Here is a 72,089-nt window from a genome sequence, read left to right as displayed (position 1 = left end):
ATGGCGTGCTGCTGCAAAAAAACCACACTTAAATAAAAAACAAAAATTTGCCAGGAAAGAGTGGTGCAAACTACATAAAAATTGGTCAACAGATCAGTGGAGCCGTGTGGTCTTTAGTGATGAAATGAACGTTGAGGTAGACAACAAAAAAGGTCGCGTAATGTTGCGTAGACTTCCAAGCGAACGGTTCAATGAATCATGCATTTTGAAACGAACAAAACAAGGCAGTGGTTCACTGCCTTGTTTTGTATAGGCATTTGGGCCTGTATGAGTGCCTGTGGAGTTGGCGTTTTTCATTTATTCGATGGTAGACTCAACAAAGAAAGGTACATCGAAATTTTGGAAAACTCGCTTATTCCTAGCATTGATTTATGGCAGTTGCAAAATGGATTTATTTTCCAGCAAGATAATGTGCCGTGTTATAAAGAGCATTTGTTAGCGATTGGTTCAATTCTAATAAAATTTAAGTGCTTCCATGGCCTGCCAATAGTCAAGACTTGAATCCAACAGAGAATTTATGGTCGTGACTTGATCACAAGCTTGGTAAAGAACAACTTTACAATTTGGATGATTTGAAATCTTCTATCTCTCATCATTTGGAAAATGTGCCTGATGAAGTAATCAAAACTTTAATGAATTCAATGCCAGAACGAGTACAAGAGTGCTTGAAAACAAATGGAGGAACAACACGTTTCTAAATTATTTTCTTATTGCTTTTTGAAATATTTTTGAAACTGGTCTTAAAATTTTGTCCAATTTTTTTTCCCATTTATATTTTTTACTAGTCATTTTTTTAATTTTTTAACATTATTTTGTAAATATATTATAAATTCTTTTATAATAAATATAAAATACAATAAAAATTCTTTCTAAAAATGTTTTTCTTTTTTTGATACCTTTTTCCAAAATTAAATTATACTAAGGTCAAAAATAAATTTTGAAAAAAAAATGAGTGGTCTTTAATTTTTGGCCACCGCTGTATATATATATATATATATATATATATATATATATATATATATATATATATATATATATATATATATATATATATATACAGCGGTGTATATATATATATACAGCGGTGTATATATATATATATATATATATATATATATACATATATATATATATATATATACATATATATATATATATATATGTATATATATATATATATATATATATATATATATAAATATATATATATATATATATATATATATGTATATATATATATATATATATATATATATATATTTATATATATATATATATATATATATATATATATATATATATATATATATATATATATATATATATATATATAACATCTTCGGTTCCAACAAGCCTGCTGGTAAATCGACAGCGGATTTGGCATAAGACAGCAACTTTTTCTTTCATTAATATTTGTTTTTTTCTTCCTTTTCTGAAAATACTGCATGCTATAAAGATAGGAAAAACTAGCAAAAAAAAAAAAATATATATATATATATATATATATATATATATTGTAATTCACCCCCTCAAGGCCGAGAAGACCACTACAGATGAGGAGGCTACTTAATAGTGGTTATAGCCCTCTCTTAACTCTATAACTCCAAAACACGAACCATGACGAACTGCGCGAAGAAACGGGTTGAGCGCGGTACTACCAGGGATGTGGTGGGGATCGAACTCAGAACCTCTCGCTTATGAAGCGAGTGCTTTACCACTACAGCACTACCCACACCATTACCACTACACCACTATATATATATATATATATATATATATATATATATATATATATATATATATATATATATATATATATTTATATATATATATATATATATATATATATATATATATATATATATATATATATATATATATATATATATATATATACATATATATATATATATATATAATACAACCCTCGGAATTAGGAAAAATAAGGTTGGCAATAAATTGCCAACCTCAATCTGTTAAAAGTTGGTATCAGGTCAGCAAAAAACTTTGACACAAAGGAATTACCATAAAGCATAGAAACAAGCATAGCAATTTTTAGCCGATCTCAAACACTTTAAGGTCAGCAGTTAGGTTGGCATTACCGAATACCGAACCTAATTCGGAGGGTTGATAATGTGTTTTTTTGTGTGTGTTGTTGTGTTTATATGCGCAGATAAGAAAAGTATGTTGCAACTGAACATAATGCAATTTTTACTTAAATTAAATTTACCATTTATATTCATTTGTATTGACTATTTACTATTAATTTAGAATTTGATTATAAATTAAAAATGATTAGGTTTTTGAAAAATGATTTATTTAATAAATTTAATATATATTAATTTATTTAGTATAAAATGATTATATACTTTTGACAAACAATCAAGCAATCACATAAAATATAAATATCATAATAAACCTTTGATGAGTTTAAAGAGCTTTTTTCGCCCCTCATTAAAGAAAGCTGATTTTGACTCCAAAGTAAATCATCGTACAATAGTCTGTTTTCTTCGATCAATTTTCCAGCATCAGCTACATCATTAGACATTACTTTAGTGACATCGCGCATAGAAACAGGTATTTCTGAGTTGATAAGAGTTTCTTTGGTCGGAATTTTGAGCTCATTTTCTTCTAGCCTCTAAAAGAATTAAAAAAATTAAACTCAAAAAAAAGAGAAACCTTGTCTAACTTTTTCAATAAAAATAAAATTATAAAAAGCAATAAAATTCAATTCTATGAGATCCTATAAGATAAGTTATTTAATAATTACTTTTGTATAACAACTTTTTAGAACAACTTTTTAACTTGTTCCTCCATGTAGTTGTCTTGATTGTTGAAGTTTATGCTTTAAAAAGATGTTTCTCAGTTATAAGGTTAGGATGAAGTTGAAAAAATAATAAAGTTATAAAAATGAGTAAACTCCTCAACTGAAATGTAATTGACCTTGTGAATTTATAAAAATATATTGATAAAAAACAAGCCCTTTAAAGAACTTTCTAAATACCTTGATAATAGATTGTAAACTTGGAAGATCTTCATTGTCGCTTTTATCACTAGGAGGTTTTTCATCTAAGAAACTCATTACACCCAATGAGAACCAAATTTATAAATCAACACCATTCAGCCATTAATGACTCAAAAAAATGTAATTTTCTACAAAACATAATTTAAAATAGAAAAAATTTAAACTACTGTTACAAAATCAAAAAAAATGTACTTCATTTTATGCCTCAAAAAATACCAACCAAAACAAAATATACACAGATTTTTACAGATTTAGGTCAGCACTGCCTTATATATTTTGCACACTTTACTACTTTAAATGCTGAATTAAAATCAGACAATTTCTACAGAAAAAATAAAAAATAAACAAAAAAACTGTTTTTCTAACCACATTGGCTTATAGGAGTTTAGCGTTACCATATAAAATCAAATCACATTTTTGTGTGCATCTAGGTTTTATGAGCTACTGCTAAATAGGTCGAGGCAAAGCACCCTATGTCACCATGATAACCTGACTTTATAGCGTTACAAATAAAAATAATAGTAAAAAAAAGATATGGAGTATTACAAAAATATGTGTAGCAAGCAAATAAATCGTATAAGGTTGCGTTAGGGTAGCAACAGAAAAATGCAATCATTTCACCTGGGCTAGCAAAACAAATCATGAAAGACATCTGATTTGTTTATTTTAAAAGCATATTGAAAATGAGGTTTTTAAATCATAGTGAGCCGCGAAAATGTGGTACGGTCGTTATAATTTGGCTAGTTTTTGCATTAACGCAATATAACGATAACGAGAAGTAATAGAAACTAACGAAACTACCAAAAAAATAAACTAGCAACTAGTCTCGTAAACATAACTTAATATTTATTATATATATTCAAAAAATTAACAGAATTTACTGATTTCATAGTATTTGAAGCAGCCGAGGTGAAGTGGTTTGAGTTATGCTCTCAGAACTGGAGTTCCGTGGTTTGAAGCCAGCCTAGTCGTATGCAACAATGGTATGGAAGAAGGCATGAATTTCCTGGTTAAATGCTATTTCAAGGTGCTCTGTAACCATATGAACTTCTTGGAGCACCTAAATTAATAAATAAAATTATTTTAAATGGTTAATTTTAAATTTTAAAGCAGTTTTGTACCAAAATTAAACTTACATTAATTATTTTCGTGTTTTAAAATTTAAAAAGTCCACTTTGTTAGAGCAATATTTTTACGAAACCATAAAAATCTATTTTTTTTATGTATCGTATTTTACAAAATCAGACATTTTGCATCAGAAATCTTTATTAGATTTATTTTGGAAAATCTTAAATAAACCTGATTCAAGGTTGAAGAATTTTCATTTTGCCACAAGTTGCAATGAATGTAGAGCAATTAAACCATACTTTCAGGATCCAAATACTTTTATGAGGTGTTGCAATTTTACCAACTTCAAAAAATACCTTTTTCGTGCAAAGCGCCGCAAAATAGCGTTTCTCAGCGCAAGAGCCTCAGCAAAAGTTGCTACAACAGAAAATTGCATTATATAATAGAAAGTACACCTCGATCTACTTTGGATAGAATTTTAATGCAAAATTCATTACTTTTTAACCAGTCAATAACAAATTTTTTCCTGAAACTGTAACCTTTAGGAAAGCTGTCAACGCAGAAAATTTCTTCAGTTTCTTCAGAAGAAAAAATCAAGATTGAAGCGTATAGGTCACTACGTTTATCAAACAGGACAATCGATTGCGAGGTGAGACACTCACCGCGTTTAATCAATAATTTCGTTCATGATCCAACGAATGATTGCTCAAAGCATCAAATATTTAGAAAACCGGTATTTACAGCTCGTCAACTTCGATAAAAATTTTATGCCGCTAATGTATATGCCGCTAATTACTATAGAAAGAATATAGAAATTTTCTGGATGATCATTTGAAGGATATTTCAAGAGAATTTTATTTTCCAGCAAGATAATGCTCCAATTCATAGAGCAAATTCAAATATTCCATGGTTCACCAGCAAGAAACTTCAATTATTTGAATGGCCAGCGTTTTCAATTTAATTCACATCAAAAACATTTGGGTCATTTTAGCAAGACGTGTTTAAGAAGAAGGGAAACAATATTAAAATGTCGATGAATTGTAAAAGGCAATTTTAGAAGTTTGGAAGAGCATATCTCTTGCTGATTTTTGGAAACGTTTGGAATGTTTGCTAAATTGAGTAGTTGAGGTCATTGAGAATTGCAGCAATAAAACAAAGTATTAATAATAAGTTCAAACTAAAATAAACGAACCACCATTGAGAAATGAAACGAAGTTACAATTTTGCACCATCATTTTTCTTAAATATTCAAATCAATTAAAGAAACGAAACCAGGCTGCATTACAAATGGCATATAAATCAAGTTAGATGCTAAGCAGTTATGATGTAAGCGACTGAATAATTTAATTATGATCATTTATTTATATGCGAGATCTTGAATTTCTGATGAGGTTATAAAGCTGCACCACATATTTTCTTACCATACGTATCATACTTTCTTACTGCATTTATTTATCAGCTTATATTATACTTTCATCTTTCTACATCATTTTTATTTATTTTAATACAATTTACTAACTCGTCTTAGATCATGATAAACTCCAATTAGATACAACGTTTGCTACTAATGCGACAGGTCGGAATTTTATTTATCCTATTAAACTTCTTTTATTTTTTGCTTGTAACATTACCTTTTTAAATGACACTATAAGTTATATATATATATATATATATATATATATATATATATATATATATATATATATATATATTTATATATATATATATATATTATATAATGTATATAAAATCAGACGTCTTAACTGACGTTTATCACGTGTCTAAATAAAAACATCAAATATCTGATCGACTTGAAAGCTTCGTTTTAATGTCTTTTCTTTATTTCAACAAGGAAACTCGAAGGGGATCGTAAGATCCTGTCATCGAGAACTGTTTAACAATACAAAAATAATAAACCAATTATTTCAAAAATATATAAAATGAAAAGTAGATACCGTTTAAGAAAACCTTCATACAAAAAAAAATCTCAATTATAAAACACCGTTTAACAAAATAATAAAAAACATAATCAAATATTTTAAATTACATTTTAATAACACTTATTAAAGAGAAACGAGATCAAAAGAACTCGAAAATATTATCTATTGAGAACTTTTTTCAGTTTGTTTTTGAAAGTAGAAAAATTCTAACTTTGGAAAAATTTTAAATGTTTTAAAACTATTTCGTTCCACAAAAAAAGCTCCGCGATAAAATATTAGAGACCTTCCAAAATTTGTATGCGAATAATGTTGATAAATAAAATTGTCATTTCTTAGATCATATTTGTTTTTGGGCTTTATTGCATATAAATTTTGAAAAGATATAGGAGTCAAGTTTATCTTACATTTAAATATAAAGTAAAGAATGTTAAAAACATTGAGTTGGTATATATTAAGAATACTCATTTTGAATAAAAGTGTCTTTGCATGAGTAAAACGATCTTTAAAGTTTAATAGTCGTGCTAGATGCTTCTGTTGCCGATAAAGAGGATCTAATTGACTTTTTTTAGCACTGCTCCATGCGATATTTGAATAATTTAGATGGCATTGAATAAGTGAGTAATAAAGTTGAATTAATGCGTGTCTATTTACAAAACTTATATATATATATACTTATTTATATAATACTCCAATATTTTTTGAAACTTTGTTGCGCAAGGTTTTAACATGATTTTTCCACGTAAGGTTTTCATCAATAAGAACACCAAGAAAAATTATAACTTTTGATTGTTTTATTTGAATATTATTTATATATATTTGAGGCATATCATTTGGCAAAAGATATTTTTGGATTTCGGTTGATATTGATAACTTATTTGACTTAAACCGTTTTTAAATTTTAATTAGCTCTATGTTCATTTCATTAAATAGTGTTATGATATTATTGCTAGATAGAAAAAAGTTTGTGTCATTAGCAAACATTACTGTTTACAAATTTGAGGCATTATAAAGATCATTAATATAAATGAGAAAAAGAATTACATTTAAAATGTAACCGTCTTCAAGGTGTCTACAAGATGTCTCATTTTTATCTCATATGTTTCCAGAATTTGCTTATAAATCAGACGACTCATCTGTATTTAACAGATGTAAGACGTCTTTTAGATGTTTTTTAGGGTCGATCAGTTCAATTGCTTTAGAAAAAAAGAAAACATTACAGAGTGATAGACATAATTTAATATTTATAATAAAAAAATATATATTTTTAAGAAAAAAAAACCAATACGAATTATTAAGAAATATGGAGAACTAAATATCATGTGCAGAGTTTTGAAGAGGTCAACTCTTGGTCCACTTCTATTTATAATTAAGGTTAAGGATTTTAAGAATGCGTCAGCAAAGTTGAATATAATGTTTGCTGACTTTACAAATCGCTTTCTTTTAAACAGCGGAGTGTGTTATTTCATCAATTTAGGAGTAAAAAATTTTGAATGCAAACTATTATTTTGGTTATTCATTGTTATAGAATAAAGTAAGCATAAAATGCAAAAGAATGAAAATAAAATGTTAAATCGTCGCTTTCATAAAATTAATTAAAACAAAAACAACTATTTTTAGAGTTATCTTTTTTCCTCCTTTTTACACAAAATCTTCTATTTATATACAAAGTTATATAAATAGAAGATTTTAAACGACAATATTTAAAAATTTTAAATATTGTCATGAGACTTTTTAACGAGTTAAAAAGTCCCATGACAATATTTTTAATTACAATCGTCATTATACAATGAAATAACGGGTGACTTTTAACACGCACCTGATTTCTAACACGTACAATTCGCCAACGTTAAAATAGAGCATGGTGATTTAACTCATAAATAAAATCTTTGTGGGGGGTTTACTATTTGTCCAAAGCGTGTTACTTGCAGTTCGTTATGTTCTTGAGAATTATTTCGAACTTGAACGATAACATTGTTATATCTTCCTTTAGCGTTATCAGTTTTATCTTTTAATCTGTAAAAAACGTCCTTGACTGGTTCATTAGTACTCTGAAAGTCTGGAGTACGGTGACGCAGATATGAAATATCTGCGTCACCGTACTCCAGACTTTCAGTGACGTGGAGATATCTGATTGGCAATTTTAACCTCAAACGACAAGATATTTTGCTTCTGTATTACACCTGTTATCCACGGCTGGTCACATTTTGTTTCTTGAGTTGGTTTTACCCAAACATTGTCACCCTCTTTAAGTTTCTTGTTTACGCTTTTCTTGTCTGCTTTCCTCCGTGTGTCAACACCTTGGATGAAACAAGTTGATTTTTCCTTGCATTGCTTAGAAGGACTTTCAGTACATTTGGATGATACTATCTTGTCGTACAGCAAGGCTGCTAGAACGATTGAATAATGTGAGTGGGCGACTATTCTTTTTATCGTTCTGTGTTCAACTATACCGTTAAATTAAGCGTGATGGGCTGCTCGATAATCCAAATTAACACACTATTCTCAGCAAAACTTGTTAAAGCGTTGGACCAAAATTCGTTGTCCATGAGAAGACAAACTGGCGGTCCAAACAAAAAGAATATTTCTTTAAGCTTTCCGACAACTTCAGTAACTGTTTTAGTTACCATTTTACGCCATACCGTGACTGACCACAGTCAATCATTGATAAGAAGTTCATCACCTACATGCGTTACGTCAATGGCAACCCGATTCCAATTTTGTTTTACGCTTAGTTGACCCAAAGAGGTACAATAAAATGGAGAGAGAACGAAGTTAAAACACGTTATTTTTCAAGGAACAGTAACAAAATTCTATTAAACACCGCGTAATTATCATAATTTAAAGTTAATCAATCACATTCTACTTTAAACAAAAATTATCCAATGATATAAAACGTCACAAACATTGCAAACAATAGATGGAAGTTTTAAAAAAAAGTAAACAATGTTTAAAGTTAGATATTGTTGTTTTTTTTTATGTTGTGGTTTTTGAACGTCTAATAATAAATTTCTTGATTAGAATTGAATTAGTAAATGTCTAGATAAGAATTGGTAATATATATATTTAGAATTTAGGAATTTGTTTTTAAATCCAGCAAAAATACTACAGCACAAAATAAAATACTGGAGAGGTTTAATAAGTTTTTTGCAGAAAAAAGTTCTTTAAGAACGCATCAAACCTATAGCTAAACGGGGAAGTAAATGATAAAGTTAAATGATAAAACTTTGATATTTATACCTATATAGTATCGAGGTATTCAAAAAACGATTATTTTACGTAGATCATGATTTTTGTTGTGATTACTACTTGGTACTAAAACAGTTGTTAAAAACTTATCCTGTCAACTTTTAAGAGAGTAATTTTGATTACAGCTTACAAAGATTACAAACATTTCAAAATTTTCCTTTTTCAACGCAAAGGCGCCTTTTTGACTTGCCGCTGAAATAGTTATACAACAGAGACTGTATTACGGTTTTAAACAATTTTCGGTTATGTTCTCCCACCTTTTTATTATACCTCTTTGGTTGACCATACTTCCACTTTATGAAGTAAGAATCAATGGAGTTGCACTTGTTACAATTCGCTGTTACTGCTGAAACCTCTTACGTGATACATTCTGGTTATTTCGCAAGCAAAGTTGTTTGAGCAACACCAAAATGACCAATTAAATGAATTTTCCATAAGTCTTTTTGTTCAAGTAACCCAGCAGCACAAACTGTTCTTCACCATTTTTAAGGGGATTTGTGAGAGTCGATTGGTCGAATTTATTTCTGATGGAATCTATTGTACTACGATGTGGATATCTTTTTCCACCTCCTTAATAGTATTCAATTGTCTTTGTACTATTAATTGAGAAAGTTTCTATGCAATATTCTTCCTTCAAAACTGCGTTTAACCATCCCAAGGTGCTTTTGCTATTACTTTATATTATTAATTCTTTTATGTCCCACTTACTAAGTTTAGTCCTCGAATTATTGAATCCAGTTTACCTATATTAATATGGTGCGTGTCACTCGCTTGCCGTAGACATGCTGCGTCTTCTACAACATCTCCTCCAATGAGCAGAACTACCCCAAGTCCAATGGATAATGCATCACAATAAAGTTTAGCTTTTTTATTCACTGGTGCCAGCTATTTCCCACCAACTGGATCCTCATTTTCCACACGGTGAAGCAACTCTTTTAGTTTTTATTACAATCTTCAGAAACAAAATCACACCAAGTAATATTTCAAGCAAACGTTTAATGTATGAAAAATGCTTGTAAATGCAAACTTCACGCCACCGGGTAATGTCCAATGAGTTTAATTAACTGACTGAAAAACTGTGATTGTGTGACTCCATTAAAAGGTTCAAATTATAGAACATTGTCCCAGGTGCATATCAGCTTCCCATTTTATATCTTTTGACTCTCAATCCTAAAACACGTTCTTGTTCAAGATCTTGTGGAGGTTTACATTGTAATCCGAATTTATGTAGATGCTTTGCTGCATTTTTCGCAGTTTCCATACTTTCATTAACAAATATATCATCAATGTAGACATCATCATTTTTTCAAGGTTGAAATTACATTAAACACGTGCGAAAGAACAGTTGTCATTATTGTTGAAGCCACCTTGATGCCAAAACACATTCTGGTAAAACAATACCGTTTCCTATTTATATTCACCGTTTGATATGGCCATAGTTTTTTAACCATATGAATTTGAAGGTAGATTTTTTTGAAGATCAAAAATTTTTACATTTTTTATTTTTCTCCAACAACGCAGTTTCTCTTGACAAACGTCCGCATTTGCTGTGTGACAATTTACATATTCGTTGAGAGTTTGGAAATCTCCCACTCTACGTTCGTGCTCAAGGTTCATCTTGTATTCACAGATAACGTTACCAATTGCAGGCGATTGCAGTTTCATGATGCCGTCCACTTTTCCCCGTCGAACTTTGCTGTGAAGTCTTGATGTTTTATTTCATTTATTTCGTTCTTTTTATTTTTTGTTGTATTAATGACATCAGATTTTATTTTGTTTGTTTCGTTTTTGTTTTTTGTCGTAGTAATGGCGTCGTATTTTATTTTCTTAATCTCGTTCTCTTTATTTCTTATCGTATTACTGATACCTCATTTTATTTTGTTTGTGTTTTTTTTGGTCGTGGCAACGACACCATTTTTCGCTGTTTCACATGCTAACAATCGGACAGTGCGGTTTTTATCAACAAAAATGACGACTCCTCAAAAGTTTTCAACCATTCGGATTGATTTGATTCATTCCAAAAATCAAATCAACCCAAATGGTTTTTCTTTTACAATTAAAGAATTAACCATCCGGTGAATTCCATCTATTTCCAATTTGATTACCATTTCACCTAGCACTTGCACAGAAACTCTCAAAGTTGTCTTCTTAAAACAAGAGTGGATTTAGCACGATTTAGCACAGTGATGAAGCATCCGGAATCAATAGATGCTGTTCGGAGCATTCCGTTTATTTACACTTTTAATGATGGCAACGTCATTTCTGGGAGAATACTGGATGCTATTATTTCCAAATTTTCCCTTTTCCTTTTCAATTTTGCAATCGTTTGAAGCAGTCTTTAGCTTTATAATCGTGTTAACAAGTCTCGCATTTTTCTTTCCCCTGCATAATGTCAAAGTTTTCCACAATTGAAACATGTAACTTTGTTTGTGCCAGACACACCAGATGTCCGCAGAAGTAACGATGGTGCCGCAATCATTACAATATTGGAACCATCTAATTGTTGCGCTTCCTGAGTTAATCGTTAAAGGGTAACAGCAACCTCCACAGTCTTTGGAAACGTTAGTTCCTCAGGTTCCAGTAATAACTGTTTGATTTTATTACCGTTGTTAAAACCTGTGATGAATTGGTCGCACATACGGTTATCTCTATCCTTAAATTTGCATTCTTCAGCAGCACTTACAATCCGTCGTGAAGATTAATTAAACAATAAAAGCACGCTTGGCTTTTAACACACATCTACATGATTTCTATTATGTATAATTCATCAACATTAAAATAGAACATAAAATGAGTAAATTTAAAAAATTTACTGAATTTATTTCAGAAGAAAAAACTTGTCAGAAAAATTGTTGCTAAAAATTTTTTTTTAACATTTGAGTAAAAAATATCATTTTATTCATAATAAAACTATCTACTCAATTAGTCGGAATCGCTGGTGATGAAATGAGAATTTTTACTTTCTAAAACTGCCTTACTTTGCTTACTTTCTAATAAATAAACATACAGGATTTATTTTAATATTCTTTGTTTTTGGACATGCTTTTATGCTATAGCCGGATCTGAAGTAATAAGAAGTCTGTTTAACAGTTTAAATAATGTCGATTAGAAAAAATGCAAGTTTCTATAAATTTTCAACCATGAAAAAAACTTTATGAAGGAGAATTGGATACTATTCATTTTTGGTTTAATACATAGGTTTAGAGTCTCTCCTGGATTTTTTATTAAGTTCAAAATTTATTATTGAACTTATCGCAATACCATAATTTACCACAAATGTCTCATCAAATTTAATAGATAAAACTTGCAGGGCCCATCAAGGTTCTATACTATTGCACCTTCCTTTTCTAATTATTATGAAACAAAATGGTCACTTTATTATTCAATTTCTTAAAAAAGAATACTGCCACATGACATGGCCTTTTTATTAATGAAATTGAAATAAAAACTTTTTATTAATGAAATTGAAATAAAAAGAGTAATAAGTACTAAGTTTTTAGGTATCTATGTTGATGATTTCCAGGTAAATAGAAAAAGTTTTTTTTGTATCCAAACAAAGTGCTAAGAGTCATAAATGGGGAGATTGAGAGGCTCATAACCCATTGTAGCATTTTAGATTAACGTTACAAAAACAATATTTGTTCTATAAAAGTAGAAAAGAGCGTTTATAAAAATGGAAGTAACAAATGGGGCAAAGAGTAACAAAAGGAGCAAGGATTAAAGTTGAGAGCCTAAGCCCATTTAAACACTTTACAGGGGGGATGCAGGATTTTTTGTGGGTGTTGCCTGTTTTTTTTCGAGTTGCCAAAATATAGTCGGCGATATTTTTTTGTAAACCCCTCCCCGGGCTAGCAAGGGAGGGGGGGGAGGTTGCAAAAAAATATCGCCGACTATATTTTGGTAATCCGTCATCAAAGCGGCATCAGTACTTTATTATTACTTACTTGGCATTGTTCTCAATTACCAATATAAAACAAAATTATAAAAATATTGCCTTGGCTATTCTGTTCATAAATTAGACATTTTTTACTTGTTTAACCTATTTAACGAAGTGCACCAACGAGAAGGTAAGCCATAGGACTTTGCACTCCATCTGTAAACTGTCATGTGGCCTCAAGGAAGCCCTCCATTTCTGGATTCTTTCCTTTTCTTGATAGGCAGTTAGTGTAAAGTATTTGTATTGTTGCCTTAGGTTAGCCATCCATTTCTGGATTCTTTCCTTTTCCTTATAGGCAGTTTATGTAAAGTATTAATACTGTTGCTTTAGGTTAGTCCTCCATTTCTGGATTCTTTCCTTTTCTTGATAGGCAGTTTATGTAAAGTATTAATATTGTTGCCTTAGGTTAGTCCTCCATTTCTGGATTCTTTCCTTTTCTTGATAGGCAGTTAGGCCAAATTTTTTTTAATAGGGTTTTTTTTTTAAATTTTTATGTTGGTTTTTCTAATTTTCAATAAATATAAGATAAACTTAAATATAAAATAAAATACACAAATATAGTCAATAAACAAAAAAGAAATTAATAAACTAATATTAGGTAAAAACCAATTCTAAGTGTCGTTCCCCTAAAACAAAAAAAAATATTTAAAACTCTTTCCACATCAGGAATTATTTCTTGATGAATAGACATCAGAGCTGAAGAATTAAATCTTGACTCTAACATGCGGTTTTGCATATAAGTTTTAAGTCTGCGTATAACAGAAATGCTCCTCTCGCATTCACATGTAGTAATTGGAATTGTTCCCATTATTAAAAAACCTTCCCTAATGTTTGGGAAACCCCTCATATCAATAGACTTTAAAGTCTCTGTAATAGTGGATGGGATCACAGATTGATTGTACCAAAATATTTCCCACAAATCTAATTCAGCATGAATTGATGTAGGATGAGGCATATCCGATATATAAAAATGCAAAAATTCCATAAAATCTGACTTCCAAAAACATTTTTCTTTATTTTTTTTTACAACAGTTGCAGGAACACCAGATAAACCTTTGTAAACAATCATCTCACCTTCATCAAATCTATCTTCTAATTCATTAACTAAATGATCTAGAAGAGGAGATGTGATGGAATATTTGAAATAATCTGAAACTGTGTCAGAGGGATAATTATCTCTATAAACTTGTCTGCCACAGAACCTTGGTTTAACTTCTGAAACATCAAGAGTCTTAGCTAGGTCAAGAGCAATTAAGTACCATTCGTTATGATAGACATCAATATTTTTATCTAAAATTTGAGTTTTCAAACAATTTATTTCATTACACTGTTGTGATATATCAAATGCTTTAGTTTGGAGAACAACAGTTATGACGTAGAAATAGTCAATTATTTGTTTTGTTAAAACTAAGCTCACAATAAAAGAAAAATTTGTCATAAGATTTAAAAAACATGAAGCTTTTGAAGAAGTATCAATATTATAACTCTTACCTTCATTGTATGCCATTTCTTCCATTGAATGAAAAACGGATATGTAGTTATCAAAAAAAACATCCAGACCTTTAAGTTTCTGAACCCATCTAGTTCGACATGTATCAATTAATTTTGCTTGACCAGGAAAAATGAATTTATTGAGACAGCTAGCACATTTAGGTGATAAGTTAAAAAAATATGATATATCTTTGATTTGATCAAGAGCATTTCTAACACTCTGAACATTGCATGATTTACTAATAACTAAATTAAGTTTATGGCAAGCACAGTGAACAAGAATAGCCTTTGAATTGATAAGTTTAATTCTAGATGAAATACCTTTTAATTTACCAGACATTACCCCAGCACCATCATCCCTTGACCTCTACATTTTTGGATATCAAGACCAAGATCATCAATTGCAGAAATTATGTTTTGCGCAAGACTAAGACCAGTTGTACCAGATTTACATTCAATAAACCGTAGAAAGTCTTCACAAATAACATTATCACAGTCAATGTATCTTATAACTAGAGATAGCTGTTCAACGTTAGAACAATCAGAGGCTCCATCACACAAGATAGAAAAATAACCTGACTTTTTAATTTTCTTATTTAGAACTTCTTTGATTGTTTTTCCACAGCATTCAATAAGTTCGTTTTGTGCGGTTTTAGATATATAAGTTGCATTTTTAAGAGCAGAACGAATATGGTGCTGAAGAACTTTATCACCTGCTTCAATACGAAAATTTAAAAGCTCTACAAAGTTACCTATACCAATGTTGTCTTTACATGTATCTGTGGATGATACTTACTGTCATCACGATGACCTCGAAAAGCAATATCGTTGCAGCCAAGAAAAATAATTGTCTTTATAATTGGAATTAATTTATTTCGATTACTTATAATAAATTTTTTTCTTAGATTATCTATGTCAACTTCAATCAGATTTTTTTTTGAATTAGATCTAGATTGCAGCATGTTCAGATAATGCATTGACATTTGATGAAGTTGACAATTATTATTGTGATCCATATAAGCACGAGTTGCATTACCCCATATTTTGAAAGGTTTTTGAATAAAGTTGATTATTGTGGTATTGTTTGGAATTCTGCTACCTAACAGTGTACATGGAAGGCAGTATGCTCTATCTTCAATCTGTGAGTAAGCTAACCAGGAATATTCAAGCAGCCATTTATGTAAAAATGATCGTTTTTTTTTTCCACCAGAAACAGGAAAAACAAAAGACAAGTTAGGAATAAATATTTTATTAACTAAATCTAATAACATTGAATCATCTTTGCCTGCAGATAAATGTTTACCGCGCTCATAGTAAGTAGGAACATCATAAAAAGGAAGACTTGAAGACTGATCTGATGCACAAGGATTACAATTAAGTAAGATTAGGAGTAATATCAATACTTACATCTACAATTTTAGTTTCATTATCTATGCAAAACTTTATGTGAGATTGAACTAATGATTTTTTATTTGAAAATAGGTTTTTAGGAGGTTGACAAGATAAATAAAGAACCTTAGTGGTAACAGAAGAATGCGATAGAATACTTGGCAAAACTGAACACAATCCTCTTTTTAAATCACTTTTGACAAATTTCTTTAAGCATAAAACTTCTCTTTTCACAATAGGGACAAAATGATTTGGTGACCACATATCTTTATCCTTGGAAATAGAGCAACAATCAGTGTTACACCATAAAATACACAAAATTTCTTTATTTTTTTTATGATCACCACGTGGGTATATACTCACATTAAATAACTTTTTATATTTTTCAAGTTTAAATTCAGGATAAACAGAACGAATTTGCTTATTTAACACTGTAGATAATGCAATTAAACAAAGAAAAGAAGCAAATCTATTGTTTCTGCAATTGTTATAGGCTTCTCTTTTTATAAGTTCAGAAATATTTATATTATTTAATTTTGTAAAAGAATCATAAGACTCAAATGAAACACATGCCATGAAAACACTAGAGAGTGAAGAAAAACTTTTAGATTCCACTTGGTTTAAGATTATTGGGTATCTTGAGTAAAAGGTTGCTTTCTCAAACAACTCAACAGAAGTTAATAGTCGAAGAATTTCATGTGTTTTATCTGATGAATTTATTAATAAAGCAGCAGAGTTGTAAAGACAGTTACCATTTTCCATTGACCTGTAAAGTCATATCATATATAAACTAAATATAACTAAAAAAAAACATATTTAAATAAAGGTTATTTGTTAAGAATTATTGTATTATAAACAAAATAAAACATAAAAAAACGATTTTAAACTCATACTTTAAAACAATATAGTCTTCAATTTTTTTTTAGCATGGGAATAAAAGCTTCCATTTCAGAATTTCTTAAAGAAAGAAGATCTTTGTTTACAACAGAAAACTTTGAATTTAAATCTTTGGGATTATTACGAAGCTTTACTTTGTAAGTCGTAATATTAGGCAAATGCTTGGCATTGGATAGCAACAAATCCATAACTGCAAACAAAAATAAAATTTGTCTTAAAAATTACTTTAAACTAATTTTTGATAAAACTTCAATTAAATACTTATACCTTTATTTTAGAGCTTTAATTATTCGTATAAAGTTTTTACGAATAAATAAGGTGTTATTGGAAAAATTAAGGATTCATTTTGATCAAACATTCTTGCAATTTTTTTTTGTGGTCTACCGGATATTCGGGTCAAATGAATCTTGAAACAATAGGGATTTTTATGGCCTTAATTACGGCAACCAAAATAAATACATTGCAATAACGATTGATTAAAAGGGTTCTTTCGGTTCCGTTTACTTTAAAAAAAGAATCCTGATTAATAGCGGCGTTTTGAAATATCACGGAGGAGAGCGAAGTCTTTGAAACATTGTTAAAGCCGTGTATGTTTTTCTATAAAGGCAATATTTATTTTTTTAAAGAACTCATATATGCATATAAGTATACTATAAATTTAAGTTTAGTATTTTTTATATTATGAAACGGAACTTTTTATAACTTCTTAGAATATTATGGGTGAATCCTGGGCAACATAGGATACCCCCTAGATCCGCCCCTGACTTTAGAAGCCTATTATAAAGAAAAATTAAATGTTAAATTTTAAATAGTGTGAATAAAATTTTAAACAACAAAAAAATCTAAAAGTATTTACAATATTAACGTATATATGGATGGTTAGGCGCCAAACCAGCCTGTACAACAATGTTGAAAAAAATTAGTCTATATTAAAAAATGATTTATGTTATGTTTCTTTGCAAACACCAAAATATTATAACTAAAATTTTCAAGTGCACTGAACTGCAATTACTTTTAATTCTTTTGGTTCAGTAGCTTTTATTAAAGACTTTAAATTATCTCATTTCAACATATTTGTTTTAAAGGCTGGTTTGGCGCCTAACCACCCATATAGTACGTAATCTAATAAAAATTGAATAATCATTTATCCTGCTCTAGAGTAGCATGTTAAAACTAAATTAAATGACTTTTTCCTTAAAAGTAATTACAGAGTTGCTTTCGGTGTTGAGTATACTTATTTGCATGTTTAAATCTATTCCATGTCGGTATAAATTTAGAATGCAGTCTTCACACTGTTCAGCAAACTTATTCTTCCAATAACTGTTTCATTTTTGCATTCATTTTAAAAGTTTAAAGGTTTTACATTATACTTATTGTATAATTTTTTTCTTCTGAATTCACCTTTTATTTTAAACTGTGGTTACAATTCTATCTCAACTATTTAACATAAAAACACAAACCTTAAAGTTCTTGTCAGCGAGAAGTTCCAAAATCAAAACGCACGTTTCTGGTCGTACCAAACTCAACTTGTTTCTCCATCCAGGAACTTCTTACTTACAAGACGAGCGCTCTATTACTGCAACACTACCGCATTAGGAGTGATTTATATTAGCCAGTACTACCCTACGCCAGTAGGAATAGGGGAGACAAGGGGTGGAGAAGGTTAAAGCCCCCCACACCCCCAACTTTCGGGAAAGTTCTGTTTTTTTTATTCAATTTCTGATTCTAGCTACCTTAGCCTCTAATTTCCATTTTAACCTCCTTCCCAAAACTTCGTTGACCTTCATACGCCACTGGTCGTATACATTAATCATAAATTCAAATTATTATAATCGGCATCTCTTATACAACAGTGAAAAAATAAAAAAACAATTTAAAAAAAAACTTACTTGTTCAAGACTTCTAACCATCAATAGAAACAAACAATAACAAACTTAAGAACGGCATCAAAACTACTACTTCTTTTAACAAATTTAAAATAAACCTTAAACAAATTTTATTACTATTGACAATTAATTGAGTTATTTCTAAATTTCTTAGGTAATCTTATTCTGTTTTATTTATTTACTAATTTATTTACTTTATTTTATTGTTTTAATTTTTCTTTTCTTCATATCATATCATATATATATTCTGAAAATAAATTTTCACGGCTATTTACAAATAGTATTGAAATACTAATCTCAAGTAAATACCTTCAAAAAATAGTTTATTTATATACAATTAATCTTAGTAATAATAGTAATAATATTAATAATAATAACAATAATAATAATAAAGTAATTATAATAATTTAAATAAATCGGTACAACTTTCTATACAGTTACAGTTACAAACAGTAATAAACTGACAAAGCGTAACAACTAAACGATGACATAAAAACGACTATTGCTAAAAAAATTATAAAAATTTAGTAAATATATTAATATAATCATAGTTGTTTTAATATAATAATCAAAATATTTGCAAATATTATAACCAAATAAATAAATACAATATAAACAGGAAAACACTGACAAAATTAAAACAAAACAAAAGTTACAACAAACATTACAAACAAAACAAAAAATAACCATTTTCAAAAAAAAAAAAAAAAACGAAAAAAAAAAAAAAACTAAGGATTAAAAAAGATAATAATAATACAGTGTAGAATAAAACATATATAATAAATGGCTAAAATGAAAATAAAAACAAATTATATATAACTGTATAAAAATTTATATATAACTAAAAATAAATAATAACTAAAAAAAAATAAAAATAAATGACTAACAAAAAATAATAAGTAAAACTATATGCGCTAAAAAACTGAAGAAAAATAAATAAATAATAAAATAAATAATCCGCAGAAATATATGAAAGAAAACTAAAGAAATATATGAAAAAATAATAAAAATCTTGATTTGCCGATCGAGTTTCCGATGTTTAAATAGTTTTTTTTTCTTTACCATTCTTTTTAAATATTTCATTCATTAACGTTTTTTTTTTTCACTTCTTTTTTCATTACTTTTTTACTTAATTTCTTTCAAATATTTCTTTTTTTTTTCTTCTTTTAAAACATTTATTTATTCTACTTTTTTGTTGATTTTATTTTTCGTTTATAAATGTTTTCTTTTCCCTTTTACTTTTCTCCTTTCAAAAAGTTATTTTCAACCGTTTGAAAATAGCGTCCACCATTTGCGATGTCATTGCAAAGAGCCGAGATTAAAAAGCATTATAATAAAATGATTTGCATAAATGATATGCAAATCATTTAGTCATTTATCTGTCTTTCTAGCACAAAAAATCATTACGACATTACGACGAAGTGACCGTAACTACTCAATGAATTATTTTCCATTTAAAGACGCAGAAACAAGAAGCAGTATAACTGTTGCTGCATAAAACAAGTTCTTTATTTTTCTTTCATTTTATCAACCATATGCATAGACGATGTTTCGTCTGACTTTTTTTTTCCCGTGAACTTTGGGAAGTCAGACGAGAAAACTTTGGTTTTTTCTTCAGTGAACAAAGTTTGCTTTTTTCTGTTCATATTATTATTAACTTAAAACAGAGTAAAAAAAAACTCTTAATGCTTTAATAATTATTGATTAACAATTTAACAAATAATTATTTTTATAATTTTTTAGTTTAAATCAGCTCTTATATTTAATTTTTCTTTGTACATCTTGAGGCTTTTATAGTCTCTTATTAAACTGTGTCGTACTTTTATGTTTTTTGCTTTTGTTAATTTAAAGTATATTTCAAGTAACTTTTAACGGTATTTTAGAAAAATTAATTTATCTTATAGAATAACTGTTTGCAGTTTAAAAACACAAGGTGTAAACTACGGGACATAGTGATAAGACTACTATTGTTTGCATTTTTTCCCCGGCCATGTAAACATTTATTTACACGTTTCGGTATCGTAGCAATAATACTGCGAAATATATACAAACAAACAAAAAAATAATATTAATTCTCCAAATCTGAAATATTTCGTCAAACCCAGATGCACAATAAAATTTTACTTAAAAACAGACAACAATTGATGTTATTATAGATTTTAAAATTATTAAAATCAAATTACCTCTCTAGAGTAACCTTTTTCTTGCAACTTCCAATAGTCCCCTTGATATCAAAAAATCTTTCTTTTAAAAATCCAAGTAACATCGCATTTACTTTAAAAAAGTATAACCTAAGTATTCAACATTGGACAATTATAAGATGCTGGAAAAATAGCAATTTTTTAAAATGGCAAAGATGTATTTTTATAACTTAGAAGACGATGTAAAATGTTTTAAAGTTCTTTCGTTCGAAAGACACTTTAAAACATTTTACATCGTCTTATTGTTATTTATTTAAGATGAAAGTATTTATCAAACTAATATTTTTTTAATTCTTAATTTACTAAATTTGTTGTTTTGTTAGGTAACTAAGAATACAATTAAATTAGTTAAGAAGATAGTTCCAAACATCTACATAAAATAAACATACGAAACAAATTGAAATAATATTTTTATCTTCGGAGCAAGTTTGTGTAAAACAAAGTTTTTACAGTGGTAAAAATCACATAAAAATTGTTATAAAAAGCAATTGTTCACTGATTTTATAATAATAATAACGGTTTTTATAATTCCTTTTTTATAGGATGAAACAGCCTGAATTAAAGGAGAGATAGTTATTTCGTTAAAAAAAATTGTTTATAAGAAATATTTGCTATATATTTTAGGATGAAAATGAAAGTAATTGAATCAAATTCCGGAAAATAATTCAATTAAATATATATATTTTTTTTAATAGTTTGTATTTTTATTTGTAAGGTTTAAGTTTATATATTTAAATCTTTTTTTTTAATTTAAAATTTTACATCTTCATTTGACGAGATTTATTTGCTATTTTTACAAAATTTTCAAACTTTTTTTCCAGTCCATTAAACATTATGTATTCATTTGGGCTAAAATCATCTCTATACCTCGAACTCCAATACTTCAAACCTCTTAGTATCTTAAACAATGTTTTCGGTCCCTGCATCAATTTCTCTCGTTATCTCGAACTCTTCAACAAATATTTTGATAACGTATTTTTGAAAATTTCAATTTTCAAAAGTTATTCCATTTCATTGTTTTTAAAACTCGATTTTAATTTTAACTTATTTTATAAGTAGAACTTCTGAAAAGTTTAAAATCAAGTCAAGACTAACGTGCATCTTAAAAAAAACAAAAACAAGCCGCCATATGCTAATATATATATGTATCTATATATAAAAACAAGCAAGCCGCCATATGCTAAATGCTAATAATATCACTGGTGCCAATCCACAGTTTCGAAGGCTTAGGGGTGCTAAATGTTTGTCAATTAAATATTTATTGTACTCTTCTATTCATGTTTAGGTTAAAATATAAAATACTACCTAATTTTTTTGAAGACATTTTCTTTATTATAGAAAGATTTATTATAGATTGGGATTAATTTTGGCTAAATTAGCCAAAATTAATCCCATTCTCAAAAAAGGTGATTGCAATAATATTTCTAACTACCGACCTATTTCTCTACTCCCAGTTTTTTCAAAAGTATATGAGAGAGTAATTTATAATAGAGTTAATAAGTACTTTACATTAAACAATTCATTATACAAAAATCAGTTTGGATTTCAAAGCAATTGCTCTACTGAACATGCAATTATTAAATTTGCTGACAAAATATATAAGTCGTTTGATAGTGATGTACTGGTATTAGGAGTTTTTATTGACCTTTCCAAGGTCTTTGATACAGTTGATCACAGTATTTTACTTTCCAAGCTAAAATATTACGGCATAATAGGCTCAACATTCAAGTGGAATCAAAGCTAATTGTCTGACAGAAAGCAATTTGTACTACTAGAAAATTCAGGAGCCTTTGGTATTACGTGTGGAGTTCCTCAGGGTTCAACCTTAGGTCCATTATTGTTTTTAATATATATTAACGATATGCATAAAGCTTCCCAAAAAATATCTACAATTATATATGCTGACGATACAAATTTATTTTTTAATCATCCTGATGCATAGACTTTGTTTGAAACTATGAATATTGAACTCAAAAATTTCAACCTCTGTTTTATAGCAAATAAATTATCCCTAAATTGTAAAAACACTAGCTTTACTCTATTTCATAAAAAAAAACAATCAATTAATCTTCCGTTAAAGCTGCCTAAACTGTTTATTAATAAAAATAAATTAAACGTGAAAAATACACAAAATTTTTGGGAGTACTTTTTGATGAAAATTTGTCATGGAGAAACCATATTGGTCTTCTTGAAACAAAGGTGTCCTCTGTAATAGGTGTTTTGTATAAGTCAAGACCTTTTCTCGATAGTAAATCACGTAATATGCTTTACTTTAGACTTGTACATAGTCAGCTTTTGTACGCAAATATTGTATGGGCCAGCACCCATAAAACCAAATTGCTAAAATTGCAAAGTCTGCAAAACCATGCATGCAAAGCAATTAATTATTTAAATAGGTTAGTAAACCCGGCCCAGTGATGAAAAGCATGATGGTTCTAGATATTCAGAAACTTAACACATTACAGATATTAATTTTTATGTATAAGTGTAAAAACAATCTTCTACCAAGCGTGTTTTCAGATAACTTCCTGATATCATTTTCTGAAAAATATAATCTGCGTTCAAATACCAGGAACGACTATCAATGACGAAAAATTAAATCACAGCAGTCAAGTTTTCTAATTACAAACCGTGGTCCATCGATATGGAATCGTTTCCAAAATAAAAATTTTAAAGACCTAAAAAGCATTTCATTGTTTAAACAACAAACTAAAATGCATCTCTTTAATTCCTGACATATATAATAGTTTACAGTATTTGTTTTCAGATTTTTTGTATTTTTTCTTTTTATTTCTTTCTTATTTTTTTCTTCTTCTTATGTGTTTTAATTTTTTTTTTTTTTTTTTTTTTTTGTTTTCAATTTTTTACACAAAAAAAAATACAAAAAAAAAATAAATAAATTTTGCTTTATTAAATTTTTATTTTACTTTAAAAATTAAAGTGTTTTTTTATTTTTTTTTTAATGAGTGACTAAAGTGACTATGAAAAGGTTGTGATGATAAACGCATCATCCTTACCTTTTTTGAGTCCCTGACTGATTTTAACAGTATATATATATATTATAAATTAAAAAGATTAAAAACGTTTTTTATAAATGTTTTTTATGTTTACGATGTTATTTATTTTATATTAAAAATTATAATATTGTTTAATCAATTAATTTTTTTCTATTTTTCAACTTTTCCTTTTGTTAAAAAGCGATATCACTCTTTACATCATTACTTATCTTTAAATATTTTTATTTTTTATTTAAAGTTGTATTGTATTCATGTAACATTTTTATTTAAAAGTATTTGATATTATTTTACTGAGATCGTAATATTTTTTTTTTATATGATGGCTATTATTTGTTTCATATGTAAATGATACAACGGGCCTAGATGATATGACTTTTGTTTTCTGCCTGCTACCGTCATATCTTTACTAAAAAATATTGTAAATAATTTGTTATGATAACTAAATGTATATATATATATATATATATATTATATATATATATATATATATATATATATATATATATATATATATATATATATATATATATATATATATATATATATATTAGGCCGGATCATAACTTAAAAAAATTTAGAAAATTTCTTCGGGAATTTCCAGTAATTGGCTCTCAAATACGCTGAATGCAATGCTGCAAACCGTTTTTCGCTACTACTTTGCTATACTTTGTATTTTTACCTTTGAAGTTTTCAAATAAACTAACTTAAAAACGCTCATTTGTTACATAATTTATTGATTGAATTTATAATAAAATTCAAATTATTTGAACAGTCAAAACAATATATCATTAGCAAACGTTGATTAGAAACTATACTTAAATGTTCTTAAATTCAGATTTTGTGTCAAAGTGAGGCATCAACTTGCGGCGCTCCAGTTGAACGCGAATATAGCCATCACGATTTTCATGACCATAAACTTTGGATGCTGATTCAGTCACAATTTTAATCACACATTCAACACTTTGATTGTGACATGGAAATGGCTCAATGTCAATAACTATGTCTTCAACTGACGAAAGCCATGCCAATATTTGTACAGTTGGAATATGTTTTGTCAGAACAGGTTCCAAGCGGGGCTGTGTTTGCCAGTCAATCAGTTCTTCATAACTAGTCGCTTGAAATCATATCTCAGGGAGTTGAAATTTTCGATTTGGTATGTCATTTTCACGAGCACGAAGAATTCTCTTCAACGCAAGCTTACGGACCACTTGACGGTTGTCTTTGAGCATAGCCAGAATAATGCTCTCGATATGAGCCGGGTAGCTATTGCGCTTCAAAACTTGCTGAACAATTATTCGATAACGCACAGGAAGAAATCGTGATGTTTCTATCATTTTATAATAGTGTGGAGCAGCATTCCAGCAGTTTGAATGTTTCTTAATGTCAAACCAAACAACCGCATATGAATTCACAATAAATTTAGCCAAAAGTATTAGTTCATTTGATGGATCTTCAGTAGATATATAGAGGCGTAGAACACGGTTTGCTAGTGTTAACCACTTTGCATGGTTTAGTCGCCTAGGTGTTCTAGAATTAAATCTATCTGGTACAACACCTGTCTTCACCGCATTAACAATTTCGAAAAAGTACAGTTGATCACTGCTTAACAACTGCTTATTGCATATAATAGGTTCACCAACAAATATGGAAAAGCTGACTATGGGTTTATGAACAGACATTAAAATAGACTTTCCAATTGGTCCATTAAATGAATGGGGTCCAGTTGTTGCACCATCTAAGGAGTGAAAAAGATGTCGCAAAGGAAGCTCGTTCAGATGTTAAAGACAAATGGACCAGTGCAGTGGTCGACCAAGTTCAATTTCCATTCTGCGTATAACTCCATTGTTTAAACCAGTATTAACGTTAGTTGAATCAGAACCAATACAAACAAGGTTCGTGCAGTCAACAGTATCAATTATTGAATCTGCAATGGATTTGGCTGATCCACTTGTTGGCGTACAATGATCAACATTGAATTTGGCTCTGATAAAATGGAAATATGTTCCTCAGAAATCACAGTCTGCCTATCCCCCTCAAGTTTTAAAGTCTGATCTTTCCTTCCATCAAAATACAATCCAGTAATTCTACAATCAGCATTTTTACAGGATGTTCACAGTAGTTTTCGTTCTCTGCGAATTTTATTCCGATCCACTGGCCGCATATGTTCTATACCAAAATCAACCAGAGTTGCTGATACAATCGCGGCAACTGCTCTATCTGATATGCCAAAACCATCTGCTTGTAGAGCAATATTTTTTAAACAACGGTTTTTCAGACGAGTAGATGTGACTTCGGTATCGACATCTGATACGGAAGGGGAATAAGTTTCGGTGTCAGAATTGTTGTCTGTTTCATTATCTGATTCATTATCAGATGCTTCAACGACTCTGGCACACTTAACTGCAGTCTCTTCCTTTGATAATGAAACAGATTTTCGTTTTAAACGCCTCTCAGCACGTGCGGATTCCTTCTTGTCGATTCCAGCTATTCTGCCAACACGTATAGTGCGTTGATCAGTTAGGAAGTCATGCTCAATTGCTGGCACCTTCAGAACCATTGGACAGCAACAAGACGAAAGTTCTTTGCATTTACACGAACAAATGTCAAACAATGTGTCAAGATCTTTTTCTATTTCATCTTGTTTGACTGTTGCAGACTTTGATCGAATCACTTTCTGAACATTGCCTATGTACTTCTCCAGCTGTAATTCTATGCCTAGAAGACTTATAGTAGGAACTGATGCTTTAATCCATATCTGAGAAAGTTTCTCTGCTAGTTTCTTACAAACAGACCGTAGTGGTTCAGTTTCATAATTCTTCTCAGACAAGTATGCTTTGCCTACTTGCTTGTGGGTTGGCAAGCAAAAATTGGGTAATTCACGACCTTCTCCAAAAAGTATATGACGATTCTTTGAAGCTTTAGATCTTGAAATCATTATTGTTTTACAATTTTATAACATATCAGAATTTCAGTTAATTTCTAAAAATACAAGATGAGACGGATAAATTCTGCAATCAGTTGATAAAAGCAGAAATTAATAAACAATCATATAAAAATATAATAATATAATAATAATAATATAAAGTTATAATAGCGTTGGAGTTAATCATATCATTAGGGTTAATTTAGTTAGGTAGGTATAGGTTTGGTTCAATTTCATAACCTTGGGATTATATCTAGTATTAGGGTTAAATGCATGTTTCAGTTAATGCATGTACTAAAGTAAATATACTTAGCATATAAAACCTTAAAACTTAAAAATGCAAAGTATAATCAATTCTTTAGAAATATTTTTTTTGTAAATATTAAACAACACTATATCACGCCACTTTTCACAAATTCTAAAAAAAATTAATTTTTATGATCCGGCCTAATATATATATATATATATATATATATATATATATATATATATATATATATATATATATATATATATATATATATATATATATATATATATATATATATATATATATATATATATATATATATATATAAAACATCAATGGGCATTTAAAATTTTAGTGCGTGACCTGATTTTTCTTTCTTTTTACAATTGAAAGCTGGGACTTATGGCAATATGCATACTATTATGATTTTTTTAAAGAACTCTTACAAAAATATTCTTTTCATATTTTAGACTACATGAATATTTAAATATATATATTTTTATCATTTTATTTTTTGTGTGTGTTAATTTCGCAATAGTTTGAAAAATATATAATAATTATAACATCATCAATTACGTTGTTGCATGTATTTAGGTTTATTTTACTAGTATGAAAAGTCAGTAGCTTCCTTAAGAAGAATATGTTTTACATTTAGATCTTGTACTTGAAGACAGTGAACTTATAATTAGATCTGATGAGCCTGGGAACAAGAATCACCTCCTTGCCCAAATGCTAGGCCAATAAGTTACTAAAGTATTTTTATTATTCTAAACTTAAGTTCGTAATCATAATCTAACTTTCATTTAAATACCTATTAATTTTCGAATATTTTTGAGCATGTAAAATTTTTAAACTTTATCTTAAACAAAACATTTAAACATTTTAAGATTAAATGAAAAGAAAAAAAAGAAAAATTTAAAACCTGCGGATAAATTAGAATTTAATAGATGGAAGTAATTTTAAATGTTTTATTAACTCCGTACCCTTGCATTTGGGCTTGCGGTGGTAAATCTATACGAGTATTTTTGTTTTCAAGCTCCAATCACCTTGTTTTTTTGCAAAATATTCTCATTTGACATAGGCATGAAGATTAGTGAGTTGCTATTTTTTATTATCTCATGAAACCTTTTGTTATCTTGTGAAATCTTTTATTATCTTATGAAATCTTTTTTGTAACATGAATAATTATATTCTAAGAACAATTTAATAAATAAATAATTGTTTAATTTAAAATTTTATTACTTTAAAATCAAAAGTTACTTGAGAGAAATTAGACAAAATACTTATTAGAAATATTGCAGAGTTTGAATGATAATGTTTAAATTAGTTGGAGTTAACAGTAAATATGATAAAAAGTTAAGTTAAATATTATTTTTTAGTTAGAAATAAAGTAATTTATTCATTTTTATTTTAGTTATAATATATTTTATTTGTATATTTTAAAAAATACGTGCCCCATAAGTGCTAAGGAAGCATCAAATAGGAAGACGAACAACTTTAGACCATCATACTTTTTTTTTTTTTGTTAATTTATTTTTGTTTCATAGTATACATTTTCGTGATTACATAATAAAGATTCGTTAAGATTGAATATACATATAAATATAAAAAAATCACAAACATAAATAATAAACAAACTTCTGTAATATGAACTGTAAGAAGAACGCGGGAAACTTGCAGAAGACCAAAAGGTCTTATCATCAAGAACCGCTTTACATTGTCATACATATATTATATGTATATATATATATATATATATATATATATATATATATATATATATATATATATATATATATATATATATATATATATATATATATTTAAGTTTTCAAAGTCAATAATATTTTGATTAAGTAATAAAAACTTATTCCAGATATGAGGTGCACGATAAGTAATTTTAAATTGCTCAAGCTTAGTTTTGCATGAAGGCTCTAAAAAGGTATTATTTGTGCGCAACAGGTATTTATACTCCGGCTTTTGTTTATAAAGACTATAGAAAATTGAAGGAGTTTTTTACATTTTACTAATATACATAATACTTAGAACATTATATATATTTAGTTTAAACAATGTTAGTAAAGACATCTGTTCAAAAAGAGGCTTTGTGTGTTCTTTTTTATTTTTAAAATTAATTACTCGTATAGCATGCTTCTGTTTACGATAGAGAGGTTCTAGTTTGCTTTTATAGGTACTACCCCATGCTGTATTACCGTAATTTAAATAACTTTGAACAAAGCTATAGTAGATTTGTTTGAGTAGCGGCTTTTTCAATAAATGGCGTGATCGGTATATTATTCCGATACTTTTAGATATTTTACTACCTAAATAGGCGATATGTTTATTCCAATTTAGATTTTCGTCAATAAAAACACCTAAAAATTTAGTAACATTATCCCTACTTATTTCTCTATTTTCAATAAACAATTTTGGAAGAGAAGATTCGACTTCTTTTTTTTTATAAGAAGGATGAAATAAAGAAAACTTCGTTTTACTTGAGTTAATAGAAAGTTTATTTGCCCTAAACCATTCAGTAATTTTTTCTAATTCTTGATTCATTTCTACGAACAGTTCGTTTATAATTTTTCCGGAAATAAAAAAGTTGCTATCATCAGCAAACATTATAGTTGAAATTCTTTTTGATGCTCGATAGAGATCGTTAAAAAAGATTAAAAAAAGCAAAGGCCCAAATTGAACCCTGAGGAACACCACACTTTAATAAAGAAGGATTAGAGAGTTTATTATCTCCATAGTATATAGATTGCACACGTTTGTCTAAGTAGTTTTCTATCCATTTATTCGTTCCACCCCTTATGCCATAAATGTTAAGCTTGGATAATAATATTTTGTGGTCGACTGTATCAAAAGCCTTAGAGAGATCTATGAATACACCTAATGTAACTTCTCCGTTTGTAAAAAAGTTTTTTATTTCATCAACTAGGTGAAGGATTGTGTGTTCAGTTGATGTATTTTTTTGAAAGTCGAATTGCTTGGAGTAAATAAAATTATTTTCTTTAAAAAAAGTATACACTCTATTGTGCATAGTTCTCTCAAGTATCTTAGAGAATGCAGAAAGTATTGATATTGGTCTGTAATTGCCTATTTCACTTGTATCTCCTGATTTAAAAATAGGTTTTACTTTCGCAGTTTTCAGTTTTTCAGGAAAGATACCTTCCTCTATGGAGTGTTTAAATATTTTAAATAAAGGAACTTTAAGCTTGTTTTGGCAGTTAATTATAATGTTGCTATTGATATCGTCGATTCCGGTTGCTTTGTTTCTTTTTAGGCTTTTAAAAGCATTGTTAAATTCTAACATGGTTAGTTTTTCGTTATTCAATTCATTTTTATTACGATCTAAATATTTATCAAAAGATTTATTTACACTAGCAACTTGGGATGCAGGTTTAGATCCTATATTAACAAAGAAGTTGTTAAACTCATTTGCAATGACGTTTTCATCATCAATTGTTTTGTGGTTGATTTTTATAGTTTTAGGAAAGCACGGTTTGTTAATTTCTGGTTTACCAAAAATTTCATTTAATAATTGCCATGTTTTCCTAGAATCTGTTTGACACTTTTCAAGTAGTTTATTATAATAATTAGCATTAGCGGCTTTTTTAATTTTCTCAAAGAGACTTGCATAACTCTTGTATTCCAATTTTGTTTTATCGCATATTTTTTTAAGGTGCTTTATATATAACCGTTGTTTCCGCTTAGATGATTTTTTAACCCCTTTACTCAACCAAGGTGAATTTATGTCTTTAAGTTTAATTGGTTTTACTACTTTGGGGAAGTGTTTATCATAAAGAAATGAAAAAATATCTATAAACGTATTATAAATTGGTATCATTTGAGGATTCTAAATTTGACTCAAAAGAATCCAGGGCTCTTCTGGCGACAGCTACTGCATATGGATTGCGAACAAAAAGTCTGTCTAATTTCAAATCTTTTCTAGAAATTCAGCACATTCTTGGCTACTATCACCATTTAGTTAACACCCCTCCCTCCTTTTGCTCCTCCATCAAAAGATGCAATGCAAAAAAAGCGAAAGACTTAAGCAGTTCTCGAATATTAAGTTTGGCCGTAAGCTGTCAAAATTTAGCTTGCCGTCAGTATCCAGAGCATCACAGAAAAGTTGAATGAAATCGTGGATACTTACAAAACATGTTCGAAGAGAAAATCTACTTTGGATTTTCTTATGGTATTTGATCTCCTCGACAAAAGTATTTAAATCAAGACAAAAGAAAAGATCTTTTATGACCATTAAATGGCTAATAGAAAGAGCTGTGTATCAACCAGTCAAACAGTTGTTGAGCACCTTGCTAACAGGCAGTTGATAGCAAAAGTTATGGGTTTTTATTATATAAAGCAATTACAAACTTGGTCTTCAAAAACAAAGCTCAAATCAAAAGTGAGTAATAATACTTCTCAATATAAAAATATATATATTTTTTTTATGTAAATACTTTATCTTTGGTTTAGGGCAATTCCAATTGCTATCATATGCGCAGTAGCTGCTATCTCTACCCAAAAGGGAGCTAGGACAACTCGCTCATTAAGTTGTTTCCATGAAAATATTCCTACTCCACATCAATCTGCTACTTTTAGAGCTTGTAAAATGTTGCAAATTACAACTCTGAGTAAAATTAAAACCCTTGGTCTACAAAACCATCTTTTATCTTACATTTTGATGGGAAAGCTGTGGTACCATATGATTATTGTGTTAGGAAAGTGAAACAAAAGAGGTCATTGCCCTTCAGTGGAACTAAGGGGCAATCTTTCCCTTCAGTCAGAGAAACCAATATTTTAATACATTGGTCTCAAAACACTACATACTAAAAGAACCCCAAAAAATCTGGCAGCTATGATATAGGAAACATTGTTAGAGTATGATGTTGCTCATAAAGTATCTCTAGTTATTTGTGATACCTGATATGTCAATACAGGTTAGTAAAATTTATATTGTTTATCTGTAAATGCATATTAAATAAATAACTACATTTTATTTTATGATGATCTTATGATGGTTCTGGTGGAATAATAGGGATTTTTAGGTCTCAGCTATTTAAAAGACCTACTTATTATACTTATTTATAACTATGGGTGCAATGCACACATTTTGAAACTTGCTTTGAAAAAAGTGTTCATTTTCTACTTTCCAACACCAACAAAATTTCCTTCTTAAACTTATTTTAAGTTTATAAAGAAACTAAAAGAAAAGTTTCCACATTTAAAAGAATCATACAAATTTCTGAATAAAATGTCTCATCTTCTTCTTACTGTAAAAACCTGGCGAGATGATTATAAGCTATTGACTAGGTTTTTTTTTTTTAACAGTTCAAAAATTTATTTGATACAAATATGCCAATACTATTTTAAACAATAAACAATTGTTGTGTTTTTTTCAAGTTTTCCAGTGCCTTTAGGCACTACTTAATACCAATATTTTACCCAACCTGGATTTGTCAACCAAGCTGTCGTTATCTCACTCAGCTAGGTGGAACACCAGAGCAATTTACTTCATACTAAGACACCTTCTAATCCCTGAAGAAAGATAGCCATTGAAAAAAACACAGCAAGGTTTACTAGCTGTTCCTGGATACAAGCTGTATTCAAGCCCAAGAAACTTTGATAAGACATAACCCTGGAGTCGAAGTCTCATTCAAAAGCGTGCATAAATTAAATGAGGACTGAAAGAGGACATCGAGCTATGGGCATCCGATGTAAATGAGATGTAAAGTCTGATGATGCTAACAAAAAAAAATTAACTTTTTAAACTTTGTTATATATTTATTGCTTATATCTTAGATCAAATTAATCTTAGCAAAATGGAAGTATAGATTTTTTATCTTATCTGTAAAAATAACTTTTTTTTTGACCTAAGAAAATTTTTAAATATTTAATTATTTTTGAATTAGTTGTGTTTAGAATAGAATTTTTCATGATTTAAAAAAGGTTTCACAGAATGATTTTGAAATACGTTATTATTGCATCAAACCTAATGGATGTACTTAAATTTCGAGTTTTGAGAACTCTAAAATTTTCATATCTGAAACATCAAAAACGCTAGTTCCGCAACTGATTGCAGATGCTGAAAAGACATTTTACAAGACCTTGCATCACTTCAAAAAAATAACTTCAAAAAATTTTTAAAGGTGCGGGTACATTTTTCGTTAAGTTTTTCTAGAGCGGATTTCGCGGGCTCAGAGTAAAAACGTTAAATTGAAATTAGTGTATTATGTAGTTTCAAGGGTTTTATCTAAATATGGTTGAATCTTCTCAAAATTATCCTCTGCGTGCCACGTGGAGGACAAGGATTAGGTTTTATATGATTTAAATTTAATTATCTGATGAATTGGGTTACTTAAGTTTTACATTATCATTATTATTGTATAATAAGAACAATCATTTAATAACTATTTTTGGGCCAAATATCAGAAAACTTTAAAATCTAATCTATTTATGTAAGAAATTTAAACTTTCAAACCGCAATTGGAAGTGCAACAAGAAAAAAAATTGCCTACATTTTTTATTAGCAAATCTAAAACCCTGTAATGTTTTTAGCATATCAAGCAACTTCTTTGCAAATATTAGAATCAAATATTGGAAAATGGGGTAAGCAAAATCAACATGAAATTTCTTCCTAACACCATATCTGTCTTTCTGACCTTGGATCAAGGCGTAATAAGAATCCTTGAAGCTCACTTCTGTCAAAGGAACTCAAGTTAAAGCCCCGCCACGCCCATCTAATGTTTAATTAGTAGATGCTTGTGAAACGCTTCAAAATTTTTTATTATTCAGCTCAAAATAAGGAAGTAAAACACGATCTAAAATTGTGGATCTAATGAGCATAGGAAAAATAGATAGAAATGCCAGATTATAAAAAACATGATTGTTTTATGATTAGGAGCTATAAGTGAATAATATAAATTATAAATAAATGAAAGTTCCTAATATGAACCTTTAAGGAATTTCATTAGTAATGTTTAACAAACTAGATGATATTCTTATGGTAACTCTTAAAGTAACTCTTTAACCAAAATATTAGGTTTTTAATTATTCAATACCACTTTAAATTTTTTTAAATAATTGTTGATTAATGATCATATTGCATCATTTTAGCGAACGATATTACAAAGATATATCAATAGCTACGTTTTAAAGGTAAACAAACCACAGCTGTTGCTATTTTTAATTTAATAATTCATAATAAAAATGTTTGTCATTTTTAAATTGCAGAAAATGAAAAAAAAATACATCATCCAAATGAATATGGTCAATGATCTCCTTGACATTCTTATATGTTTCTAGCACATCTTTAGAAATGTTAATGATGACATTCTTATATGTTTCTAGCACATCTTTAAAAATGCTAATGATGAGCAATGATGGCAATGATGAGGTAAACAGATCGAGATGCAGGCGTCAAACTGATTTTTGACGCCAGTGTCTCGAGCTGTTGCTGAAGTAAACAAGCATTAGCTTTTTTGTTGATGACTTTTGTTTTCATTTACTACGCCATCAGTGCTAAAGACTGATAGTGGAAATTTTTCCACTATTAGTTCTAATTTTGACAAGATGCAGAGAAAAGTAATCGCGAACATGGAGAACTTGATTTGTTAAATTATGAAGATTTTAAAAATAAACAATATCCCTTCCCTGCTTTGAGTTTCCTTTCTCAATTTCAATGCTCAATTTTCACCAAACCAGTCTTTATGTGAGATGGTAGTTTGAAATATTTGATTTAGTTTTGCTTTCCCATAACCAATTTAGTGTAAAAACAATTTATTGTTTTTAAAATCTAAAATGTTTTTAAAATCTTTTGGCAAAAAATCAATTGTTCGAAAAACTATTTTCAAGAAAATATAGTTTTTGAAAGAAAAAAAATACTTTTTTGGTTTTATTTGCTCAAACTTTTTATATTAATCTAAAACTTAATATTATAAATAGAGTAATTATAGTTTATTGAAAATATAATAATATAATAAATGTAATAAGTTCAACTTTACAAAAAAATCATTCTAAATAAATGTTGAACTTACTTCCTTTGATTTTTTAACTCAAAAAGTGCAATATCTGTTTTGGATGTATTTGTAGGATTCTAAAATTTTGTGATATAAGTCCCATGATGGTATAAAAAATTACCACACAATATATTTTTATGGATATTTTTTTAATATTAAGTAACATTTTTTAAATTCGCTTTTGCATATACTATCAACCCTTAAATTATTTTGGTTTCTATCTTCCAGAAGTCTTAACTTTTCTTTCATCTCATTTTATTAAATATTTACTTCGTCTAGTATTAATTGGCTTTAAAATACTTGCTAAGCCATATTTGTAAGTTCACCGTAGATAAACTTTTTCAACTCTATGTCAAGAAATGATCATTTTTTTTTGGATTAAAGTGTTTTGAGTGAACCAAACTTTTTAACTCCTCAACGGTTGTTTTTATGAAATTTTGTTTTCTTACTGCTAACTCAATGCGTTTTTTTAAAGTTCCTAATATGGTATTTTTAAATAGTATTTTTTTGATTGGAATATTTTATCCACTTTATCAGTTTGAAATTTCGCATTTCTTTATATAATTTTTAATAACAAAACTTCTAATGATTTAAGTTTTTCCTCGTTTATAATTTTAATTTCGTTCTTACTAATCATAGTATAAAAATCTAAGTTTAAAAAAAGCAACGAAAAAAACACTTTTAAAACCTAATCTTTCAAACAAAGTAAATTATCCAATGGCTGAAGTAGGCAAGCATTTTGAAGCTTTTCAAAGATCATTTCATGGCTTGAAGGATAGAATTTTAGGCAGGGCTGCGTTATTATCGTCAGCACATATACACACAGATGCACGATTTTTGACAGGGTTTGTATTACGCCTTAATCCATGGGTTGAAGCATAGATGTGGTGCGAGGGAGAAGAAATATTAGATTAATGTTGCTCAGCTCTTTAAAATGTGGATCCACTAGAATTTCTACTTTCCTGTCCTGAGCTGGAAAAAATAAGACAAACTTCTTTACACATTCTTTAAAATTTTTCCGCAATCCAACTTTTTAGCTGATTGCTAGTGGTAAATGGTACGTTTAGTAGACACTAGGAAAAGAATCCAAACTCATTGGCATTAAAAACATTTTCAAGTTTGTAGTTTGAAAACAATGTTAAAAGCGTAGCTTTATCCAATAAAACAGTCATATTATTTGATAATGAAACCAACAATCAAATGCTTTAAAATACAACTCTAATGGTTCTTAATTTTTATTGCTTTTCCTTTCAGTATTAAACCATTTTTTGGTAATAATTGACTATTTTTTGACACAAACCACGTGAAAATGTCTACGTGTTCTTAATTAGCAATAAGGTGTTTCTTCCGTTTAAATTTATTGCCATTTCTAATTTGATTTTATTGTTAACTAAGGTTGATATTGTGTTTTTTTGGACTTGATACTTTCGGGGAATATATGTTAAACATTCTGTTCTCCATGTCTAATGAGAACAAAAATATTGTTTTATAACGGTTGATGCGGAAGTTATCGGACAAATCCTAATTTCATGATTTGAGCATAATAATTAGTTTTTGTGGTTTTATGCCATGGCATAAACGTTCTATAAAATATAAACTTTATTATTTGAAACACAATTATTTAAAATGAGGTTAAATGCAGCTGAACGAGAACCTTTTCGAAAGCGACTAAAAATGTTTTTTGTAAATAAACCTAATATAAAAAAAAAAAAAATCGTAAATCGTTTTGAAAAGGAAGGATTTGCTCGAAGTACAATATATGATAACCTAAAAAGATTTGAAACTGTTCAATCGTTTTCTGATAGAAAGCACCGTGGTCGTCCGACATCCTGGACTAGAGAAAAGAAAGCCGAATTAACGAGACTTGTCAACAATCGAAAAGGGGTCAGTCAGAGAAAAATAGGTATTAAATTCGGTGTAAATCAATCGATAATTGGTCGTCAGTTAAAAAAAATGAATATTAAATATAGAAAACGTGAAAAGACTCCAAAATACACTATAGAACAACAAATAAAGGCAAAGAAAAGAAGCAGGATACTAGTTAGCCAACTCTATAAAACAAAATCGCTTTAAGTCATCGATGACGAAAAATACTTTTGTTTTGCAGGGGACAACATGCCTGGAAGTTCTGGATACTACACAAACAACAAAAAGACATGCCCAGAAAGTGTTCGTTTTATAGGAAAAGAGAAATTTCCAAACAATTTATTAATGTGGATAGCCATATCTGACCGTGGTATGTCCGAGCCATTGTTTCGCACTTCCAAGGCTGTAGCGATCAATTCATCAATCTATATTAATGAATGTTTAGAAAAACGACTTCTTCCATTTATTCACAAGTATCATGGAGACTTTAACTATATATTTTGGCCAGATTTAGCAAGTTCTCATTATTCTAAAGATTCTCTAAATTGGATGGACCAATATGTCTATTACGTTGATAAAGAGTCCAATCCCCAAAATGTGCCTCAAGCACGACCAATTGAAAATTTTTGGGGACATTTGGCACAGAAGGTTTACGAGGGAGATTGGCAAGCTTCAACAGAGCAAGTTTTGATTGATCGCATTAAACTAAAACTACAAGAAATTGATTTAAACTTTTTACAGTCGCATATGAAAGGCGTCAGAGCAAAATTGAGATCAATTGCAGATGGTGGTGTTTTTTCATATAAAAAATAATATATTTTTATTAAAAGATAAATGCTTTATTTAAAAAAAATATAATATTAGTTTGTTTTTTTATTTATAAATAAGTTATTGACGTTTTTATTTTGTCCGATAACTTCCGCATCACCCGTTATATCAAAAAGATCGAGAATTTGAGATTTGAGATATTGAGAGAATTTTAGCTTAAACAAGTACATAATCTACAAGAGATCAAAAAAATATTTAATATGCTCAAAAGTACGAGAAATCAAGTGTGTCTCAAAACAATATCCAACCAAACAATATTTTTCAAAAATTAAACATTTACCCTCTAAATTATTCTAAAAACAATGAATTACAATAACTACTTTGTCTGTCATTTTAATTCCATTGGGAATAGGATGTTACTTAGCGTGCATATATGTTGATTCATGTATCAGTTGGTTTATTAATTGTCCGTATTTTTGAATAGGCTTGTAAAACAATTACCCGATCAAGCGTTATTTAGGTAGGTTTAATTAATTTTACGTAAAATTTATTGAAATTTTTAAGCAAACGACATAATGAAGAATTATAATTTGATCGGAACAACAGCTACAATAGACGGGGAGGGTCGCAAAAAGAAGACTTCTTAGAGTTTTGATAGAAACTTAATTACACAAGTCAAGAAATATCGCTTTATTTATGCTCGAAAACTGGCTGAGAAAGCTGAAGAGAATTTTGGAATCAAATTATCTCATCAGACAATCATAAATTGTATCCAAAACCAAAGATCTTAAAGACAACTTGTGCGTAATAAAGCATATTTGAGTAAGAAGTACATGAAAAGACGATTGGAGTTTGCTATGAAGTTTAAAAACATGCCGTTAAATTTCTGGAAAAAAATCCTGTAGAGCAACGAATTGAAGTTCAATTTAAAATTATCTGATGGAGCCCAAAAAGTTTGGAGGAAAGCCGGTGAAGCCTACAAATTAAGCTGCGTGAGAAGAATTGTCAAGCATGGTGATGGTAACGTGATGGTATGGGGTTCTATGTCTTAGAAGGGTGTCAAAAAACTCCAATTTATTAATACTACATCAGTATTAATAAATTGGAGATGACTTTAAAATTGGAGATGACTTTAAATATTTTTCTTAATATGCACCTGCTCCATACATAATGGATTAAGTGCAATACAAAAACATTTTAAAACAAAAATTGAAGTCACCAGCTCGAAAAGTTCGGCTCGGATCTAATTTTACATTTAAGCAAAGTAATGATCCCAAGAATACTGCCACTAAAACTAAGGATTGGTTTACTAAAAATAATGTTCAGGTCTTGGAATGGCTTGCAAGATCACCAGACCTTAATTCCATTGAACATTTGTGGAAAATTTTGACCGAAAAATTGAAGATCATTCATTTTTTTACGTTTAGAAGCTGTAATCTAAGCAAAAGGAGGCTGTATCCAATCAAAAGGGGACCCTAGAAAGTATTAAAATAATTGTTTTTTTATTTAATAATTTGTTGTGAAACAAAAAATGTGTTTGGTCAAATATTTTTTAGACAATAAGAAAGCGACTTAAGTTTCTTTATTTTAAAACTGAAAACTTTGTGATTCATATTTTACACCAAAATAAATAAAATCTAAAAACGTGTCACTTTATTATTACTTATCTCGAGTTTACCAAAAAAATGTTACAAAAATATTGTACTTTTTTTAGGAAAAATATTTTAAAAATTGTTTGGTCGGATAACTTTTTGAGACACTGTATGTTTCAATCAAAACATATTTATGAAATGTCGACTAGTATCTTTGACAACACAAGACCATTACAAGTATAATAAAGATACAACATATAGTACTTTTTTTAATATATGAAAAAGTGGTAATACTGACAATATAAGAATAAATTGATACAACACACACTGGCTTAAATAAATACATAAATAAACATTAAAAAATTTAAGTAGGACTTTATTCTAAGTAAATTTTGTTACATCGGGTTTTTGACAAATCATATAAAAGGTAAAGGGTAGAGCGTGGCATATTGGAACACTTAAGAAACAAATGCTAGTTGCGAATAAATTAATCATAGTTAACGGTGTTTTTTATAAATTTCCAAAAAATCATTGATATAAGAAAATGAAAAAAAAACAAAAAAACTACTAAAAATAAGTTATGACAACCAAAGTAACGAAACTCTAGGCTAGCAAAACTTTTATATTTTGCAAATGGGTGGGGCAAAACGGGACAGTTAAAAAGTAGCAGTTATTCGTCAACTGTAAAGCTTTAAAAATGATGAAAAATGAAGGCTATCTACCACATAAATATGTTTAGACATTAAACTCTCAAAAAAGTAACCCATAGAAACCACACACCTTTACTCCCATACACCACAAAAAGGATTAACAGCTAAAATAAAAAATTGTTTTTGGTTATATTATAAAATACCTCCACTCTACTCTAACCTATATATTATTAAATTGGTAACTAGGTTAAATTGGTATTAAATTGGTAACCTAATACTAAATTTGAAATTAAACAAAAAAATTTAAAAAAATTTTTATATTACAAAAAATTTTATCTCATAAATCACACAAAAATATCTTAAAACCATTAGGCAACATTTTTGATGAGCTGTTTTATTAGTAATATGCCAATGTGGAGCAAACTTAAATATGCCATATAATATATCTGAAAAGTATAAACTTTTTATAGATATAGCAAATTCGTAATAGTTCAAGATAAATCTTTTATCGTTGTATCGCTTAGGAAAATACGCAAATTTTGTAAATAGTAAACTTTTTTTACAATAATAAAGCACAATAATTTAAAATGTTTTACCGAAAAAAATTTTGAATAAGAAATTTTTTTAGCTGACATATAAGACTTCAGGCATAACTGTCCCATTGTGCCCCACTCTACCCTATATTGTCTTTTGTTCGTCAAGGTACACCATATGTCTCAAATTTTTTGGAAAAACCCTAATTTACCGCGTAACCATCACAATTATAGATACAACATGACTGTAAGCTGCTTAAATTTTAAATAATAGAAAGTTAGTTTGTTCAAAAAGTACATATATTTAGATTAATTTATCGCACAGAAATTATTTTATGAACAACGTAATAACAACGTAACCGTGCGGCCGTGGCGCAGTGGTTAGAGCGCTTGCTTTATAACCAGGAGATCCAGGTTCGATACGAGCTCTGGACAAATTTTCACGTGACGGTAAGGAAGGAGGCGTGAACTTCCTGGTTAAATGCACTTCCGCGATGCTCTGTGACAAGACCGTTAGGACTTCTTAGGGCACCTAATAAAAAAAAAACCGATAAAAAATTCAAAACAGAATTAATAATAACATTTGCTTTGTTAATTGCTATTTAAAAAACTATCCCTCCTCTGGTTTTGCTTGATTGTCCTAAATTTCATCTAACAGATTAATGCTGTTTTTATATTTAATATATAAAAAGTTTGAAAAAACTTTTTGTAGAAATATATTTTTATGAACAGATTTTTTTTTTTTTTTTTTTTTTTTAGATGCCCCAAGAAGTCCTTACGGTCTTGTCACAGAACACCGCGGAAGTGCATTTAACCAGGAAGTTCACGCCTCCTTCCTCACCGTGACGCGAAAATTTTGTCCAGAGCTTGTTTCGAACCTGGATCTCCTGCTTATAAAGCAAGCGCTCTTAGTCTTCTTAATATTGTAATGCAAGGAAGTTTAAAATCTTCTCTCAGTAGATTATACTCATACATCTGTAAAAACGCCCCTTATGTAGCGTTTGGGACGATTCTATGTCCCTGATGCTACATCATAAGGATTTTTAGTCTTGAGGACCTTTTTTTTTAGAAAGCACTCGCGTTTTTTTAAGGATTCGCAGCCCCCTTGTCGCTTAATGTTTATCTCATAAGTATTTAAAACACAAATGGCTTCATTAATATGAAAACATCTATTCAATATGGTAATTCTTTACATTTGACTCCACAATAAAATAATTCATACTGAAAATTATTATTTACCTTCAAGAAAAACACACAGGTGTAAGATAATAATCATATATCAAATCTGTTAAAGTTTTTACTTTTTTTAGTTTTTCAGATCAATAAAGATTTGATAATATCTATTAATTAAATTACCTTTTAGAAAATTGAAAGTCGATTCGTTGGTTGAATAGTTGTAGTTTCTGCATGTGTTCTTAAAGTTGGCAATGCACAACGTAAACTCAGATGAGAATTACAATGTCTTTTTTTCCTCCACTTATTTTTTTGTTGAAACCTATTCAACAGGCAGACAAAACCTTTTCTTCTGGCGTTCAATGAAAACAAAAAAAGTATTTTCTTTAACACGCAATTATCTGTATTATTTTCCGTTGCAATTTGTATACTTTGCATTTGCAAATATAAAAACTAATCCAAAAAGCCCATGTTTATGGATTAGTTTTTATATTTACAAATTAAATTAAAGACTTTGACTAAATAATTCAGGAAAAATTTTAGACAGCTTGCAAAAAATATAGAAATACAACATGTTTTGTCCAAGTTTTCAACATCACAACATAATGGCCATGACAGGTCTATTTACGGTAAATAGATCTGTCTTGGCAATTATGCCATGTGCTAGCTATTCAATGTGGCTCGATAGCTTAGTTGGATAAAGCGTCAAACGAAAAGTTCTAACCCGGACTTGTTGTACGATACGGGTTCAAATCCTGCCACCGCCAACTCAGAGCTTGAGCAACACTTCTGTACGCAAAAATGCTGGTCAATAACGGACGCTGCTTTGGATTAGTCTTAATGACTATTTGTGGCTGTTCCTATGCTAAGCCAACTATATCTTTGGATAAAAACATTGTATAGAAAGATGCATGAAAATTCAAATAAAAAATATATATATATATATATATATTTCCTTTCTGACTGTAAATGAATGTGTTCTGTGCTTAAATGCGGTGATATATATTTATCATTAGCCATTGCGTTATTTTTGGGTTCAGGAAAAATATCCCAGTAAAAAATCCCCCGCAAAAAAATTTTTGTTTTGAAATTAACCGATTGCCTGCCCCTCAGTCAATGTAGTAGCACTCCTTGCATGTACTACCTATTTGTCAGTCGGTGTATGTACACTACTTATATGTTCTACTTATTTGTCATTCAATCTATGTGCATTCCTTGCGTATTCTACCTATTTGTCAGCCAGTAAATGTACACTCCTTGCATGCTTTACCTATTTATCAGTCTGTTTATAAAAAATGAAGGATTATGGCTTTGCTTGTAACATAATACGTATTTATTAAACGTTTATGTTATAAACCACTGTTATATTGATTTTTTTTACGCTGTAAAAGAAAAATCCTAGGGGATTCTTTCCGGGGGGATTTCTTCCCGGGAGATTATTTTGAGGGGATTTTTTCTCGGATTTTTTTCTGCTACCCTATTTTTGTTATATAAAAAACAAAAAACAAAAAAAAATATTTTCAAATACTACATATATTTGCAATAAAAATTGCTTTGAAAATTAAAAACAAAATTACAATAAATTTACAAAACAACAAAATGTTTCATAAGCTAATCGTGATTTTTGAATCTTTTCGATTGATCTGTCATTCAGCTCATACTTAGGTACTAAAAGTAATAAATTTATTTATAATTTTCATTTATAAACGTTTGAGAAACTTTTTCTTAAGAAAAAAAAAAGTAAATAGCAAATTGATAAAATTTTTATTCAAATTATAAACTTTATAATACTAAAAATAGCATTAAATAATACGTTAAGCTTTTTCTTTACTTTTGTTTTTCTAACTGTTGCAAGAGTAGATGATATTAAGTTAAAACTTTCATAAGTACAAAGCAGTTGCAAAACCTTGAATAAATGGAAAGAATATGCATAAGTGCAAACTGGCATAAGTGCGCATATGGAATACGCAAACACTAATATAAGTATAAATTTTTCTAATATCCGCCCAGCAAACAAGCTTTATGAAAGTAATATATAAAACAACTGATAAGTAGAAACTCAGAAAAGTACATAAATCTGTTATGGGTTTTGATTTGGTAGCATTTTTATTTCCTAATATGCATTATTTAAAATTATTTGGAGCACTATTTCAGGATTGTTCTTAGCCAGGTTTTTGAAACTGCTTTGTAGATAGTCGTCCTTTGCATTAGTGGCAATACAAAGCCAAAAGCTTTCCTATGTAATAAGACTTACCTAAGAAAATGCTTTATCCCAAGGGAAAAAATAATTATGATCAACGAAATAAGCAACAAGCCAGAAGCAATTATTAAAATCTTTTTTCTTTTGGAAACAAAAGAAGCAAAACTACTTGGTCTTTCAGTATGCTCCAAAGCTTCCGGGACAATACCCTAGAATCATAAAATTTAAACATTAAACAATATGCGTTTAATAAAAAATACAGATAAAAAACATTTTAAACTATAAACAAAGTTTAGTTATAGCTGATATGACATCCTGCTGAATATTACAGATTCTCATACCAATGCTCTGAAATGATTCTTATACAAATGTTCTGAAATTTTTATAAAGCTGCAAACTAATCACAAGCCTTTATGATGCTAACCTATCACAAGTACAAATCTTTATTATAGCAAACTAAGTACCGAGTTTGTTATAAAAAAAAATTTTTTAAAATTGAAAACTGTTACTCATTATTTATTTATTTATTGTTATTAATTTTTTTTTTTTTTTTATGATTAACGACTATGCAATATTTGATTATTTTACAGCTTTTTTTAACTTGTTTTAAGAAAATAAATATTTTACTGCCAACAGTTCTTTCTCAATACCCACTTGAAATTTTTGTTAATGCAGGCGAGTTCTACCTTTTCTACTAATGATTGCCTATCAAAAGTTTACAATTAAAAAATGGAAAGTGCACAGGAGGCAAGCAAGGGAATGACCGTGGGTAATGTTAGAAAAGACTTTCAATGTTTGTAATTGGAAAATTGATTTTTCCTAGATGTTTCAAAAGTATGAAAAAGATTCCTTATCGCTACGGGCCCAACCAATAAGTTGAATGTCGGTAAAATTATTCGAGGAATGGGTTAAAGAAATTGACAAAAAGTTTAGTTTTTAGAAAAGAAAAATTTAATTATAGATAAGACCTTAAATTGTTTCAAGAAATCAGGAATATTATTAGAAGCAGTAGAAAAACATTTAAATGTTAATAACAATCCTTTCTGTGGCTTAGATGTGGATAAGACTGTAATGGAAAACTTAAAAAATGATCTTGAGTTGTTAAAAGCAAAATTTGATGCAGATTTTAACCTCACGGTCGACATGTTAGCAGACAGATTTCAATGTTTGCATTGTCAACTAATCATTAGATGAGGACATCATTGCAAAAATTTCTGGACATGATAAATTGAAACTGAAGAGGAATCCGATGATTAGCGCATTCATATTTTTGACGATGCTAAAAAGCCAAGTTTGAACGAAGCAATGCATGCTATCGCTGTACATAAAAGTTACAGTCATTATTCTAACTTTAGCGGTAGTTTGACAAAAGCTCTTACCTAAGATAAAATTGTGTCATTGACATGGATTTACAAGCTCATAAAAGACAATCTACCATTACTGACTTTTTTTTTTGAAAATGTAACAGTTTAAAACACATGATATATATTGCATTTAGGCCTAAGAATTTATATTTGTTTATTTGTTTGATTTCTATTCGTTACTTTGACGAGAATATTTGAAAAAAGTCAACTTTCTATAATTTGAAAATCTCTCTATTTCCAACTTTTATTTTTTCCTCTTTAAACTTGACTTAGAGAGATTGCACTCCATTAAAGATTTACTTTAAAAATTGGAATGGGGCAGTGCGGAGTGCAAACTTGAAATAGGTCAGAAATACAAATTCGTTTGTATTTCTGACCTATTTCAAGTATTAATTAAAAATTATTTACCATATTCTGCACCAACTAGTTTTATATAAAGTAGACTACTTTAATAACAATATAACAGAGCGGTTTTTGAAAATAATTACGTTTTCTCAAAATATTCTTTGAACGTTTTTAATTTTAATAATAAATTCACTTATAATGTATTTTTTACAAAATTAGAACTCTGCGTAGAATCCGCAAATGCATTTCACTTTTTGGCAGTTTAAACATTTTTACCGAAATTTTGACATGAAAAAATGAAGCTAATCATTTTTAGGGCTGCACCTTGTTGGAATCGCTGTTTTTGAACCAAATCTGTGAAGCAATTTACTTTGTAAATATAATACAAGTAAATTACGAGTATGATAAAACCCTTCCAATTCTTAGAGAAATCATTTAAAATCAGAAGATTGAACGCTTTTAGGTATCTACATATAACGTAACTATTTTTTTAAACCGTAAAAGAAATTTATGATATCATGATAAGCATAAATAATATTATAATCCTTGTCAATGTTATAATCTGAATGAGTCTGAAATAATAGAACTAAAAAACATGCTACAAAGTTTTTATCTTTAATCAGAGACATCTATAAAGTTATTTGATAGAAATAGAAGCAAACTTAAAGAAGAATTATGAGTAGATCAAAAAGTGAAATATCGTCAAAAATACACAAAAACAATTTTAAATGAGAAGCATAAAATTAAAAATATTTTTTTTACAAACTCTTGCCAATTGCTGGAACAAAAGATGAGTTTTACGCCATAAAATATTTTTTTTCAATTGAAGTTAGAAAATCTTTTGAAATAATTTATAGCTAAAAGTTAAGAAAAAAAATCAAATTCTGCAAAATAACATTATGTTTTTGTTTAAACAGATTTAAAACATTCACTTAATACAAACAATGTGAAAAAAAAAGTTATTTTAAAAGGTAACGAGGAAGAAATTAGTCGAAATCAAATTTTTTTGCTCGGATAAGTCGTGGATTATTGAGTAAAGCAAATTCTATATCTAATTCTATAACTAATATCTATTCAAAATATGATAAACGTGCTGAACTCACGCTACACAGTGGGACAGAGTGTGCCAAAATACAAAAAAATCAATGTCGGCATTGCACGGTGAAAGTTGGTCATAATGGTGAAGACATGTTCATTAGAGGAAATATCTAGTTAAAAAAACATTAAATATTAATTTAAGCGAAATTTAATGCGGTTATTTACACGTTAATTTGACATGTGTTCCAAATCGCTATTTTGCATTTTTCATTTATAAACTTTCTTACGCTACTATCGTTTTAAATTAACTTTATTGAATTTCATTTTAAAATATATTATTTTAATTAACAATGCTTTTATTACTCAGACTTTTAAAAACAATTTAACGTAAGTGTAATCATTAGTTTTTACGCATCGAAAAGAGACAGTTTTCGATATTTTTTTTTTGCTACTAACCTTTGCTATTAGGTATCAGATAAACTATCCTCCAATATCCTCCACACATTTGACTATGTAAATCTCATGCTAAATTTATGTAAATAGCTATGCATCATAAATATTTTGCAACTTTTTGCAATAAAAAAATTTAAAACAAAAGATTGGTCTTTGGTTAATGGTCAGTTGATGAGAAATACTGAACATGTAAAAAAGATGTTTTGTACACAAAGAATACCTACAAAATCTTTCATTACTGTTATAATATCTAAGTTCTGTAAATATAAATCTATAAAAGTTGTTTTATGACAAATACATGCATTGAAAAGTAATATTTTTAATGTTTACACTGATTAAAGTAGTTTTGTCCATTGAAAATATTTGGTATTTTTCACCAAAATTTAATTTTTTTAAATATTATATAATTACATGTTTATTACTTTATTTATGCCTTTTACATATAAATATAGCTACTCTAATAAAAAAAACGAAAATAATTTTGGCATAAAAAACTCGATTTTGTCCCTTTGTGCGCAAGTGACTAACTATTATTTATTACATAACTTGATGCAGTTGCCATTAGAAACATGATGCTTGGTTTTTTTTCTTCTTATTTACATATTTTTTGCGTTTTATAATATATACTCTATAGTACAACTGTGTTTTTTTTTACATTTATATTGTTTAAAAATTATGACTTTATTTGTTTACATATACTTTTAATTATATTGAAACTTATATTTTTAAAAATAATTAAAACTATAAATTTCTTCAAAAAAGATCACTGCAAAGATTCTCAATACTTAACTGGGTCTTACGTATCATTGAAAATAATGATTGCAAAAATAATTATCAAATTAATTATCAGGTCTGAAAAATAGTAAAATTTTATAAAAAAAATAAAAAAACATCTATAATAACGAATGTTTTTGACTTTATTGCAGAAATATTTTTTATATATTTTTATATTTTTAATATATTTTTAAATCAAATATAATTAATTTTTTTGTTTGTTTATTAATAACACTTTGTAAATTGTATTTACTGGAAACAATTTTGAAAATCTAATAATTTGTTAAATAATTTAGGATCATTGCAGTGACCTAAATAACCTTTTTGATATAAAATTTTTATCGTTAATTAAGGAAAAAGTTTCACTTCTTTGTAAACATAAATTCAAAAAAAGGGTCAATTAATTGTCAATTGGCATAATAATATACAAAGATATGTTTAACAATGCACAGGTGTCTAATTGTATACAAAGGTAAATCTTATGTATTTATACTGTTCAAATTACCTAGATTTTATTAATTTTAAATTTTCAACCTTATAAAAAAAAGATAAAGAAAAACATAAATAAAAACCTTTTTGCCTAAACATATTACTCAAGATTAATTTGTTAAAATAATTTTATTATTAATTACCAATACCGTTAACAAAAACAACAAAAACTAAATAATGATGCAGTTTCGATAATGTAAGTGATGATACAGACTCAATATCTGGGCAATGATGCAGAACCAACAATGCACGAAATGATGCAGAACTAATAATATAAATGTTTCTAAAGTTACAAGAAATCAGACAAAATCTCAATTTAGAAAATAAAAATAAATAAGAAAATTATATAACGAAAAATCATTACCAGGATTAGACTTAGCACTAATTCCTAAAAACTTTACCACGTTTTTAGTGAGGTAACAAATCTGTTATACCAATAAACAACAATCTGAACACAGGCAAAATCACCACGGTGCAAAGAAAATCTGCAAATTTATTTATTCATAAAAAAAGAAACATAAATGACTTAAAATCCTCGCGTTACATACTACTTTAGAAAACCTTTAAATGACATACAATTTTTAAAAATGTGTTTTTTCTTGTAACTTTTACATATATTTTTTATATAAGTAACATTAAAATTGATGTCAAATGAGTATGTTTTGTAGTAGTAATTGTAGTAGGAACTGGATGTAATTGTAGTAGTGAATAAACAATAGATAATAAAATATCGAATAGTTGCAACATCTTTCAATTTTTAAAGTACTTTCTTAGAAAACGATTAAAAATATCGTGTAATAGCTGCTAGCGCTGTTAAAATGATTGGTTGCCTAAATATTTAAAATATATTTTTTTTAAACATCGCTCCAACATTTAATCTAGTCTTGATTTTTAAACTATTGCTAAACACATACATTGACATTTTTTAGGTGTTTTCTTTTACTTTTAAAATATTGTATTAACTGATATTATGCTTTAGCATTGGAAATGTATTTAGTCGGGGTGGTGGGAGAGAAGGAAAAAGGGGGACAAATTAACTTTAAAACATTGTATTTATTGGGTTTTTTATATAGTATATACAGCTGCAACAATTTATAAACGTTTGTGCAACAATTTATAAACGTTTGTGCAACAATTTTTAAACGTTTGTGCAACAATTTATAAACGTTTGTAATAAAGTAGAATAAAAAGATTTAATAATGAATTGAGGCAAAGTGGTTCGTTTCTATCTTGGCGGGCACAGTTTCATAATGCTAATCTCGTAAAGGTAAAGCATATAAACTCCAGCCAACACATCTAGTTTCACTTCCAGAATTAAAACCCGTATAGACAGACGTTCGTCACGATCCAGGCGTAAACCAAAAACACGTTGATTTCATGGGGAGTTTTACTCAAGTTTAACATGTGTATTATAAGATTTTAAAGTCACATTTAAATGTCGCATACTTTTATTACTGGTTTCACATTCGTTATGGAAACTTAGTATAATGTCATACAACGTTTCCGTAAAGGTGAAACCTTAAATAAAAACTCAATACTCTAAATTTCGCAATTTTTTAGTAATTAGTAATAGTAAACCTTACGGAACTGAAACCGCATACTTAACACGTTTTATTCTCTTTGATTTTGGTGATTTCAAAAACGCAACAGTAACCATGTTTTTATGGAGTCGTGTCGGCTGAGAAATTAGTTAATGAACTTTAATTTTCAAAAGATTCAAATTAGCTTTTGTAAATAAGATTTTAATTTACTTTATAAAAAATTAGAAAAACTTATCAAAAAAATAAACGAAAGCAACGAAAGCAGTCCTATGTTTGAGTAAAGAAGTTATCATACTAACTTGCATAAAAAATAATATGACATCCATTTTTAAAAGATAGATTAACTAGATTAGACTGGTTTTAATGAAAAGATATTCTAATTTTTTATTACGCAAATTACAGAAATTACATGAGCAGATCGAGCTTTAGAGTTTAATTAGCTTGGTGTTTACAAATTATTTGCTATTTTTACTGAAACAGAGCGTAAAAACTTGTTGCTTCACCAATGTTAAACGTTTATAAGTCCGTAAAAATTTTTATTCTAAATTCTGTAAAAAAAAAATGTTATTTCATTGTGGTCCACAATGTGGTCTGAAATGTAGTTTAGACCATATATAAACCATAGGTATACGGGTCCCTCTAAATATATGAATACAGATGCAATTTTTTTAAAATAGATAGAAACCTTTTAGTATTTTTAAGAACATATGAGACTAATAATACTTTAATTTCATTTGATCAACATCCCACCCATACACCATGCCACCCATACATTATGTCATCCATAATAAATCATAAAATATATCCGAATTACACCTTAAAAATTATTTCTTTGTTTTCACATAAAAGATTTTTTACATTTTTAAAATGTTAATATTAAGTAGATTTCTCGACTACAGTAAGAGTATTTTTAATTTTGTTCCAATTGTTTGCGCTTTCACCTTGTCTCACCAAGTTCACCTATGTTATCATTAAATACAACATTGTATTTATTGACAATCAGACTAAAAACATAAATTTATATGTCAAAAACTTACACAAACTCTTTTATTCCAACAACAATTTTCCGCTTCCACCTTTCCCCCCCCCCCCTCCTTCACCCTTGCATTTAATAAAAAATTAAGGTACTAAATTTTATATGCCTACATCTTTTGTAGTCCTCGTTGCTGATGCATGAATTTAAAGTTTTTAACTTATTTTTAAAATAGAAGACTATTTGAATAAAAATAAATAAAGAATAAATAAATTTAAGCAAGTAATAAAAGTATGCGACATTTAAATGTTTAAAAACAAAAATTAAATGTTTAAAAACAAAATTTACGTATTTTTTTGCTAGATATTTCTCCAAAAGTTTTTAGTTTTTAAGATTAAATTTATGTTGTACATTGAGTAAAAAGAATATTTATATTTAAAAAAATGATAACATTTTTTTTTTAAATTAGTTTTACATTTATTAGTCGTAGTACATAAATATAATTTGAATTTAGTAGAATCTAGACAGTCTGATATATGTTTAAATTTTTTTTTTTTTTTTTTTTTTGTTATTAAATTTTTTAAAGCTTGAAAGATTTATCAACTTTCTGAAAAAACTTTTATCGTTTCAAATTTTTTACATTTTTTTTGTAAAAATAAAAAAAAAGTTTAGTTTTTTGGGATATTGTTAAAAATAATAAAAATTAACTTTACCAAACATTGCCAAATTTTTGTAAAAGCGTTTTCATTCGAAAACCTCAAGATGACAAACTTTGACATGAGGGGAAAAATGATAGAAAATTTTTATGTAATGCTGTAAATAGTTAATTGAACCTCTTTTTGTTATTACATTAAGCTTAACTTGTTTTTATTGTTAATTTTAATTACTTTTATTATATATATTAGTATCAATGTTAGGGTACGCACGGTTCCCCTTCTTTCCGGTCTGGAAAAGGTTTTAAGTGCTCTAATTTTTCCGTAAAGTTATCTAGAATCTAGTGTGTTTTTTTTAACATAATTATAAACCTTATTTTCCATTGCATTCTTAAACTTTCGTTTTATTTAAAAGACTTTTTAAAAAAAACCTATAACCTCACAGTTCCGTGCGAGAGCTTTTTTCCTGTAACTACTTCATACTTTGGTGGTTCATCGGCAACAAAATCAAGACTGGAATATGACGGAAGTTCATTGTGATTTAAGTTGTTGTTTGATAAATTCTCAATTTTGGGCACAAATTTATCGTTATTTGGCTTCTCTTTTGTATCCTTGACAACGTGCACAGTTATTTGTCCATCATCTAGGTCGATTTCCAAAGCATCATTTATAAATGAAAAATCTCTTTCAAGCATAGCACACATAAAATCATATATTCAGAAACGCCTGTTCAAAGTCATACGCCATTAGCAATTGTTACGCTTGATTAAGAAAAAAAATTGAAGTTTTATGCTGTATTTGTGTCAAACAAATTTTAATTACCGAGCTATTGTGAAACAAAGAATTTAAAAACAGACAAAAGCGGCTATTATATTATGAAAATTATTATTTTCTTTGTGTTTGGTCACTTGCAACCAACGTGACGTAAGCGCGATACTTATAATAAAGGTGTTTGTTTTTTTTTGTTTTTTTGTTTTTGTTTTTTTTTGTTTGTTTTTTTTTGTTTAAAAATTATAAATAAAAGTATTTTAAGTAAATAAAAACTATTTTATAATACATAAATGTAACTCTCAAATTTTTTTTTCTCCATTTTTAGATAAGATATTTTTTTTGCATTTGGTAATAATCCAAATTATGAACCAATTTTTTTAAAAACAATCAAAAATAAGTAAACTAAAAATGCTGAAAATGTTAATCCTATATTTAATGTTTTCAAAAAATGCAACTCCTGCATATGATTTAAACTAATGAATACAGGCGGAAATGACAAATAAGTTTTGAAATCTCCCATTTTTTATAATATTGATTTTGAGTTATTAGCTATGTTTTTAAAGCTCAGCCAACAATGAATGATGAACAATGATTTTAAAAGACAAACTTAATATTTTATTACGAGCTGACTGGACCCGTAAAAATGGGGGTCTTTGTAAGTCTATTGCGTATCAACTTTTTCTCTACTAAATTATCATAAGGCCAAACGCGATGAATCTTCGTTAAAAAAAAACTCCGTGTCAAGACGCACAAATAGGTAACGGCAGCATCAAATTCGATATTAAAATATTATAGGATTCAAACAGTAATTATATCAAAAAATATAAAACTATCATTTCAATACAGTATATTTCATAAGCAGCTGAAGCACAGTGGTTAGAGGGTGAGACATGTTGGATTTTGTTACGCGTATGAACGCCACGTCAAGCACATTTGGATTAGATTAGAAATAGGAAACCTACTCGTAAAATGCTAAAACCCAAATGGCGGTGTTCTGTGATAAGGTCTTCTTAGAGTTTCCTTTTAAAAATAAAAAATAAAAAATGAAGTCACGTGTATCATTTTAAAAAACGTGAACATAAAGACGTCTTGATAAGAACGTCTTAACTAAAACGTGTCAATACAAACGTTTAGACTATAAGTGTTTTCCATGCACTATTAGAGTATGCAAAAAAAATCCTGTGCAGAAAATAGAAACAGTAAAAAAATGGATCTTTTCAATTAACCAGTTTAAAACAACATGTGGGTAGCTTAATACTAATTAAAAAGACTAAAACATTTTTCCCTCTCCCAGAAGGCACGCATCGTCTGGAGGACGTCCGTTAGACGTCTCAAGGACCTCTAAACATCCGTAAGACGTCCAATGGACGTCCCCCGGACAACGCATGCCCACTGGGTTTGGCCTTTGTCAAAGACCTTTATAAATGTTTATACATAAATCAATCTCTAATACTGTAAAAAAGCAGTCCTTCGAAAATGAAAAAATATGTTCTTCTAAAATGAAACAATAAATCCCTTTAAAATGAGACAATAATACCATTGCAATTTAGTTTATTGTTCTTCTTGCAGTAACTAGAAAAAATCCGGTCTCATTGTAACAAAAAACAATCTTGTTCATCAAAGAAGTAATCACTATCATTTTTTTGTAACAAAAACCAATCACCGCTCATAATAACTTTGAGCAAATTCTTATTACAATTAACTTTTTCTTACTTTAATTAAAAAATACCAAAAACATTAAACTAATTGCTACTAAATTTTACATTAAACTAATTGCTCTGCAATTTTATTTAACGGTTATTTATGAAAGTAACATTTAAAATGAATATCGTTATATAAAATATTCAGGGTTGTCCATAAATACGTCTCGCTAATTTGAATGTTTTTTACCCATTGCCAAAACATCTTATCTTTTTAATAACAAATCCCGTTGAGTTGTCACAAAACCATTCACTCCTTCCCTAGAGCGTGACGTAATTTATAGACGAATTCTTAGGAAAATTAGTTTTTTATGCATATAACATACAAAATTTACATATTAAAATTTTAATATTATATGGTGTGTACATATTGCTATTTATCGTTAAGTATTTATGGTTTATTCATTATTAGCTTGTAATATTTGTAACGTAAAATGTTAAAGTTTACATCGACAGGTTTATTTTAGTTGCTTTGTTTATATAAAATTTAAGAAAAAAAAAAAAATTTTTTTGTTAAATATCAATGACTCTAAATAAGATAAATTTGCATATCGTAAACCAAATGTCAATATATTTTGTGTTTTGCAACAATAAGCCAAATATTTTCAGCAGAATGTTTAAATCTAATTACTTTGATAACTTTTTATATCGGTAAAAGTATATATTAGAATCCATGGATAAAATAAACTGTGAATCCCATGTCTTTGCATGCCCTTTTGTTGCCGATGATATTACAGTTTAAAATATTTCACTGTAAAGGTCAAGTTACTTAATAACAGTTCGATCGTTTATTTATTTTTCATTTTAAAAATATGCTCATCTGTCACCACTATGAATTTAATTTGTTTAATTTCCTGAAAACTTATTCGGATTAGCTGTTAAATAAATCAATATTGTTTAATCACTGGTCACTCAACTATAAAAACTTTTTACATCCATTAGCACAATATTCTCAAGACCAGTTTAAATTAACGTTGTTGTTTCTTCTTTTCTTTCCTGACTTTCACAACGTTTTCATAAATTTAAATTTGAATATATTTTCGCTATAGAAAAATTAACAAAAAAAAAAAAAAGAATGACATAAAAGAAACATGCTTTATTCATACTAAATTAAGTTAAATTAAGTCATACTAAAAACGAGAAGTTCCAAAAAATTATGAGCTTATGAGCTGTAAGAAAATTCCGTTTTTTTTCAAAATAATTTCCGGATTTTTCAAGTATGATCTGAATGATCATTGTGTATATATTTAGATCGTGTAGTCTTAATTTTTTTTAAATGTAAACTTTAATTGATATCAGACATATAAAAATTGATAACAGAAATAAATTGATATCAGAAATATAATAAATACCTAATTTATATAAAATCTCCATTAGTTACACTTAACTTTGACTTTTATTGAAGAAAAAGACAAAATCCTAAAAATTAGGGTTCTAATGTAACTAATTTAACTTATCGAAGTTCTTTCTTTTTCTGAAATATTAGCTCGTGAAACTTTTTTTTTTTTTTGAAAATGTGAGAAAAGTCATCTAAAGGTAAAAATGTTTTTTACTTTTTTAACTGAATTACTAAAATCCGTAGTTCTTTTTTTAGTTAACTTAAAGAACCAAATATTTTATCACCTTGAAAAACTGGTGCAATTTAGATTGTTGAAAAGTCATCTACTTTTAAGACAAGAGATGTAGTACTTATAACCACTGAAATTAGATAAGGGATTGTTTGATGAATTTAGCTTTTAATTGAAATTAGCTTTTACTTAGAAAGTAGTTTTTTTTTAATCTTTTTGAAGATTTTACAAAATAATAAATTTACTATTTGTACAAATGTTTTCCTTTGAAAAAAAGTCAGTAAGGTCAAAGTATTTCAGTTAGGTCAAACAAGCACCATACTTTCTTGATTTATCTTATAAAGAAATATTTTTGTCCAATATTTAATGTAACTATTGCAACCCTCGAAACAAAACTGCTGAATTTATTGTTATAAATGATACTAACTAGTCGCAAGCCGATTTCTAATCGGGTTTCTTCCTTAGGGTAGGGTTTCTTCATACGTTTTTCAAAATGTATGAAAACTATATTTAGTGCCTAAACAACTTTAAAATTATGAAATTACGAACTACAATTAAATGTATATTTAAATTAAATATATAATTAAAAATACGGATACAATTAAAAAGGCTCAGGGTTTTTATATATGAAATTTTCATTTCAAACTTATTTTTTCGATTAATTAGAGAACATTAAAATTTACATGCAAGTCAAAAAGTTGTTGATTTCAGTTACCGAAGAACATATTCCATATTTCTGTTGCGTAAGTTATTGACGTACAACAAAGCAATCAATATTTGTTTTCCGCTATCATTAAACTATTATTAGGCTATGCAATTATTGTCAATAGGCTTTTGATCTGATATCTGTTGTTCATGATAAAAAAAACTTAATATTGTTAACACTAAAATTATGTTTTTTAATATTTGGAGTAAAAACGAAAAATTTGATCACACTCGTCGCTAACTGGAAACATGTACATGTAATAATGTGACGTCACTAATTGAAAACGTGTTAATAGCATAGTCATATAAAAGATTTTTTCAAGAACATTGCAATCGGTTTACAAATTTTTAATTTTAAGTTACTTTTTATTTAAAAAAGAATTTTGGGACGTAACAAATGGTGTAAGAATTAGTCAATGCAACTAAGGCATAGAACAAACAAACTCGTAAAAAAAAGCCGATAATTTTAAACAAATCAGATTGGTTGTTAGTGGCAAACCGAACATTTTTTTATTTATTGGTATTTAATTTATGCAAATAAAGAATTCGTAAATAATAGCAAAATATTACAGACAACCGAAGCGTCGGTTATACTGTTTTGCAGGAGATATATCAATATAATTATAAAGATATCTTGAAGTGTTTGTTTGACATAATTTATAAACCTAATTACAATTTATTACATTTATGTTGATATATTTAAAAAAAATATGCTACTTTTAAAAGCATTTGGAATGAATTATGTAATATATATTTCATTTTGCACTGTGCAAACAATAAAAAGTATTTATTTTAATACATTACTGAAGCCGTAATAGCTATTTGTATCGATTTAGTGTTCAAAGTTATAATTGTTTTTATAACAATAAGTTAAAAGTAACTCGTGTTATTTTTAAATTATTGTTATAAAAATTAAGTAAACCAAATGTCAATTAAAGTTTACAACTAATATAAAAACGAAACGAGTTTGAACATGAAAGTAATTTGTTTATAAAGTTTAAACGCCTCTGTTTTTTACTTGTTTACGGATTCTGAATGGAATAAATTAATTTTTCAAGATGGTTGAATAAGTCTCGAGAATTTCAAAAAATGATTCTAAATACCGAAAGCAGTTTTTTTGAATAGGGCTGAAAGTTATGATTATTATGAAAAAAGGACCATTGTAGAAAAATTAACACTACCACAGTTTATCTGAATCTAACGTGACATTATTGTTAAACATACTCATTTACGTGTGGTATTGAAAAAAATAACTTAAATTTTCATAAAAAATGGTTTTTCATGGGTAATTTTGCTAAATAATGTCTGATTATAAATGTCAAGTTACATTCATTAAAAACAAACACCGATAAGTGCTTTTATGAAAAAATAAAATCCAAAGACTTATCTATAGCCAAGCCCCAAGCTACTTTATGTTGAAAATTCCATCTTTTCTAAATAAAACTACGCTTGACGGTTTATTAAAGTCGTATTACTTTTACCAAATTATAATAGTGGTTAAAATAATTTTTCCATACATACCAAATATGTCATACTTTTTGATGAAAATTTACATTTATTGTAATTGAAATAACTTATATTTTTGTTTGGAAAAACGTGTACCATGCCTTAGTTGCATTGAGTAGGGTACTGCTTCGTTTAGTCCAATTTCATAAGTTACAAAATAACAAGAGTCTTCACTCGAAAATTCACGATCTTAAGCTAAATAGGCCGGGTGAATAAAAACAAGCAATTGCTTTTGCTCAGTAATTGCTCAGCTTTACGTTAATAAAAATTTGAGAAATTTTGCTCAAATATTTTTTCACGTAAAGCTGAACAATTATTCGGTGTTTTTGGAGTAAATTGCTCAGCTTTATGTGAAAAAAATTCGAGCGATTTTGCTCAAATTTTTATTCACGTAGCAAATACTCCAAAAAACGCTGAGTAAAAGCAACTTTTTTTTATTATTATTAACCCGATCGCATATTTTGAAACCCTATAGAGGCTCAGAATAGGCAGAGGTATGCGCAATCTGATTCGCTGATTTTGAAAGAGAGGCTTTTGCGCGTAAGTTTAAATCAATACTAAGGGGTCGTTTATAAAGTACGTACGCTCATAGAGGGGAGGGGGGAGGTCTTCAAAAAGCGTACGAAAGCGTATGGGGGGGGGGGGGAGAGTTCAATTTAAAAGTACGTACTTCGATTTTCTAATTTATCACAATTAACCAGCTAATCAGTAGAAAAGTTACATTCTGACTAAAGATTCAAGTTTGCCAACATAAAAAAATGTATGGTATATGGAGTAGAGGGTATAGTTTCCCTCTATGCACACACATGCATGTGCGCCCTCAGAATTTTTTGATGTTCCAGATAGGACACTTTCACACATCGTGCAAATTCCTAACTTAAGTTTGTTTATACCTATGCCAAATGAGAAGGCCTTGCAAAATATCGGGATGGCGGAGGCCTGTGAACAAAAAGCCCTAAAACTCTTGCCCTCCCCTGCCCACACGTGAGGGCACTAAAAAGGTCATAACTTTTGTAATTTACAATGTTTATCTACAAAGATTTAAAAAATTTAGTTTGTTTTCCTAATAGTTTTTATAACTCTAAATTATAAAAATGACAACCATTGTAACAAACTATAAATCAGATGGTAAAACTTGTCTATGCTGTGATTCTCCTACGATAGATTTTTTAAAACAGTTTATTGAATATTATTAACTTGATATAAGTTTTTTCAAAATAAGTTCCCATTAATCCTTTCATATAACAAGAAAAATATTTTTAAAAATAACCTAATTTCTTTTCAGATTATTACCCTTATTATTCCCATATATAAATTGTATACGTCACTAAAACATTTTAAGTTTAAGGATATTGCTTATTGATTGTTATAACTAGCCCAGTTAATTTGCAACACTCTCAAAATAAAATGTTTGGTAATTGTGAGCATAAGCTGATTTAGATATCCTTTTGTAATGTACAGTAATAAAAGATTACAAAGCATTGTAGCATAATAAGCTATATGAAAAAATTTATAACTTGATGTCCGCATACATTACAAAAAGGAATAACTCTTAACTTAACACACTTTATATGAAAAACTAAGTGTAAAAAGGTAGAAACGAAAAAAATTGCTAATATTCAAGTTCATGTTGTTAATTTCAATTTCAAAAATCAATACATATAAAGCGCATCTTTGTTGATATATAGCTTTTAACCTGTACAAAATATTGGTTATTGTATTCAATAATTGGTAAAAAATGTTTACGCTTTAATAGCAACTGATGGTAAATAATATTAAATAAGCAACAAAGTTTGATAAACTTACATTTACTTTGCTATCAATTTATTTTACATTATATACTCCTGAAGAAAAAAAAAATGAAAACAAAAACTTTTTTATTTTTGTAGAGCAGAAATATTTATCTTTTATATTTCCAAATTTTATGAATAGTTTTATTACGTAATCTTTTTGGTATAACCAATATAATCGAGTGTACTTTTTCTGAATTTCTGTAAATACCTCTTGTATAATAATATAAAAATAGAGACATGTCATGTTTTATCTTGAAGTAATATTAATAAATTTTTTTCAAAAACTTCTTCAAATATTAAAACTTGTTTTGACGAAGTTTATTTTATTACAATAATTTCCATAATTCATCTTCAATTGGTTAAGTTTTTAAACTTCAATACTCTTTGCTAGCTTGTAATATCAACGCTTATATGTAACTGTACAAAAGAAATGGTCAGTAGAAAAACAAATATCACTTATTTTGTTAAATTTTCCAATAGATTGTTAATATACAATTTTTATCCTATTAATATATAAGTTAAAGTACCCGAACAAACTTTTTTTAATTTTTCACAAAGTGTTTGAAGGTTTAAGAATGATGTTTTATTGAATTTAAGTAAAGAAAAATATTAACGTACAACTTATCAGCCTTTTTAAAATTTAGGTCAAACAGTAACTTCTTCAGAGTTCGTAGATTTAAATGGAACATGTACGCTAGTTTGATAAAATATCTATAAAAAAAATTTTTTTCAAAAATTTTAAATTTTAAATATCTATAATTATCAAGTTGGTATAAAGATGCAGTAACGAACTTAGAACAACCTCTGTCTCAGCTTAAAATGTATACTTTGCATACTTTAAGTACTTTGCCAGTAGTCTGGTGTATTGATGCTTTATAAAACATGGACATTACATTTGATGAGAAACATATTTAGAAATCTTGCAAAATTGCACACATGCAAATTCAAGTTAATTATTTCAAGAGTTTATACATACAATACACATTTAATAATAAAAAAAATATTCACAGCATGACGACTAATTTTGTTCTTTTTTTTTTATAACTCTTCTTTTATTAAAACATTTGATTTTAACCACTTAGTTTGGTTTTTTTCAATCTTTTTTTTTTCAACTATTACAATACAAAAAATGCCATAATCCATTTTATTTGGTTTGCTTATTTGACTTCAATACTTTTTCTTGCTTTTAATGTCAGTGTTTATATGTAACTGTGGAAAAAATTACTGTTCAGTAGACAAACATAAATTTCACTTCTTTTGTTAAATTTTTAAATAATAATTTATATATAAATTAATGAAGCCTGACAAAATTTTTCTAAATTTTTCAAAAGTGTTAAATGGTTTAAGACGATGTTTTATTAGAGTTATGAAATATAAAAGTATATCAGTCTCCTCAAAACTATGGTTGAAACAAAGCATGAAAACAAAATCTTCTCAGAGCTCATATATTGACATGGAACATTAAGCTAGTTTTGAAATCAGTACAAATTTTCTTTATATAAAAACTCTAATGTTCAACTCTTTATAATTAACATATAAATCAATTTATAAATAAAGTAGTCTGGTAGAACTGCATATAATTTTTATATGCAAAAGTACTTTACAAGTAATCTGTACAACTGTATATAAACATTGTATTTGAGTATGTATTTACAAATCTTTTCGAATTTACTTCAACACATACATTTTTTTTCCATTTCTTTAAATTAACAACAGATAAAATCTCCATCACCAAGGTAAACTTTATTGAAATTTTGAGATTTTAACGAGTGTAAATTCTCTTGTACAAATAGATTTTGATACCTTTTAAATACTCTGAAGAGTACTAAAATAAAATAAATTTCCTGTGTTGATAGTAACACAAAACTTGTATTGATAAACTTGGTTTATCATTACTATGAAATTTGTTTCAATAATCTGTTTGGATTTTAAATATATTTTTCAACAAATGAGCACTTGCCTCTCTATCAAAATCAGCAAATTAGATTGCTCGTATTTTTATCTATTCTGAACCTGTATAGGGTTTCAAAATATGCAACCCGGTCTAAGATCTTTTTTAAAAAAGCATACAATCTTAAATCACGTGGTTTATTGCTGTTTTTAATTGTAGGGTAAAGCGCAAAACCAGCCTACACAATAAAATTGAAAAAAATGAGTTTGTATCAAAAAAAGAATTATGTATTTTTTTGTTTTTTTTTGTTTTTAACAATATACTATACTTAAAACATTTAAGTACACTCAACTGCAATTACTTTTATTTTATTTGGTGTTGTGGCTTTTATGGAAAACTTTGCGTTCAACTATCTTATTTCAACACATTCGTTGTATATGCATATACATATGTATTTATGTATATATGTACAACTTATACATATGTATATATGTTTGACGCTCAGTCATCCGTTTGGTGCTATATTTTTAAGATGTTAAACTACGTGATCTGCGGCTTTTCAGGCGACTATTAGCGGTTGTTTTTTAACGTCTAACTGTAGTTATACTCCGTATTTGTGATGCATTATTTTTTTGTTATGACGCAATTGCTTTAATTTTTAAGTAAACAGCTTAAAACCGTAAGGAAGTTTTAAACTAAAAATATTTCAATGGAACAAAATTGTCAATAACTACGCAAAAATCTTTAATTGCTTTTTGTAGTGGTTTTCTAAAATGAAAATTCTTAGTTGATGCCCCCGAAGTAATTTAGAACGGCACAATGTGGTTTTTCTTAATTACTCCAGGAGCATTAAAACATAAACCTTGAAATGTTACTCAAAGCATGAGTCAACTGTAAATGTATAATTGTTTTATTTTTTTTATCGTATTTAACTTGCACTTTAAAGTTGTTGACCGCATTGTTTTTGCGTGAAAAAAATTTTAATTTAATAAACCTAGTTAAATAAAACGTAAGATATCTAAGTTAAACTCAATTACACAAAAGTTTAAAGACATTAGCATGTTTATGGTTGGTACGCCATGGGTGGCATTGTTTTAGAGATGGTTTTTGTAATGCGCGTTTATTTTAAGATGAACTGAAATATATAATACTCCCTCCGTTCCGAAATACTGTTTCGATTTGCATTCAACGTAAAGAATTATTGAAAAATAAATGTTGTTATTTTTTTTATTTTGTACATAAATATTATTTTTTTTGAACATTTTGAAAATTTAATACTCCAGTATATTATATTATAATCTCCTTTGCAGGAGATTATAATATAAATCCAATTTTTTTAATGCTTCTAGACGTAAATACTGACAAATAATCATTATTTTCTCAAACAAAAATATCTGAGAACTTATGCTTGCTTTTTAAGTACATTAACTATCAGATTTGAGTCTTTTATCACATTTCCGTTTTCACCGAACAATGCTTTAATTGAATTATTGATCCGTTGTTATTTATTTATTCACGTATTTTATTATTATATCAATATATGTATGTATGTAAAAAGATATTCATTTCCATATAAATTACTTATTGCAAATGGAAATCACCTAGACCATAATAACTTAAGGTGGTAGGGATACAAATAAATGATCACAAAAAAAAATGTTGTCAATATTTTTTTAATGAGGAATTATACCCTTTGATATATCTATTTTCATGCAATTAACATTTGAAACAATAAAAAATATTTCTTGGTCCATATTTACACCTTAAAACACTCTTAGGTAGCATCACAGCCCATAGCAACGTCCCTAGTTACCATGAACAGAAGTTTATTTTTTATTTTCCTCTCATGATATATGCCTTATTTTACTCTGAGCATTTACTAAGGTGTATCTGCTATATGTCTTTAGCAGTCTAAATATTATATTTTAAAGTCACAATCATAACTCAGACAGATAAATAAGCTGATAAGTTGTAACAGTATTGTTGAAAATTTTATACTTTGTATTATTTACAAAAATTTACAAAAAACTGTATTTGTTGGCAGGGAAATCTTAGAAATGGTTGTACATTCAGCTATTATTCATTTTAATGATGGGCGGAAAGGAATACTGAAGATTTTAGAACACTTTGGCTAACAAGGGAAAATTTCAAAGGCTGTGGAAACAAAGTTAGATGATTCACGCATGGATAAAAAGTTCACGAATACAGAGAAAAAGCGTAGAAAAGGATTGCGAGCCAGAAAAAAACAATTTTTAATAAAAATGAGTGTAAAAGAATCAGTAGATTCATACCAAACTGGTTATTACTGAGGAGATAACTTATTTTTAAACATTTTATTTTTGCTTTGCATTTTTCTCTGTTTTTAATTTTTTGCATTCCTCCTATAACTCAAAACATGATAAATCGAGATAGAATAAAGCATTTAACTTGAACTCTTTGGGTAAAATGATTTATACAAATCCTAAGGGTAATCCGGAGTATAACCCAGTAGGCACGCAACGTATTAGTCACGTTTCAATCACGTGTATTTTAGGTGACTTCGTCCAGGTTACTATTTTACGTGAAAGTTACGTGCCAAAATATCGCGTCTAACGGAACTTTTTTCATGCTTAATAAAAACCTGTGATAAGAAATATGAAATAATATTTTTTATTATATTATTTATTTTTTTATAGTATAGTTTTTGTATTCATAATGTTAGTTATAATTATTTTACTGTTATAATTATATAATTAATTTTTATTATAGTTTAATCATAATTAAAAAAAAAAATTAGTCTATATAATATCTTATAACGCAATGCATTTAAAACAGAACTAAATAGTCCAAATATATTGGACTATATATTGGCAATATATATTAAGTTGTAATATCTGATATCCAAATTACATCAAATTAAGTTAAATAAATTAGTACCAAGCGTCCCTATTTGCCACATAAATAGGATTAAAGTCAAATACAAGGTATGCTTTTTTTTCTACTTTATGATATAATATTTTGGACTGGCGAATTTGTCCATTTTGCTTACTTAATTTAGTACAAAATAACGAATTTAATATCAAATTAAGTAAGCTACATGGACAAATTATAAGTTCTAGCAGAACTTATTCTTGATTCTTGAGCAATAATAATGTCTGTAGAACTTCTGCATACATTATTGCTCAAGAGTCGATTAGATAAAAACCAAAAATAGATTTTCTTCTATTATTTGGTTTTTATCAACAAAGAATTTATCCAAGATAATATCAATAAACAAATGTGTTATGTTATTTATTATTGATATATGTATATATTATTATTATATACTTTATCTTTTTGTAATATATGACATCTTAATCTTGTGCTTTACTTGTTAAAAACGGTTAATACTTATTTATTTCATTTTTTTATATTATTTGAATATTATATGATTAATATATATATTTGAATTGTATTTATGAAATTATTATTGTATATATTATATGACTGTTATTACTATTGTTAATATATATAATATAAAACAGGTTATTAACGCGGATATGTTCAATGTTTTCCCCACAAAAAGATGATTGTTGATGCTATTGTATTTGAAACTGCATTATACTTATCTTTTAATGTTGACAACCTTCTAATATGTAAAGCAAGTTTCTCTTAAATATAGCATTGCTTTTTTAAAAATTGTTTCATGATTTAGATCAAAAAAATAGCAACACCAGAGAATGTTGTTGTTAAAACAGTTGGCGACTCACCATGTAAGACTTGTGTTGAAAATTTGTGATTTAAGATAATTATTTAATAATCATAATATTATTTAAGTTTTTATTTGTTTCTTTTTAGCTAAATTTGATGTCGCTAGCTATTATTGGAGAAAATATCGACTTATTCATTAGATAAAGTTTGATGCATGCTCTTACCCAGTTTCCTTCTTCACGTTTCAGTCATGTATATTTTAGGTGACCTCGTCCAGGTTACAATTTTACTTGATTTGAAGCATGAAAGTTATGTTGCCAAAATATTGAGTATTTTGGAACTTTTTTTATTCTCAATAAAAACCTATGATTAGAAACTTGGAAAGATATTCTTTATTTTATTTAATATTTTTTTATAATTTATTTTCAGGGATTATTTTTTTGGGGATATTCCCGGAATACCAGATATTTTTCTGAAATTTATCTTTTTCCAAATATCTGAAAAGTTTTCCATATATGCAAGTTAAAGTATATATTATTGTCATCAACTTGGCTAAATGCAAAATTAAGGGAAAAATTAGGGGGAAAATATTCTGAATTTTTTCAGGATATTTTCCGCAAACAATTTTCCCAATTTTTTAAATATAATGATTATATGAAATATGTAGTTTATATATTCATTATTGTAATTACTTTTTATTATACTTTTATAATAATATAATTATTTTACATTGTAGTTTTATAATAATAAAAAAAGTATCAGAGTATAAGATATCTTATAACATCGCAATGCATTTTTGACAAAAATAAATTGTCACATATATAATATTTTATCTAAACATATTATATTATTTTATATCTAAGTTTTATAAATTTAGGTTTAATAAATATATTACAAAGCTTAGTTTAAAGTCGTGTAACGTTATGGCAGATAATTCTCATAGTGCAACATGCAAAAGATCAAACCCTAATACAAGTTATACTTTTTTTTCTACCCTATTATATAATATTTTAGATTGTCAAATTTGTCGATGTAATTATTTTAATAATAAATAAGTTATTATAACTTATTTAATATTAAATTTATTAAACTACATGACAAATGATAAGTTCTGTATAAAATATTATTGACTAGGAATATCATTCTGTAGTAAGACACAATAACCTTTTAACTTTTAAAGTTTGAGAAAATTCACTTTTCCCTCTCTTCGTCTTCTTTTGTGATCGCACCCTGTAGCAAGAATTTAATTTGGTTCATATCTTGTTGGAGAATGCAACTTGATTCTGAGTTGAATTTTTAGCACTCGGTATTTATTGGTGACCTAATTTGACAATACTGTATTATACATACTTTTAGTTTTATACTTTATATATTATATATAATTAGGGGTAGATGAGGCTCCTTAGCCGTGGTGAATGTTTCCACAGCAAAAAGAGCCTCAAGGTGAAAATCTCATCATGGGTAGGAAAATCATGATATAAAATCCCCACTATAATGTTGTGTGGTTATGTGGTAACTATTACATTTTTAAAAGTTGTTATAATTTTTCTGTGTGCATTCTAAAATTACATTTAATGTTCAAAACTTTGTAGATTACTCATTTAAAGCAACTTCGTGGGCTGTCACCTTTGCATCTAGTGAGTTAATGTATGGACAAGTTAATGCAGAAACAAGTGCAAATATAAGAAGATGGAAAACAAAGAAAACAAATTAATTAATCAGATGTTATCACATAAGGTGAGTACAGGTCTTTTTCTAATCACGCGCAACAGTTATCAACTTTATATATAGATATATATTTATCTATAGACAGATATTAGATATAGATATATATAGATAAACAATATTTCTATCGATTTGTATTTTTTATTTTGCACTTCTTTTTATTTATCTGTCGACTTTTTTGTTATGTCTTTTTTTATTAAATCCTTATTTATTTTTTAGCAATAAGAGTATAAAATTAGAAGGCAAATGACTTTTTTTATTTTTCTTTATTGTATGTAGTATTGTTTTCTTAAAATTATGTAATGATTTAGATAAAAGAAAACAGATAGCAACACTAGAAAGTCTTGTTCCCACAATTGTTAGCGACTCACCAAGTAAGATTTGTTTTAAAAGTTAATGAGTTAAGATAATTGTTAAATAATCATATTATTGTTTAAGATTTTATTTGTTTATTTTTAGCTAAATCTGATTCATTAGATAAAGTTTGATGCATGCTCTTATAGGAGAAAATATCGACGGATTTGTTAGATTATGTTTGAAGCGTGCTTTTATGGGAGAATATATCGACTGATTCGTTAGATTAAGTTTGAAGTGCGCTCTTTGTGGATCGAATCGTGCTCTTCGTAAGTTGCAAATCTATGACTTTATAATTATTACTTATTGGATATAAGGAGGATGTTTTAACAAAAGTGCAACTTTTATTACAAATTCAAAATGATTATGTCAAAAACTAATATACTGACTAATAAAACCATGTAATTTAATACGTATTAAATATTTCCTCGACGATGAGTTTTTTTTCTATACACGAATCCAAACACTTCGTTTTTATAAAGCATAATTATTACTTGAATATTACGAATCAAAATTAACGTAAAAAGCACGTCTTTTAGACAGTTCATGGGGACCAAAAAGTTACCTAAATATCACGTGCCAAAAGTAACGTGAAAAACACGTCCATAAATCACGTGAATTGGGGACCAAAAAGTCACCTAAATGTCACGTGCCAAAATAACGTGAAATTCACGTTTTTATCACGTCGCTGTGCCTACTGGGATTATAACAAAACATATGTGCAAAAGGATTTTCAATTTTTATTTTTGTTTTATCAAGATAACATGTTTTAAAAACATCATTTATAAGGGTCAAAATTAACATTTTTCTATTTAAAAAATAAAAAATATTTTTTGTGCAAACTACTTCTCCTAATGTATTAAATAGTTTTAATAAACTAAAAAATGTTTCAAAGACGAATTTTAGAAAGTAGTCTATTTGCATCCCTACCACTTTAAGTGATTATTGCTTAGATGGTTTTCATTTACCCACACCTGTAAAATAAAAATTTATACAAATAAGTCACACAAAAAAAAACGACACAAAAAATATAATTAAAATTTATTTATTTTAATAATTTATTTATATTTAACATTTATTTGCTCACCAATCTTTCGTTTGGCTTTTAAGTAAATTTTTCGATTTCGAAATGAAAGTTCATATAAAATAAGAGCATTCATTCCGTATTTTTCAGTAAAATTCAGTAGGTCAAAAATACAATAGGTCAACGATTTAGTAGGTTGGGAAATTAGCAGCACATGTTTTTAATAAGGTGTACATATAAAAATCAAAAATTGTTGGTTGAAAATCAAAAACGTCATAATCTAAGATTTAAGAAATTTCAAAATTAGGTTGAGTTATAGGCCACCATATATTCGACACTTAAGTTTTCATCGTGAAAAGAAATGAAAAATTGTTGGATTTTCTAGCTGACCATCTAAATCAAATTATGAAACAGTGATAAAAATACGTTAATGATGTCTTGTAGGTAATAGATTACTAGAAAAGTTTTGCTTAATGATTTCAACCACTACATTTTTAAATTTTTTTCAATTTCAATGTGAAATTGTGATCACGTGACATTGATCAAAAGAAAAAAACTGTGATTGCACAATGTAACAACATTTTTGTTTATGTTGGTTTTTTAATGTTTCTTATATAATTTTGGTATGCCGATTTTAGTGGTGCCATTGGTTTTGCTCTATTATCAAGATTTCCTAAGAAAAAACATAAAGTATATTTCGGAGTTTTTGTTTTTGTGTAATCTATCTATAACATTATATATAAATGCTGATTTTAACTCATTCTCTCCGCAAAGCCACTGACAGTGGCTCTACAGCGAGCCACTGTCAGTGGCTTTGTATATTTTGTCTTTTTTCTATAATCCCACTTTTAATATTAGTTTTCTTGATTCTATTTTTTTAGGTATTCAATTGTCACTTCCTTTGTTATTGTTATTTGATCCTTGTTTACTGTTTGTTTTCAGTTTAACTAATTGCAACTGTTATATGAAGTGGTGAATATGTTTAGTAGATCATGCAAGCTTTGTCCTGATTCATTCTGTTATGTTAGTGGTTACTATATTAGTCCAACACATACTAAACATAAGGTTGTCAGTGGTACAAAATTCTTTACTGCATATCATGCTTATTCTGGCATGGCTATGGGTGATCAGGACAAATCGAGGGCACCACACTACAGTTGTGGCAGCTGCAAATCAACTCTGGAAGGATGGCTGCGTGGAATCCGAAAGTCAATGCCCTTTGCAATTCCGAGAATATGTAGAGAACCGACGAATCATCATGATGGCTCGTCGGTTCTCTACACATGTCTATCATTGGCAGAAACATAGTTGATAATTTTTGCATCATCCCGGACCATGCTGGCCGTGCTGATCCAAACATAATCAAAGTCTTTCACGGGATATCTATATCCGCAGTTATGTCCTGAGCATTAATTCTTTAGAGAGTTTCATATGTTACCGCTGATATTCCACACCTGTCTTCATTGTGGTAACTGATAAGCACCCTTCCAATCTTAGATATATCAATAGCACTCACTTTTGTCCTAAGAATTTATCTGCATGCTTGAGTCCTAGGTGTAATCATAGCAATCATACCCATACCATGAAATGTATTGTTTCCATCCAGAGTAGCAATGTTGTGGTTTACATTTTCAGCTGCATACTGGACAAACTGGGTTGTATGATTGGCAATTTCTGTCCCTTGTGAATGAGCCGCACTTTTCTGAAATTTAAGTCCTTCTTGATAAGAGCAACAAAATCTATGATAATGCTGAGAGTCAATTAGAAACTGCGAGGAGAAATGGTGATAAAGCTGGATGCCTAGCCTAAACTGGATTGGTGGTAACATAACCCGCGATCTTGTGGCTTGCATTAAAACTTGTCCAATGGAAGTAATTTCACATCAATTTTTTTCCCAACAAAAAGTGTTTCAAGTAATAGTCTGAGTGTTTCTGGTAAAAAGCAAATGCTCATTTCTTTTAATTCTAAGTCATCACATGATGGATTTCATAAGATATCTGCTTTGCCTTTATGTCCTCTTTCAATATTTTAGCAGAAGCCTGCACAAGCCTTCGCTTCTCATCCTCAGTGTCATCTATCCGTTGATTGATGTAATAATCCTGAAGCACAGCCCTTGTTGCCATTCTAAAAGTCACCACATTTGGTCTTCCATTAATATCAGTTAAAATAGTTCTGTTACCAAAATGTTCCTCCAGCTTTACTTTCATATAGGAATAGCTGTATGGTTCTTGTGTGGAACCAAATTGATTGCAGTTTGTTCTTCATGAAGTCAATAAGATCATTTATATTGATCTGCTCATCATCATTTTCCTTTAAGTAGCTTGAAACTTCTAAGAAGGCATTTATTCTTTCTTTTCTTTTGGTTGACCCAACTTAAGTTTTTTTTCGGGGTGTCATCAGTTTTCTGTTGAGCAGCTGGTGTTTGCTTCTTTGTACGAAAGTTGACACTACAGGCTTGATGGTAAACAGCTTCAGCAGCATGAAGGTCATGAACATTGATAATTCTTCTTTGCACTAATCACCCCATGTGTCACCACGTTCTTGACAAGTTGTCAGAACTGTTTCTTTGAATTCGATTGTCTTTACCTGTAACACAGTATACTTTTTATCTTTTTTTTATCATAGATCCCTAGAAAGGCTGGTTTTCCACAAAACAGACAATGTGTTTTAAAGTCAAAAAATTTTTCAGACATTCTAAGTGAATGCCTTTTCTGGTATTTAACATTCTCTTCATCCTTTTGCCTTGTGACTTAGAGAACTTGATGGGGATTACAGTAAATTCGTTAAAAATCTGTGTGCACCTTTATACCAGGCTGTGTGCAGGCTGTGTGTGAACATTATTACTCCTTTTTTTACTAGAAATGTTAATACTGGAGCTACCATGTCACTTTAAGTTAATGCTAGTTTATTTCTTCATCGATGCGTTCTTTGCATATTGCACATTTTGATAAGTCCATATCTGAAAAATAAAATGGAAAAATTATTCACACTACATATTTATGTTTCAAAAAACTCTTAATTCTTAAATGACCAAGATCTTTGTAACTTTATACAGTAGGTACCTTGCTTGCTGTAAGTTGAAGATAATCTATAAAGTATTTCAATATACACTTTTTTGCTTCCTCTAAAGTGCAAGGCTCGCTCAATCTAGAGTTAAGATTATTTTATTAAAAGAATTAAGAAGCTTATCTTTAAAATAGATAAAAGAACACCACACAAAAAAAATTTTCATGATAAATTAGAAAACATGTAGTAAAAAAGAATATATAACCTTTGCCTACAATTAGATTATATTTGAGTAATGTAACACAAAAGAATATATAACCTTTACCTACAATTAGCTAGATTATATTTGAGTAATGTAACACATATCAATCATGCCATTAATAAGGTATGTAAATAATAAATATGTATTTAATTTTTAAAAATTTATAAATATTGAATGCAGAAAGATAAATGTCACTTTTAACTCAGAAAAAGTAAATAAAGTTCTAAGTAAATAAAGAATTCAAAATAGTGCATGCATTAAAGTTTGATTTGTAAGAAAAATTTCAATTATTTTTATTACAGAATAAAAATGACAATAAACGATATGACATGTGTGGATGCAAATTACCTGACCCTACACCTGTTATCAACAATAAATCGCTGTTAAATAAGCTTTTCAATTAGATAAT

General features: G+C 28.2%; 4 protein-coding genes and 1 long non-coding RNA gene across 13 annotated transcripts in view; 2 read left to right on the top strand and 3 right to left on the bottom strand.

Annotated features, from left to right (window-relative positions):
* Positions 1-3,635, bottom strand: part of LOC100204705 (rootletin) — a 58,414-nt gene extending 54,779 nt beyond the window's left edge. Inside the window, exons 1-2 of the mRNA XM_065800149.1 lie at positions 3,005-3,635; positions 2,420-2,638 (exon numbers count right to left, since the gene is read on the bottom strand). Of these exons, the coding sequence (XP_065656221.1) occupies positions 2,420-2,638; positions 3,005-3,082 (297 nt within the window). The 5' untranslated portion in view covers positions 3,083-3,635. The remainder of the gene's footprint in view (positions 1-2,419; positions 2,639-3,004) is intronic.
* Positions 3,636-13,796: 10,161 nt separating this feature from the next.
* On the bottom strand, positions 13,797-15,047 carry LOC136081395 (52 kDa repressor of the inhibitor of the protein kinase-like). The gene has a single exon (XM_065798709.1). It carries the CDS (start codon positions 15,045-15,047, stop codon positions 13,797-13,799), a length of 1,251 nt encoding a protein of 416 aa, XP_065654781.1.
* A 22,362-nt stretch (positions 15,048-37,409) lies between these two features.
* Positions 37,410-37,973, top strand: LOC136081394 (uncharacterized). The gene has a single exon (XM_065798707.1). It carries the CDS (start codon positions 37,410-37,412, stop codon positions 37,971-37,973), a length of 564 nt encoding a protein of 187 aa, XP_065654779.1.
* A 5,420-nt stretch (positions 37,974-43,393) lies between these two features.
* Positions 43,394-52,510, bottom strand: LOC124814407 (uncharacterized). Of its 5 annotated transcripts, XR_010639199.1 has the most exons (5): positions 52,145-52,510; positions 48,904-49,024; positions 48,683-48,804; positions 44,131-44,285; positions 43,394-43,544 (listed from the first exon to the last, which is right to left on the bottom strand). XR_010639199.1 is itself a non-coding variant. In XM_065800147.1 (4 exons), exons 1-3 carry the CDS (start codon positions 52,408-52,410, stop codon positions 44,254-44,256), a joined length of 420 nt encoding a protein of 139 aa, XP_065656219.1. In that variant the 5' UTR covers positions 52,411-52,506; the 3' UTR covers positions 43,394-43,544; positions 44,131-44,253. The 5 variants fall into 5 exon arrangements, 3 of the variants coding, with proteins under 3 accessions (XP_065656219.1, XP_065656220.1, XP_065656218.1); XM_065800147.1 differs by lacking the exon at positions 48,904-49,024 and having other exon boundaries at positions 52,145-52,506; XM_065800148.1 differs by lacking the exon at positions 48,904-49,024 and having other exon boundaries at positions 48,689-48,804; positions 52,145-52,505.
* An 11,060-nt stretch (positions 52,511-63,570) lies between these two features.
* LOC136081856 (uncharacterized) lies at positions 63,571-67,820 on the top strand. Of its 5 annotated transcripts, none has more exons than XR_010639196.1 (5): positions 63,571-65,371; positions 65,457-66,284; positions 66,902-67,046; positions 67,346-67,408; positions 67,494-67,820. It is a non-coding gene; the product is annotated as an uncharacterized LOC136081856 (long non-coding RNA). The 5 variants fall into 5 exon arrangements; XR_010639195.1 differs by having other exon boundaries at positions 63,575-65,371; positions 65,457-66,821; XR_010639194.1 differs by having other exon boundaries at positions 63,577-64,603; positions 65,314-65,371; positions 65,457-67,046.
* Positions 67,821-72,089: the final 4,269 nt, after the last annotated feature.

Source organism: Hydra vulgaris, chromosome 06, assembly GCF_038396675.1.
Source record: "Hydra vulgaris chromosome 06, alternate assembly HydraT2T_AEP".
In the NCBI taxonomy this organism is placed as follows: Eukaryota; Metazoa; Cnidaria; class Hydrozoa; order Anthoathecata; family Hydridae; genus Hydra; species Hydra vulgaris.
The sequence above is the reverse complement of the archived record's forward strand: the minus strand, read 5'-3'. Positions and strand labels throughout refer to the sequence as shown.

Bases quoted from the DNA above. Each gene is read 5' to 3' on its own strand.
- LOC136081395 (XM_065798709.1), bottom strand. From the start codon at position 15,047: ATGTCTGGTAAATTAAAAGGTATTTCATCTAGAATTAAACTTATCAAT.
- LOC136081394 (XM_065798707.1), top strand. From the start codon at position 37,410: ATGCCTGGAAGTTCTGGATACTACACAAACAACAAAAAGACATGCCCA.
- LOC124814407 (XM_065800146.1), bottom strand. From the start codon at position 52,410: ATGTGTGCTATGCTTGAAAGAGATTTTTCATTTATAAATGATGCTTTG. The intron at 44,286-52,149 runs GTGAGGTTATAG...TTATGATTCTAG, and splicing joins AAAAGCTCTCGCACGGAACT to GGTATTGTCCCGGAAGCTTT.